The sequence below is a fragment of the Calypte anna genome, chromosome 1 (assembly GCF_003957555.1).
Source record: "Calypte anna isolate BGI_N300 chromosome 1, bCalAnn1_v1.p, whole genome shotgun sequence".
Classification (NCBI taxonomy): Eukaryota; Metazoa; Chordata; class Aves; order Apodiformes; family Trochilidae; genus Calypte; species Calypte anna.
This window is the reverse complement of record NC_044244.1, coordinates 191762369-191825924: the sequence shown is the minus strand read 5'-3', so window position 1 is coordinate 191825924 and position 63556 is coordinate 191762369. Positions and strand designations below refer to the sequence as shown.

The 63556-nt window shown below is 39.7% G+C and overlaps 1 protein-coding gene across 1 annotated transcript; it reads left to right on the top strand.

The window, feature by feature from the left end:
• The first annotated feature begins 4683 nt into the window (after window positions 1-4683).
• On the top strand, window positions 4684-61472 carry SYTL2 (synaptotagmin like 2). Its single transcript, XM_030454185.1, has 20 exons — window positions 4684-4765; window positions 19793-20226; window positions 34020-34168; window positions 36736-36871; window positions 40878-40950; window positions 41508-41607; window positions 42364-43200; window positions 43962-45687; window positions 49060-49163; window positions 50156-50209; window positions 50811-50858; window positions 52062-52156; window positions 53488-53607; window positions 54396-54565; window positions 55931-56033; window positions 56427-56597; window positions 57763-57841; window positions 58726-58825; window positions 59540-59745; window positions 61245-61472. Exons 2-20 carry the CDS (start codon window positions 20126-20128, stop codon window positions 61388-61390), a joined length of 4518 nt encoding a protein of 1505 aa, XP_030310045.1. The 5' UTR covers window positions 4684-4765; window positions 19793-20125; the 3' UTR covers window positions 61391-61472.
• Window positions 61473-63556: the final 2084 nt, after the last annotated feature.

Sequence of the window (63556 nt, the reverse complement as noted above, 5' to 3'; positions counted from 1 at the left end):
GCCACCATCCACACCCAAGTGCCCCCTCAGGGGACCTGCGGTCCCCTCCCGCCCTCGTGCTCCCAAAGCCTATGCGGTCACCACCACCCCACGGCGCCCGGTCACCACCCTGCTGCACCCACACACTGTATCCCTCGGCAGCAGCCCCCACCCCTCCCATCTCCGGGTCGCACCCGCCGCTCCCGGCCACCCCCAAGCCCGACTGTGGGCGGGGGTCAGTCGGGGCCTACCGCGCACCCCGCCCGCCGCGGCGCCACCGCCGCGCCGACAGCCGCCGGTAGCCATGGCAACGGGAGCGCCCGCCCCCGCCCCTCGGCGCCTTCAGGCGGGGCAGCGGCGCCCTCTGGCGGGGGCGCTCGGGAGCTGCTGGCGGCGGGGGACACCCCGCAAAGGAGCCCGATCCTGAGGGGGGGCGTGCGTGAGGAAGCTGCGGAGAAACGCTTCTGGGCCGGTCCGGTGAAAACAGTCTGGGGAAGCGACAGTGTATGTGCTTGGTGATTCCTGCACTGGAAACGGGAAAAGCAAAGGCTAACAGTAGCGCAGGGGTAATTCAAGCCCCGAGAAGGATTTGTGTGTGGTGAAAGGTGACGGGGACGGTCTGAATTTCACCCAGATGGGTGGCAAAAAATCAGGCAGAAAAATTGCAGCCTTGCTCGAGAAAGAGAGTTTCCAAGCCTCGCAGTGGCAGCTGCAGCTCCACACCAAATGTGAGTAAGGACAAGCAGGGCAGCAGAGCTGCTTTCTCAAGAGAAAGCTGCCAAAGCTGCACTGAGACAGAGCAGGCTCCTCACTACTGCCTGTGACACCCTTTGGACTGCCTGTGACACCCTTTGCCCCACATACCAGTGTGCAAAAAGCCAGGTCCCAGCAGTGGGGACCGGGCATAAGAAGATGGAAAGGCTGATCCCAAACTGCTTCCTCTTCCTTCTTGCTGGACCTCCACTGGTTTTGGATGTGCTCCATCCATTGTCCTCCTCAGTGCCCAAGCCGTGTAGCCTTGGGAATCATATTCTACCATAGAAATAAATTGTTAGTCACTATAGTAAATGCCTTGGTTCTCGTTCTTGGCAAAATTCACATTTACCCACCTTGTTCAGATTTTTTGGCTAGTCCTGTAGGAGCTTATGTTGTCCTATGACAAGTGCTGTTTGTACATCAGTCTCTGTAAATTAAGACATAATCATTAATGAAAGGACAAAACACTTCTAGTTCTATAGGCAGGGATCATAATTTACAATGCATTGATAAAATACATCTATAAGATACACCTATGTCATATAATATATATCTATATATACATCTACAACTGTAAAAAGATGCTATTTTCATATAGTACACCCATGTAGCTGTTGAGATGAAGAAGCAAAAAAGAAACAAACAAATAATAAAAAACGAATGACTTGTAATTTTCTTTTTTATTATGGATTGAATACTGATATCTGGACATAGTAGCCAGCTAACACATAAGCCAGGCACTGAATAGGCAGAGAAAAAGTGTCTTAATTCACCTGGCAAAAACAAAATCTTGACCTTCATAATTTGTATTTCAAGATCTTTAACTTAGATATTTTTAAATCCCCCTGTGCCAAAAAGTTCCTGTGTTCAAACTTGACTGTGGGCAACCTTTGCCTTTTTCTACCTGTGTAGGCATCTTGTAGAACATCTTGTCTTATCTCCAGAAGGAGAAAATATTATTGTTTGCTTAAGTCCCTATTTTGCAAGTTTGCCAGGGTCAGGCAGTGCTTTCAGCTCTTCTTTGACTCTCTGTTAACAAGCTTGAGCAGGATGCCAGGAAGATCTGCTCCATAAAATGGGTGTTAGCACAAAATATTCTCACTGGTCCATTCACTACATAGGAACATTCTCTTCTTTTGATGAATTTTTGGAGAGGTAGTCAAAAGGTGGAAAATTTGACTTACAAGACTGGGAAAAATGCTTAGTGACAAAATGTAGCCTTTGTGTTCTTCTATGTGGTCAGAAACTGGCTGGACTGTGAACACATGGGAAGAGTTACTGCATCTGTTGGCCCTTCAGCAGTAGCTGTGATGATGGATTTCACCTGCTGTGCAGCAATGGCATATCTGAAGTGCTCTATGAGGAAGCAGGGAAGGCATGACTATCCTGAGCTGTGATTTCACAGGCACTGATGCATCTTCCTTTGTCATTTCAGCCCTCCACTGACAGCAGGAAAACAAGTATACTACTGTGCAGCAGGAAGGGAAGAATAAAGCACTGTACGTTCTGGGAGTTTCAACTCTGGTTTTTATGTTGCCTAAATCTAGAATGGGGGCTTTTCCAAGAAAAGGCTGGGGGACACCTGAGGAAAGAAAGAGAATCAATGTTCCTTCTTCTGCAAAATACCCAAGAGGTGTTTCAGTACTTCATTAGGCATTGGTAGTCCTGTTCTGCTCTTTTTAATACCTGTTTCTCTGCAAAGCCTGAGATGGGGTGCAGATGATGAGCTGTTCCTGGAGAGGAAACAAGTATCTCTGGATATACTGAAGGAAGGATGAAGCAAGAATATGTTCTCTCACAGACTCCCCCTGAGCCATAGAGAAAGCCCAGTGAGAGCCAAAGAAGACAGATATAGGACTCTGGGAGCAAGGCAGAAACACAGCCTATAACTCCAAGAATTCATGTATTCTGCCAAAAATGTCCATCACAAGAATTAACAGCAGCCTATTGGTAGGGTTGGTTTTGAACGGGCCCATCCTTTGCATGAGAGGCTGCAGGAAGCAGAAAGGAGATGACAGTGTTACAACTCTTATAACTTGAGAGATTTTTCTGGGCCCCTACTAGAAATACAGATTTTCTTTTTCCTTCCTTTCCCTTGTAAGTTTTAATCGGTGATTATTTTAGTGGTCAGAATTACAGTGAGACCATCTCAGCAGACTGGATATGGGTGGCTTGTACTGGTATTACAGCTAAGATCACCCACCAATCATTAACTATAAAATCATGATGTTTGCAACAAGAAATGGGGAAAATTACCAGAGCAGACAGAATTTAAGGAAGGAGCATTACTAATCTAGAGGCATGCTAAACATGGCCCTTTTTTTCTTAATCTTTTCGACTGTATATAATTATATTTCAGATGACTTTTCTCTTTTCATAGCTTCCTGCTTTTGTTTCTTTTTTCCTTTGATCCTGCTATATCATTACTGATGAAACAGCAGGGGCACTGTGTGCCATCTGAGAGATAACTTATTTGAGTAACTAGAGAAATTAAATTAACCTTTTGTAAACATCCTCTAGAACTAGAAGAGAAAACTTCACTCTTTTGGGGCATTTCCAGAATACTTAGCCTTGCATCCTGCAAGAAAGAAACCCAGAAAACCCAGACTGTGCCAAAATGAGGCAAGGTAGAGAATGTGGTTTCTTTCTTGGTGGCCTTCTAAGATGGGCTGCAGAAGGTTCTGCTTAAAGAAAAGTCTGATAGCAAAGTCCACTCCAGAGAGCTGATTCCTACTCTGATGCTCTGATGCCATCCCTAATGCTGAGTTTTGCACTGACTTCACAACTGGAAGTTACGTTTCTTTAAACTTTTTTTTTCTCTCTCTCTCTCTCTCTTTTTTTTTTTTCTTTTTTTTTTTTTTTAACTTTGGGTATCTGATAAGATAGGGTAAAGCCACAGTGTGATGGAAATTTCCATGCAAAATATCAGCCCTTTTTAGTATATACCACTACTAAAAGCCACTGGCTTTTTGGCTTCATGTTCTGATCAAGTTTAAAATAGGAAATTCATCTTTTTTACAGATATATGCACATGCAGAACAATTGTCACAGATTAAAATTACATATGGAAAGAACCAGAAAGCATTCATTATAAAGGTTTCATGACAAAGGACTGTCTAATTAGAAATAAGACAGCATTTCTCATCAATTGCAAAGTAGAAACTATCTTGTACAGTTCTTGATGGAAACTGCAGTTATTCGTAGACTCCTTCTCACCTCCTGTAAATCATCAAACAGAAAACACCCACAAGGCACAACAGACTCCACTCGCCTGGACTCCAGAGACTGAAGTCCTCCCGCTGCCCCAAAACAAAATTAAAATTTAAAGCAAGAGCCATGAGAATAACATAAATAACGTGAAAATACCACCATGCCAGCTCTCCACGGAGCTGTCACCCTGCACCCTGAGGGACTCCTCCCTTCACCTTGGTGCCTCGGCTGCTAAACAAGACGCGCTTCAAAGGGAAGGCCCTGCTGAAACATCCTACGAAAAAATGGTGGCGTGTGTGTTTTGTGCCACTAATTAAACCGAAAAGCACTTACAGCAGCTTCCTGGACAAACAGATGACTGAAACCTGGGTTATCGCTGCCTGCATCTTTACTGCAAACAGGACTACGTTCACACCTATCACCAGGTGGAGTCAAACACGGATCGGTTTACCTCAAGTCTGTCAAGTCAAGCTGATATTCCCTGTGTGGACTTTACGTGACACACCCACTATCCGCTGTGGAGACAGTGAGCTGCTGCCTCAGAAGTGCCTCAAATCCGCCCTCGACGGCTCCTATTGCCCCAGGGACCATCTCCCCGCTCTGTCCTGGTCCCTCGGAAGGTCCCTTCGGTGCCTCAGGTGGGCGCGGGGAGCCGGGGCGGAGCGGGGGGCGGGCCCGAGGCGCAGGGAGCCGCCCGGCTCTGAGGGAGGCGGTGCCGCCATTGGCCCAGCCGGAGTTGCCTTGCTGCTCGCCACCGCCTCCCTTCCCCTTAGACAGGCGGGGAAGGCGGCGTGGGGTAGCGGTTGCCGGCCGGGACGAGGTAACTGGTAACTGGGGAGGGAAGGGATGGGGAAGCCGCGGAAGGGGCGGCGGGGTCCAGCGTAGCTGAGGTGGTGGGGATCCGCGCCGCGGTGCTCCTGGCTCGCTGAGGCGGCGGGAGGAGTGAGGATTGCGGCTGCTCTGAGGGGTTTCGGAGGGATGGGGTTGTCTTGCTAATGGGGTGGCTCGGAGTTATTTTTTTTAAAGTCTAAAAACCCTCCGTGCCTGCAGTGCTGGCACAGCGAGAGGATGATGAGTCTGTTAGCAGCTGAGGAGAGCTGACTGCAAGGTTTCGGCCTCTGGGCTGCTCGGATGTTTTTGCCGTGGCCAGCTTGCAGGACGTTCTCCTGCGGATGGAGGAAATCTCACAGGTGTCTTCCTCGCACAGCCCCTCGTAAGTAAAGCCACAGGGAAGCGCCGCTTCTCAGCGATTTTCCTCAGAACCGCTCCCGAGAGCGGCTGAGAGGAGCTGCAGCCTCCCCCTGCACGGGGGCTGAAGGCTGGGACACCCCAGGGCTGCTGGAGGGAGCTCCTGTCTGGTGGTGAGAGCTAACTGTAAAAACTTACCGCACCCGCCTTCTGCAGAGCTTAATAAAAGGACTTTAATGAAAGAAGGTGCTTAGATCTCAGCTGAGAGATGCTAATGACCTTTTTATGATAATAGTAAACGCTTTCATTTCAAAGCACTAAATTAATTGCATCTTTCACACCGTCTCTTAGTAACTCGCAAAATTGGAGCTGGCCCTCTAGTCTAATGCACTCAGTTGTGTCTGCCTTGTGTGAGCTGAAGGGTCTGTTTATATGATTACTATTGTAGGATAAAGTCACTTATAGCTGGGGGCAGATTGTCAAGTGGCAAGATAAGTATTTCTGAGCTTTCCCAAAAGTGTAAGGGAAAGGGAATTATAACATGCTTGACAGGATGCTCTGGAGAGAAACTAGATTTTCTTTGATAAAAGGAGCAATCAGAGTGTCACAACAAAGTATCTGTGTGTTTATGTGTATCAGCGAATTGGAGATCTCTCTGACGGTGTTTAAAAGACTGATGAATCAAACCACTTAAACTGATATACATCAGCAATACAGAATTCCAGTCTTTAGTCCTTAATTACCACCCATAATTATCACTACATGTTCCAAACAGTTAATGATCACATCTGTAAGTGGTCGTAAACCTGGGAGTGTACAGTGCCATGGAGCTGATGCCCTGTATTTAGTGCTCAAGACTGCAGTTCTTGATGGCCTCAGTTGCTGAGATAAAGGCACAATGCTTGAAGAGAAGCTGGAATCAAAGTGAGCATTTTGTGATTTCCATAAATTACCATAATTTTTTTGCTTATTGTTAGTGTTTTATATACCTAGTTGCCTCCCTGGAAAAAAAGGGGGTGATCTCATCTGCCTTTGACATAGTTCATATTATTTTGGGGAGTAAGAATCCACCTTACTCTTGCTAGGCATCTTTCTTATGCCTGAGGGAACCACAATAACCCTGCAAAAGAAACATCTCCTTTTTTTTTGGTAGGTTTAGTTTGGCTTCTCTTGGTATCTTTCCTGCTGCCTTTAAGTCTTTGCTCTTATCTTGCAGATTTTACCATTTTCTCATGTTTTCTTGTGCATTGTTTGGGTAAGTATACTGTGTCTGCCCATTTGCACTTATGTGTTACTTATATACTTATGCATACCTATATTATAAAATGCTACAAGTAATGTTACACTGTTAGAAAGTGCTTATGCACTGTTGCCAATTTCCATGTGTGCTTGTGTCTGGGTTTAAGGCAAGGAAGTAATAAGCATCTTGCTTACTCTGCATCTACCTCTGCTTTGTCTCCAGAGCACGTTCTTGAATTTTCTGAAGCTGTCATTGGACCTGTCTCATGTTAGACATTTCCTTCCAGCATCTCTTGCAGCCCAGAATAATATATAGTAAGTTTGACTGTCAGAGTTTTGAAATTCAGTGAAATAAGTATTCATGCTCCTGTTTACCAAGGCTGAGAAAGGCCAGAGTAAACAACACTCTATTGCCCCCCGAATTAATGTCAGAAGGGTGTAGCTGTCTCTTCTTTAAAGCACTGAGTAGAGATCATGGACAGATATGTTCTCTGGAGTCATCTCTTGTTATTCATGTTCTTATATGACACTTGCCAGATTCCCAGGTGGAAGTACTGCTCCAATTTAGTATTTGGAGAACAACTTTGATGCTTGCACAGAAGCTGAGATTTTTAACTGCTGTATCTGGAAAAAAAAAGCTTAACCAAGAAGCTAAACAGTGGGATGAAGTTGAAGGAATTACTTGTTTTCTACCCTGTATCTTGTTTCCTGTGTTCATGACAGAAATGAACCAACTTTAACAGTGGTGAACAGAACAAAAAGCACAATTTCAAAAGAAAAGAAACTAAAAATAATTGTCTCTCAGTAGGATTTTTTTTTTGTTGTTGTTAAAAGTAATAGTTCTGTCCCAGGGAGATCAATCTTCATTCAATAGTGACTTGTTTCGCACCACAATAAGCAATTTATTTCTCTTCTTAGCAAGTGCTTTTCATCCAGGATGGGTGACTAACAGATAACCACTAAAAGCAGTAGGCAACCTTCTGGTGCTCAGAGTCCATCACCTGTTGTATTTAAAGTCAGCTTATCTAGGTTACTCATAAGTCAGTTTAAGGAGGCTCCTAAGTTTGATCTTCCAATGCCAGAACACTTTATGATATGTCAATCCAGTGATGCTGCATTTGCTGTTGTAGCATTATCAAGTTCTTCAGCTTATTTGGGCATAAAGTGAATGACAGCTGATTTTAGCAGACTCATTTATGCTTCTTTCTTGTGGTAGGGAGTCATTCCAATTCACCTGGGTACAGCAACTCACTATGCTAGATCTTTACTTCATGCTATAAGATTTCCATTTTATATGTAACTTGACTTTCTTATTGCATTGAGAGTGGCAACTTGAAGAGATATATGTGTAAGAAGGAGGAAAATAATATTTCTTCCCTCTTACTTTATAGTTCTTTATCTGGATGGTAATGTCAGACTATTTTTTATACAAATCCTACTCAGTATCCTGTGCATATGCACCCAATTAATGAACAAATTTACAAATTTACTTTTTTTTTTTCTTCCATCTTGTTATACTCCTTTTCCTCTATAGAATAAATCTTCTAAAAGTAAATTTTTCTTTTCTTTCTCTCTCCCTGTCAAGGAAATTCTGCATTTCTGTTGCTGTCAGTCTCTATATAAATATATGTATGTATTAGTAAAATTATGCTTATTTACAGAGTAAGCAGCAGAACTGCTAGATCCTAGACTCATTGTCAGATGCTTTTTTTGAAATTGCCTGCCTGACTTACTTGATTCTGACTGACTAATGAATTGTCAGTGATTTACTTCTTTACAGGCTGGATGGACTACAGTTAGACTGTGTCGTCTCAGCCATGTTAACAGAGCCTCAGAAGGAGAGCAGCATACTGAAGAAAACTGGGTTAGAAATGGTTTTGGACCATCAGATTTTTAGGTGCTAAAATCTATCTCCACGCTTGTCTTGTCTACTGCATTTAAATGGCTTATGTGATTCAAAAACAGCATTAAAAATAGAACATCACTGATGAAAAATGAAGGGTGAGGTCCAAAACTCTTGCCTAATTGCACTTTAGGCACCTTAAGCAGAAGGTATGTGTTTAAGTCTTTGGCAGAGACCTATTTAACAGCCCAAAATAGTAGGCCCCTGACCTTCTGTTCTGGTCCTGCCTATATTACATCTGAGTTTTAAATGAGTATGTAGCTCTTAGAGTTGTGTTTTTTGTTGTTGTTGTTTGGTTTGTTTTGTTTTAAAAGCCTAGGATAATTTATGATACTGTAAGTGTCATGAAATTTGTCTTGTTTCGTAGTGATAAGGGTTCTTATCTAGAGATTATGAGGCTTGAATCAAAAATTAATACCCTGGGGTTGCCCTTCCCTTCCCTTCCCTTCCCTTCCCTTCCCTTCCCTTCCCTTCCCTTCCCTTCCCTTCCCTTCCCTTCCCTTCCCTTCCCTTCCCTTCCCGCTGGGTAGCCAGGAATGCAGAACTGTCTGGATCAGGAGGGAAGTCACGAGAGAGCAAGCTTGATTGGTAATGTGGTGGCCTGACAGAGAAAGTAGAGCTTGGTTCTTTTTTCTGCTTGTGATGTTGTGACATCACTTTAAAGGAATGGTCATTCAGTGAGCTGGGTTGCTTAATCCCTGGTAGTGCAGCCTCAGGGAAGGGTTAAATGTGAATCAAGTGAAACTTTCAGATGCTGTCATATTTTTGTAAACAAAGAGATGCAAGTTTGAATCCTCTTAGGTAAAGTGGTCTGAGGACTGGTTTTGGCTGCTTCTTGGCTTTGTGCTCTAGCCATTGGGCAAGAGAGAGCTAACACTTTGCATACCTATGGTCTTAGAGAATGAGCCACTCCTGCAAAACTAAATACTGGCATTACATGCCATACCCTAGCCTCATAAACTCTCAAACCCTGATTTTGCTACCTGTTGTCATCAACAGGAGCAGAACTTGTACCTAAAGCAAGAACCATGCTGGCTGGTGTTGACCTTACAATGCTGCCCAGTGAGTCAGGGGTCTGCACCACTGCACCTCAGTCTGAGTGCTGGTTTCAATCACAACTTTTTTCTCCTACTTCCCTGCTCCTCTGCTCTTCAGCAGCATTTATAGGGCAAACACTATTCATGCAGTGTGTTTTGACACCACACCTCATGCAATGTAGGCTGCTACAGAAATTGTCCTACTTGTCACTTCTTAGTGTAACAACTGGGTTTAGCTTTCACAATGCCCTTTTAGGCTCCTTACATCATAATCCACCTTGCTTTTAAGTGCCTGAGTGCTTTGTTTGGATCTGGACATAACCATTCAGTAAAATTAGTACCAGTTAGGGAAAAGACTGGCTTTTGCGTGGTATAGCCCAGCCCAGCACTGCAAACAAGTCTCATGAGTGAAATTTTCATGGCTGATAAACTTCCTGTTATTCTTGCAATTTAATATCACTATTAAGGAGGACTGATGTTGCTTCTTGCTTGTTTCAACTTAGAATGAACCTGCTTGCAGATAGAATATTTATATTGTAGGACCATCCATTGAAACATAACTGTGAGTGGGAAGATGAGTGATTTTCCTCTTAAAGGGGAGCTATAGTAAGCTTTCTTTAAATGTATCTACTAAAAAAAAAGACCAAACCAAACAAAAAGAACCCTGAAATAAAAGCCTAATTGCAATGGTTAAGGTAATTTTGATGAGTGAGATGGGACCTGATTGTGACTATTTCATCTGCTGTAGTCTATCTTATTTTAATAATTTTGCTTTTTAACTTATCTGGAAACTGCCAAAGTGATTTTTCTCCCACCTCCCTCTACCTTACTTAATTGTTTCTATTGCAGCAGGACTCATAAAGAACATCCTTCTGCCTCTGGCACCTGATTTCTGCTGGTAATTGGATTCTTTCTGAGACCCTGTTCTCTAGTGTGCTTGTGCCTCAGTTACTGCAACAAGGATTGGATTAGGTGACGCAAGTGTTCGTGGTAGCCTTCAGATTACATCAATTATTAGGTGGGTAATTTTAACCTTAAAACGTTGCATGAGTGCCTTAAGTTCAGTGGTTAGTCAGTCATCTGGTGAGAGAAAGGACAGACAAAGGGTTTGTTTGGTTCCCTGGCTTCTTTGTGCATATTAGTAATCAGTTAAACAGAGCTTAGTTACAGTAACAAGGTTGGTAGCTGAAAAGCAAGGAGGCTGCAGTGCCATGGTAGAGTGATTCAGGTGAGTAAGGGATGATTTTGTTTCCCACAGCTACTTGCTTATACTGCTAATCACGTCTGAGAATGATGGAGTGCCCTTATCTACTGCCAGATCTCGGATTTGTGCTGGGCTACAGGCAAAGCTGCTCTGGTGAAGCTGAGATCAGGGGCCTCCCTCAGGGGGGGCAAAGATGACGTAAAATGTTGCCCTTCTGCTCTGGCAGTTTCATGCTCAGCCTGCACCACAATGCTGTATTGTACACACCCCTGAAGAGGAAACCTACTGCCCCCAGTGACCTGAGCAGTCAGCCCTGACGGTGCCTTAGAGCAGGTCAAAGTGATGCATAAAATCACAGAATTTTCACAGCTGGAAAAGACCTCTTAAGTTCAACTATCAACACAGAAATAAACAGCATGCCCACTGAAGCATGTTCTGTAGTCCAACATCTACAAGTTTTTTTAATGCCTCCAGGGATGGTGACTCTACTGCCTCCCTGGGCAGCCTGCTTCAGTGTCTGACTACTCTTTGAGTAAAGAAATTCTTCCCAATATCTAGTCTCAACCTCCCCTGGCACAACTTTAGGCCATTAAAAAAGGACAAACCATTAATCCAGGGGTTCATAGTTTTACAAACATAGTGGAGGAAAATGGGTCTTTCAGTGATGGTGGCTGTCCTGGCTCAACTAGCTCATCACCTTGACTCAAATGTGGAGAATGGGGACACTTAAACTCACAGGGATGCAAGAGACACTGACCAATGGATTCCTGTGACAATGGGATAAAAACCATCAGAGACATAATGTGGACAGACTTTTAAATCAACAGTTTTCAAAGTTTTTTCAGAAACTGCATACTCTTAAGGGTCTTTTCAATTGGTGCTCAAGTCTGAAGCTGCTCTACAAAATATCTTACTGTTACCTCGACAGAGTGAGCATTAGTAGTTGAATACAAACCCATGCTATTTGTAGCATGAGTTGTTTTGCATCAATGCTGACAGCACCTTAGGAAACTGCTCTTTTTAGAAAGCCTGCTTTACAGAGTCAGAACTAAACAGTGACTCTGTGTAGTTTGCAAACTGCAGCTTGGCATTTTTGGTTTAATATAGAACAGATTATCTAACGAAGATGCAGGAAGTGTGTCACTTCCCAGTAGCCACTGATAGGAAATACTTGTTAATTAGTCACAGTGTTTTGCACACTTCTTTTTGTGTGGTACAAATTTCAAAACAGAATTTTAGCTAAGAGGTCTAATGGTAATGCTGACATAAAGAATGAGAAAGTGACAATGGGACATTGAGTGTTGTGAGACCACTCCTCCCCTTCTGCTTTTGAAAGGAGCTACTCCCTCTGTGAAGGAAGGTGAGGATAACTGTTAGACTATAGACACTGCTCTGCCTTCAGATCTAGAGGACTGAGCCACCATTATTATATTTCAAGTCTCTTACCCTGAGAAAATAATTCCTTGCATTGTAACTCTTGATTAAAAGAATTAGCAACTAGAAAGATGAAGTTCATGCAGATGAACTATTATTAATTCAAAGTGCTTACTGGGATTAAACCACAGAGTGCCAGTGGTGTGATTTGCAAGGTAATACAACTAGATTTTGGGAACCTTGGAATTTGTAATGCTGATGCTACTGATTGCTGAAATCTCTCATTCTGAATCTGCTTCCAAATTATTATTATATTTAGTAGTTTTATACTGATGGCAATGTAAAATAAATGGCATGACATCTTACAGATAGTCTGAAAACAGTGGTCAAAGGGAAAAGAGAAATTTACCTATGATTCTCTGTGGCTTCTCTTTAATTTCTGAATCTCTTATTCCAGACACCACATCCTCTTTAAACCAGTGGCCAAATGATTGCATACCATAATAGGTATAGAAGTGGAAGTCCTTAGGCACTGCTGCCAGTATCCAAGCCCCATGAAAGAAATGGCAAGCTGCCATATGTGGGATCCCATTAGAGGGATTAGGCCACAACCAAAGCTAATTATTCTGTTCTTTTCCAATTTTAAGTTAACTTTTATCTTCTTCTTGTTATTAAGATTTTGCTCTCTTGTTAAGAGTAATTTTTGTGTTCTTTAAAATGATGAAGGTCTTGACCAAACAAGAATAAAATTAAATCACAGGCAGAGCTGTGTGGACCAGCAAAGCAAATATTCCTGGGGAAAAGTGGATTTTTTTCTCAAGTGCTTGCATTACTCTAGCTGCATTTCTGCATCTTCCAGGTGGCTAAAGATAATTATGCAAGGATGTCAGTAAGAATATTTTTAAACTGCAGCTGTTTTGCAGGTTAAAAAAAACAGGGCTCATCTTGATACTGTTGAGGAAGGGTAAGGTGTCAGGAAGGCTTGTTGTATAGCATATTTTTGACTTCTTTTTCTGTTGTGGCTGTTAAGAGCTATTGTCTGCACATAAGGAAATTCTTTCCCTTAAGTGTGTTGTATTGAATATTGCACAGGAGAACATGTAGGTTTGTTACTGGGATGAAATAAAGCATTGCTGTGTAAGAGCAACTTCAGCATTGCCTTATTATAGCTCTTCTCCACTTCTGCAAAGCTCCTTGATCCATCAACATTCTTTACAATAAGCTATGTAGGAACTTCCCTACCTTCTACTGACTAAGCATGCATGTTGACAAATACTGCTCAGTTAATCTCTGGGACTGTTGGAAATATGATATGCTGTGTACACTTAGCTCTTACAATTTTGAAAATGCTCTGATAACACCTCTTGAAAGAGCTGGGTTGGCTACAGGTACTGTGTATCTTATTAGGTGGTTTCTTCCCTTCTTGCCCTTCAAGAATGAAAATGGCAGTAGGCCTTCTTGCGTCTGTTTTAAGTTCAGGTCCTTATCACTGGAGACAAACATGTTTCAAACTCTCTTGAATTGTGACTTAAGTCCCTCTTGAAAGCATCTTTTCTTTCCCCACTACTCAAAGTGAAATCTGTAGTCTTCTGATCTTCTGCACAAATACGTCCGTGACTGTGTTAAACTATTTGTGCTGGTGCCAACACTGGCAGCTGGCTTAATCAGATGTTCTCTCTTCATGGGATTTGCCTCATGTGTTTACAGAAAAGTTATATTCTCTAAGCCTGGGATGGTGCTGAATTACCTGTGACTGCTCTGCTTAAATGTCAGTGAAGAACCAAATTTGTCCAAAAGAGTGTGATTATTGGTTGTTGTTGCAATGCTGTGGTTCAGAGACCTCCCAGTCAGAGAGGAACCTTTACTGCCTAACGTGACCTCCCAGGGTGGTAGGGGCCAGTTCTGCAAAGCTCTTACTGCTCCTGATGTTCTTCTTAGCTTCCTTGCTTGAAAGTAAAGGTTTATTACTGAGCTTGAGTGTAGGCCAAACTTAGTTACTTCTCTTCTGAGAGTCAGTTTCTCTGGTGATGCAGATTATTGTATTACAGAGTTCCATTTATCTGCCTTGCCCAGCTTCCTGTTGCCCCAGGTCTGGACTTTCAACTCATCCTCCTTGCAAGCATTGATATGTTGGAGCAGTGAAGAAATGAACTAAGGAAAATGTGCAACCTGCAACTACACAAAACCAAACCCTCTCATTTTTTGGGAGCCTATAGGCTACTTGGAACTGAATGCTTTATGGGATGAAGATGTATATGGATGGGAACTCCTGATCAGCCAGGCCTGCAGGCCTCAGCTGCAAGGAGTTGGTAAGCTAAAGGAGTTGGCACAAATGGGGATGTGAAAGCAGCCAAAAGTGAAGGATTGGCTGTCACCTTCTTCCCCTTTTTAGAAAGTAATGGCTGCAAGACAGATTCTCTGGAGCAAAGCTCAAGCACCTTAGATCTGCTGTGCAAGGAGCACTTAAAATAATTTTGCAATGGAAATTTAGGACATTGTGACATTTCTACATGACATGCTGTTGATTTGGTGACTGCTGACTCTGGTGTTCTGTTGTTTTTTCTGAGCCTATTGATGAATTTAACGTCAGCTATGGCAAACTGCTCCAACCTCTTCCTTGCCTCTCCCTCATTACATCCCATACCTGAGTGAAAACTTCAAAATCTAAGCTATGGCTGTGGTACCTCTTAATGTAATATCTCAATGCTTGGAAAGCAGTATTTGAATTAACATTTCCCCTTTTGTGCCTCAGAAAAAGTAGCAGGGCAGAGGGGCAAATGGGTTTATGTACAAGGTTGTCTTTTTGTTGTGACTTGTGTTCTAGAAAAATGTAAACCCTTAAAAGAATCAAGGTGCCTGAGAGGTTTGAGAAATTTTATGAGATATAATTTTTGGATGACTCCTTTGGCCTAAAGCACTTTGAATTTGTGAGTGGCTTAAAATTTTAGTGTGTGTGGGAAGCTACATCTTGGGTTTTCTTTCTGTTTACTGCCAAGACACAGAAGCTCTCATGTATGAGTTAAATAAAACATAATTTCAGATTCCTGTTTATTACAGGGTTTAGAAATCTTTTATGGAAGGGAAGATTTTTGTGTGGTATTACTTGAATTTAAGGTTTAAGAAAAAAAAATCATGCCAAATATCCCAAGGCTCACAGATGTTCATCGACAGCCTTTCTCCAGAAATCAATCTGTGCAGTATTTTTATTGATTTCTATGAGTCAATCAATCTGATATGGATTTTCCACTCTTATTTGAAACTTAGGTCTGAAAACTTTCCTGGCAAAGGAAAATTTCCTATTGAATTTGCAGTGGCACCAAACAAAATGTTGAGACCTCTCAGTTCTTTTTGCATGTATAGGGGCTCTAAGTGAAAAAAAATGTCCAAAAAGAAATTGAAAGAATTGAGTTAGAATTGGTAGGAGGTGACTTGAAGTGGAGGAAGGCATTAATTACATTTTAGATTAATTCTTTTTACATTTTTAAATTAGCCTTAGGTCTTATAACTGGTGCTATACTTCAAGCCAGCAGGTTTTACCATCTGTGATTGGAATCAGTGCTAAGAATCTTTTGCAGAAAGCCAGACTTGCAGTAACTTGTCTCAGTGGGTCTCAGGAGGTTGGCCAAGTATATCACACAGGGGAAGAGGTTTTCTTCTTGTTTTTGCAGAGACTAAAAACTGTTCTGGTTTCAGTTTGTGCCTGGCCTGGTTCCAGTGATTAAACATTTGCTATCAAAGTGAAATGTAATACAATTTGCACTATATGGATGGGATCCATTAAAAGGGGAGAAAAACCCAACTGATTATTGCTAGGTTTTTTCCCAACTGCTTATCTAGGGAGATCAGGTGCCAGTTTTTCAGGTACTCGGGCATCCCTGAGCTGAAGCATTGTGGTGGGAGCTTTGCAAAGGAACCTAAAGGATCTCAGCTGCACTAGTCAGGACTGGGAAAGCTTTTTATCAGAACCCCAGGTGGAAACAAAAGCATCTAATACGAAGCCATACAGAATGAGTGCAAGTGGAACAGAATTAATGTAGCATGCTCTTCTGAAGTGCTGGGAGAAGAATCTGCTCCACTTAAATATGTTAAACTCAGCAAAACACAGCTTTGTGAACTATGGAACCATGCTGTATGATATCTACCAGGAAAAAATAGTTAAGAGACTGTCAGAGTAGGTAATATCTTGCACCCAATTGAAAACAAAGAGGGAGTGGAACCCTAATTGTAGAAACTGCTCTACAGAATGATGGGAAGTTTAGTAGTAGAGCAGCTTATTGTAAGCTCCCACAGCCTGTGTGGACACTCAGCCCTTGCAAACTCTTGTTCTTTTGGGGAGGACTGAAGTTCTGCTTCCACTAGTTTTATTAATTTGTTTGCTGTGAGACACTGATGAAGCCTGCAGGTTGTTTTGTAAATGGTGTTGAGCTATTTATTTTAGATTTTTAAATTAATCAAATGGACAATATAACATTTCTTCTCCCAGCATTCTTTAAACACAAAGACATGGTAAAATATCATTCCTACAATAGTTTTCTTAAGACTTCATTGACCTGAGGCAAGAGGCTTGCCTGATTACATGAAAAAATCCTTGGTAATTCCAGTTCAGAGCTTTCCAGGTTTTGTGGTTGCAACATAAGATTTTGTGCCTGTTGGCAGTAGTGCATATGCTATGCAGTCACCAGTCCAGGGTTTTGGATTAGCACTGTGGATGCTGACTGTTGTGTCAGATGGTGTGAAAAGTTTCCAAACGGTAGTCAAATAAAAATTTGTACCCATTCATAAGCTGAAGTGCTGGTGTAGATCCTCAATAAATTTAGGATTATATTTGTTGGTAGCTCTGTAGTAAGCACTTTGTACCTCTGCCTAATCATAAAGCTGTCATTTGCTAAATAGAAATGAAGTTACAGATGGCAGGTTCTTTGAGAAACTCTTATATGAACCTCATGGAACAAAATCACAATGAGAGTCCTGAAGATCAATATGGCATCCAAGTATAACAATATAACCAGAAGGTAGTTGGGATTTGTTCTATTTCTTTTTAAGTAGGAAGGATAATTTTTAACTTGGCTGCATCTGCCTTCCACATCTGTAAGAAATGCTGTTACCTTTAGAGTTGTATCATAGAGTGGTTAGGGTTGGAAGTGACCTTAAAGACCATCTAGTTCCAGCCCCTCTGCTGTGGACTCAGACACTTTCTGCTAGAGCAGGCTGCTCAAAGCCCCATCCAGCCTGGCCTTGAACACATCCTTGGCTTCCCTGGGCAGCCTGTGCTCAGAACCTTCACACTAAAGAATTTTTTCCTGGTATCCAAATCTACTCTCTTTCAGTTTGAAACCACTCTCCCTTGTCTTGTCACTCCACACCCTTGTTAAAAGTTCCTCTCAAGCTTTCCTGTAGCCTCTTCAGGTACTGGAGGGTGCTCTAAGATCACCCCAGAGCCTTCTCTTCTCCAGACTGAATAACCCCAACTCTCTCAGCTTGTCTCCATAGGAGAGATGCTCCAGCCCTCTGATCATCTTCGCGGCCTCTTCTGAACTCACTCCAACAGCTCCTTGTCCTTTTTGTGTTGGAGAGTCCAGACCTGGACACAGTGCTGCAGGTGGGGTCACCTCCCTCATCCTGCTGGCCACACTTCTTTTGATGCAGCCCAGGCCATGGTTGGCTTTCTGGGCTGCAAGTGCACATTACCAGCTCATGTTGAGTTTTCAATCAACTGACACCCCCATGAAGTGTCCCTTTGCACAGTACCAGTGCCAAGATCTTGTTGTAATGTCCTGATTGAAATCTGTGGCCAGGGGAGCAAATGCAATGCCTTGGTGCATGGTTTTGGTGCTCATTAGATCAGTATGATCCTGTTTCCTGGAGGGCAATGCCAGACTGCAAGGGCCTGAAGCAGACACATGTACCTAAAGGGTTGTGAGGATAGAGACCTGTCCAGTAGCAATGTCTGCTCCTCTTCTGTTCTCACCAGATTTGTCACTAGAGATGCTTCTGAGACTTACATTAATTTAGAGCTATTTACTTATTTTTCTATGGCTTTATTACATTCATGGTTTTATATCCCTGAGGCATTAAGAGACTCTGGACAGAGCTGAGTTTTTGGCCCCTCTTCTCCTCTCTTCCCTGCCTTCCCCTCTGTATTCTGAGTTTTTTTGAAGAAGTTTTTTTTGTCTTTGGCAGATGGGTTTGACGTGTATCCATGGCCTATATAGCAGAGGCAAAACAGCATTTTAAATTACTGCTTATAAATGCACTTTTGTTTGCATAAAGCAGCGAGGTTCATGTTACTGCATGACTTCTAATTTCATGTACTCAAGACTGTTATGTAGAAATTATTTCACATTTATTCCATATGTTTTGTAGGATGGTGATTTGGCCTACATGATATCATATTCCTGACATAATAATACACTATCAGTGGTAAAATGTTGTGAGTAAAAGTTACATTTATATCTTGTAAACTAAGTTGTATTATAGTCTATGGTGACCATAGATACTCTGACTTTCCTGTCCAAAACAGAGTCTGATACAAAGGAAAGGGAAATTCCTCAACTGTTTCCCTTCCTCTTGACTTCAAGGGAACTTGAGTCAGAATGACATAGAAGTTCTGACTCTGTCCAGCAGCTAACAGCAGCTTCTAGAAATTATACAAGATTTACTGTAAGAAAAAGCTTTGCATATCTGGGGAAAAGAGTATTTTGGTCAAAAGTTTGTTTATAAAATTCCCGTTTGAGGGGATTCTGAGGAAATAATCTCTTAAACCTGTTGCTTTCAGTCCTGAGTAGCATGTGAGCAGCTTTTAGCAGTGATGCACATTTTTGTTACAAATAGAAGACAAAATCCTGAAGAAAGAGGATAGCACCAACTTGAGAACAAACTCCTTAAATCTTGAACTGGAGCATATAAATTCCTCTAACACATTCCCAGCCTTCTCCCATCTCACTGCTGCAACATGTTACAGCTGGCAGGGATCTCAGGGTTACCTTGGTTTTTTTCCTTCAGGCTTTGTGATGACTGCAGCTTTTCTGATCTCCTGAAAGGGAAAAGGTGTCTTTGAAGAGTTCAAGTGGGAAGATAGATGTGGAATGGAAGGCACACAGTTTAGCAGGAGTGGAGAATGGCTTGTTCTAATGGGATAGTTCTTTTCTTTTGTTTGCTAGGTGACATGTCAAAAATGGTGTCCTAGAAATGTGGTAATGATACCTCCACCAGCATGGCGAGCCTGCATGTCTTAGCCCAAGTGCTTGCCTTTTTGTCTTCCTGGAGTTCAGGCAATCTTTATAGAAACAAAATGAACTTCTAACCCATATAAAGAGACTTCATGGATGTGATCTAAAACTATGTTGGCCAGAAGGTGAACACCATGAATGCACAGTGGGCTGCCTCACCATGTCCACTACTTTGTTGTGAATCAGGACTGCAAACAGCAGTGGATTTTTCTTCCTTGACATCTGGCACTTGTCAGGTCTAGCTGCCTATGAAAACCATAGACAGAATTCTTGTCTGCTCTTGAATGTGTCAATACTTGTGACTACACATCTGTGTTTGTTTTGACTTCAAATGAATGCAGTAAGTGCTCTTGATTTTATTTTTTTCACCTCCCCTCTTCTCCAGATTTTTCTGCTGACTTAAAGGCAAACTTAAAATGTGCTTATTTTAAAATGTATCATTTGAATGACACTTGGTTCTGTGTTTTAGGGTGTGAGCTGTTATATTGGAAGGGAATATATTTTCATGGCCATCTTGTTTAAGAGGCCTGTAAAACAGGTTTGACTTGAAGTGACCATTTGAACTTAGTTTAATCACACTGAAAAACTTGTTTCTTTTAATTAAAAAATGCATATATAATCTACTTCCTTAAGCCTTGATATTACAGCCTGTTCTTCTTTGTCTCTTTTTTAGGGAATGTTTTGTTTGTTCTTAAAGACTGGATATGCTAGGTCAATGAACTGTCATTCCATAAGGCAGAACTGAGAGGACAAGCTGAGGAGACCTTACTACAATGGCAAGAAGGAATACAATATTTTCCCAAAAGTCTGTCATCTAGAAAATCACACATATACTCTACTGCAAGAAAACAACATTTGGGACTCTTTAAACCACTGACTGTAACCTTTTCTAGATTCACAGTGCCTGCTGAAAGAGGCTTTTTTTTCCCTACATCTTTTAAGAAGACTACAAGACAGGATTTAAGATTTTCCTGAACACTTTACCTGCCCTTACACTTGGAACAAGATGATTGACCTAAGCTTCCTAACAGAGGAGGAACAAGAGGCAATAATGAAGGTGCTGCAACGGGATGCAGAGCTGAAAAGAGCTGAAGAGGAGAGAGTCAGGTAAGGGTTCTAACACCCAGGGTTATCCTAAGAAGACCTACACAGTTCACATACTGAATTACTCAGAGTGTCGGAGTAAATACAAATAGTTGTTGCTGAGGGCCCCATTTTACTCTGGACTAGATTTAGCATAGTTTCTGGATGAAATGCCTCTGCCACACAAATGATTCATTACTGGCCAAAAGGCTAACTTTTGCTTTGGATTAAAATTCCCTAAGGGGCCAAGCACACCTGGTATGCACCTGGCTTGATATGCACCTGGCTTGGTTTCCTCAGAAAAGGCTTCTGTTGGCATGTATCAAAACCTATGGAAACTGAACATGCAATAAGTGGAGTGATTGATTCAAAAGGACTACAAGTGCCTCAAACAAAGCAGTATCAGTATCAGTATGGATGCAGTCAGTGATATGTCTGCATGATGAAGTTAAACCTCAAACATGGAGCATTGGAGCTGCAGTCCAGAGAAGGCAGCTATTTGCCATTTATGGCACAGATGGAGCAATGTGTTGTTTGTTATTTCAGAGTGTTTTGTCTGCTGGGAGGTTTTCCTAGAGCTACTGTTAGAGTAGCTGCCAAGAAAAGAAGTGCATGCATGGGAAGCAGTTTTGCCCAGATGACTTTGAGAAAGCCATCTACAAAGCCATAAACAGCAGTCAAATAGTGGTTTCAGCTAATATAGATAGCTACCAGATCAAGAATGAGGTTTTTAGTAGTCAGGTTTTTTTGGTTTTGTTTTTCTTTTAGTGTGAAGGAAGTTATCCATTACAGGGTACACAAAATTACAAGTGGATGAGTAGTAGAAAATGGAGCAGTAGGTGTTGAAAAGTCAAAGTGCTGTAACATAAATAGATGTTTACAGCTCACTTCTGAGGCAGGATTTTCTTTCATTGATTCAGTAATCTTCTCTATGATTCTTTCTCATTATGATGTTCCTCATGAAGATGTGCATTTCCTATTTACATGTTTTAAAATTATTCCAACCATGCCTTAGGGACGTGGTGTAGTGGTGGACTTGGCAGCATGCTAGGTTAACAGTCTTGATAATCTTAAAGGTCTTTTGCAACCCAAACAATTCTATTCTGTAATTCAATGATGCATCTGTGATGCTTCTTTTCTGCTGAAAAATATTTTTTTAACAAATGCCCATTATGTCAACATAGCCTACCCAGCAAATGAAACAGCAGCTTGCCACTTGTCCCAAGAGCAGTGCTCATTTTGCTGAGTATGCTTGTGCAGCCTTGAGGTCAGTTGGTCAGTATGTGGTCAGCACGTTGTGTTGTTATTCCTCTTGCTTCTTTCAGTATAAGAATAACAAAAAGCAAACCAGTAGCTTCTCCTAGTTAAAAAAGCTTCTCCTCCTCTCAAGGCTTTTGCTTCACTGAAGACTGAAGGTTAAATCATTAGAGGCAATGCTATTGCCATTTGTCCCCCCACTATCTTAATGCAACCTGAGAAGGAGATGTTTTTACCACATGATTTGTCTTCTGCTTCAACAAGCAGAAAACTGACTTTTCTGGAACAGAACCAGCACTTTCTTTTCTTTAGGTAGAAAACCACTGGCTGTAGGTTTGGAAGGCAAAGTAATTGTAAATGTGCATTTGAAAACAGTATCTGTGGAAAGGAACCCTCCCTGGAACAGAAAATCAAAAAAACCATTCTCAGTAGTGGTCTGAAAGGGCTTTCAACAAGTATTTTTGTCTTTATAACTTCAATTTTGCTGTTTGTAATTCTAGTTCAAAGAGGGTGTGGTGGAAAAATGCAAGGGACTGCAGGTTGTAGCAGCCTGTAATCAGCATGTTTTGTTTCTTCAATAAGATGTCTCTTCTGGTTTCTGAATTATAACTTCTGAGAAGCTGGAAGCTTACATATGAAGCTGATGTTTCTGCATAGACATAGCACATGGAGCTTACTTTTTATATATTGAAACACTACACGAATTATATCTCCAGCCAAAGAGCTTCACTGTTTTAGTTCAAATTCTAGGTTTGAACACCTGGAAGATTCCAAAGGCAGGGATTGAATGTCATCATAAACTTCACACCCTGACAAAGTGTTGTTTGTATGTGCATATAATGGAAGTCTTTTAACATAATCTTTTTCCCCACAGAAGAAATTCTGATGTTTGAAGGGTGTTCTAATACTCTGTGCCATATTCCTGGATCCTGGACAAACTGTTAACATGACAAAATCCTTTCTGAGCAACTTCTTAGTGGAATTTCAGAAGTCACCTGATCCAGCCCATCTCTGCTAACAGCTACTGATATTGCTTATCTGTAGTAAACCCATGCTGATTATACTACCCAGTGCAAGCAGCTTGCTGTAATTCTTGGTTTGTTGAGTACTATAGTAGCTTTTTGCCTCATCCTGTGGGTCCTATTGGGTGGTCTGAATCAGGGTGATACTTTTTAGGAACAGCATGGTTCTGCCAACAGCATGCCTGTTTCCTCTTTGACCTCTGATGAGGTCTGTCCCGAAGGGAAGGGGATATTGACACTTTCTTCTCATGGGGAAGAAAACTCAGATGGCAAGAGAAATTATGATGATGCAAGGAAATTAAAAGACATCACATCTTTTTGTATTTGTAGTGCAAGAAGATGCCTTTCTTTGCTTCATTGCCCCAGGAGCTGCTGTCAGCCCCTGAATGACAATGTTGCTGGGGCCAGGGAAAATGGCATAGGATAGAAGAGCTGAGTAACAGCTTGACAAAACTAGAAACTGTTTTCAGCATATTGCTGATTTTTTTTTTTTTTTTTTCCTAGGGAATCTCTGCTATACCCTGCACCATCCAGGCTTCAAGTCCTGAACAAATGAGTGGGCTAAGCACATCACTTAATTTCCTGGCAGTTACTTTAGCACAGCTCCTAACTCTTTTTACAGTTGTGTAGCTCAGAGTTAACACAGATTCAGGCCCTTTCTGGAGACAGTAATATGGAACATAAATACATCTGTCTGAAGTTGTATGTGTATTGTGGTTGGGTGACTCTTATGTGGTGGAGTGGCTGATCCTTGGCACCAGTGTGTCTGAGGCAGAAAGCTGTTGTGGTTGCCTTTGTGACAGGGTTCCCTGCTGTGGCTATTGGCCCTTCCCAGGGCCACTGCTGGCTGTGCTTGGGATTGTTTGCTCCTTGTGTGAGATGAAGAGGTTTAGTGCTGGGGAAATGTGGAGTTGTTTGTGTGGTGGGTGGTGACTGCCATGTGCCAAAGCCCTTTAATATGTACATTGGCGTGGCACTGCAAAGAAAAAAAGAGAGGTTCAGGGGTCTGGTTCTGCTGGGTGCAATATACATTTAACCTTTCTCATAATGCTCAGTGGGAGTGTATGGCTGTGGAAACCCCAGTGTAAATGGCTTCTTGATTCTGCTCAGCTTTAATGGAAATCCCCTGCTGTCACTTTTCAAGGCAATTTTCCTTATAGTGTAGACTGTCAAGGTGAAGGCTTTTTGTGTGTTGTGTTTCCTAGGATGGAGTATATTTAAGGTATTGGGGTGATTTGAATATTGGCACTGGGGGAATGGGGTTGCCACTGTAGTGTGAGCATGGTGTTTGATGACTATTACCAGAATATATTCTTAAAATCTTCTTTTCTCTTAAATGTGAAAGTTTTGAAGGTTCGTCTAACAGAGGCAAGGTTTCTGGTGGAGATGGTTTTGAATATGGGTATTAGTTCAAGTTTAAATGGCTGATTTTAGATAAAAGTGTTTAGAGAGGCTGTCTTAGAGGTGCCTTCAAAGTGAACTTTTTAATTTCTGAACAGATTTGCCATTTTTCCTACTCTGCCTTCAGGTTATTTTTTCCAAATGCTTTAGAAACTTTCAGTGTAGGTAATCCGTATCCACCCAAATGACCGTGGCAGCTTGATGGTGTCTCCACAGTTAGGTAACTAGGCACCAATTATAACTTCATAATTTTGAAGTGTCATTCTTTTGCATTGCCTAGGGACTCCTTTTAAAGTTAAATCTCATGCTCATGCATCTTTTTTTTTCTTAGAAAACTGTTAATATATATTATTTGCACTGATTCATGGTAAATGTTTTGAGCATCTGTAAATGAATGAAAATGCAACCCCTGGAAGAAGTGTGGCTTACAGGCAAGGCAAGAGCACAGTATATTTGTCTGTGTTCTGCAGTCTGTCCTGGCCAGTAAGCAAAATGACACTTTGTGTGTCTAACTGAAGTCTCTTAGGAAGGCCATTGTATCTTCTGATTCACACTGAAATAAATCTTTTTGAGACCTTGCTTGGGCTCTATTGGAGCTGCCACAAATAACTATAACATTCCCTAAATTTAGAGCTAAGGGTATGTTAAGGTGTCATCAGGGCATCCCCTCTAGTTTCATGATTCTGACATTCTTCTAAGGGTACTGATGTTATCTTTAAGTCTTGGTGGATTCAGATTAGTCTAGTAATAAGTGATGTGACTAATAAGGAACTAAAGCCTATATTTCTTGTGGAGATGATTTCATAAACATCTTTAAAAAAACCCAACAACTAACTCACTTGGCAGCATATTTAATTCTTGCTTTTAGGCCATACAATAATGTCAACAAAAGGCTTATAATGTGAGAAGAGCTCACATAAAATCTACCTTTAGTGATAAAAAAATCTCTTGAACTATTGTAATAGACTAAAAATTAGGTGACTTGAATTCTCTAGCTGAAAATTCAGACTGAGAGATCTTAGTATCTACTCTTGTTAAACAGAAAATCTTCTTTCACATGCTTCTCAGACATATTGTACAGAAATAGAAATTAGATGTTACTAATTGAAACTCATGCTTTTTCTAACTAGTTCTGAAATCGTGTGCCTGTGTCTAGTGGTTATGCCAGGGACTTCTGATGAACTTTTAACAGGCTTACTTCTTAGTATGTATAAGGTGCTCATGGTTAAAATGTATACTTGAGAGTGTGTGCTTGGAGATTCCCTTCAGTCAAACCAGAGACATTCTGGAAGCTCTTTCCTTCTGCCCTTGGCTGAACTCTTTGTAGCTGAGCAGATCTGCTGAAGGAGAGAGCTCCATCCCAGTGTGAGCAGCCAGGAGGATTCCAACAAAGGAGCTTGAGGATAAGACTACATTTGCCTGCTGCCCATACCTTCCTTCCTTTGCTTGGCTTTGTGTGGTGGTTGCATGAGATGAAAGAAGCTCAGAGGCATTTCCTATTACCTTAGACCAGGGGATCCAGCACATCAGTTCAGCAACAACCTTTTTTCAAATAAAGGAAACTTATTCTATGGTTTATTTTTCCATTTTTAGCTTTAGAGTTTGAAATTTATTTTTTTTTAAATGCATGGTTTCATGTGTTAATGGGGCAAGATTTCTGAGATGATTTTGCAATAATCGGAGTATCAAGAGGGATTCACAGCTGCTGATTTCTTGGGTATGTAAGTACCCAAATACACCCACATGAGAATGTTCCTCTTTGGGCTGTAAGGTACATCTGTCTGGGCATAAAAGCTAAAGGTTCATGTCTTCTGGATTAATTCCCCCTTATAACATTGCCTAGAATCAAATGCAGTAAGTAGAACAATTTTAGTCCCTAGCAAAATATACATGCCTCTATTTGTCCTTTTTAACAAAGCCAGCTGCCTTCCGAGTGACTGGTGGGTTTGATGGACTGTGGGTTACTCTCCAGAGATATATTTAATTAAAAAATAACAACAACAAAACAAACCTACTTTATCCTGAGCAAACTTCTTTTTTGCTTAAGGTCTCCACTTACCACTGGTCAGATTAAAAAAAATAAGGGGATATATATCCTCCAGAAAGCTTTTCTAAATCCTCTGTCATTTCTGCCAGATTCATTAGAACAAAGTAACAGTGAACTACCTTGGTATCACCTCTTCACCTTCAGCCTCTTCTGACTGTTTTCATCATAATCTGGTGCAGTAACTGGGGTTAAGGAAGAGATTCTACTCACTGGTTTTGGTAACAGATGTGGCCTTTGACTATACTGGGAACTGGGCTGATACCTTTACTTCCCAGCATGGATCACTACCTTGTCTACTGGTAGCAGATGGATTATTTTACTGGATGATGCTTGTCTGGAACAGCTAGTGAAGCAGGGTGGATGGGGCTTATTTTGAATGGTAGAAGAGTGTGCTTAAAGGAAAAAGTGGATACTGATGAGGCTTTTTAACCTCTAAAATGAGAACTCCCTCACTAAATAGTTTTCCCTGCAGTACAAAAGCTGTCTTTGTAGGATCTCTATCACATGTTTGTGCTTGGCACTGTATTGCATTATTGACTGCCAACCTGAAGCCTTTGTCTTCAGAGTAGGTTAACCTTGATTTGTAGCTTGCCTGAAATCCTAAAATGCAGCCTATTCTTTAGCACAGTGTTAATTTGTTGCTGGTGTTAATTACCTTGCTGGTAATTTTGAGATAGCTATGATGGGGTCTCTTCTGCTCACTTAGAGTTGCTTGCATGTGTCCTGTGGCTTGTAATTTGATCAGGGCTGGTTTTATGTTTTACTCATCTACTTTGGAAGCCCATAAAGTACTGAAAACACCACATTTCAGCGGAACCTGTGAGTGAATGCACATACTTTCTAGCAACCTGTCCTCCCAGAATCAGGTCACCCTGTACTCCTGTCCAGGCTGACTTTAATTCCCAAGGTGTATTGTCAAAGTATAGCAGTTCCTTCCTTGTGAAGGCTTTGTTGTTTGTTTGGATTTTGTGTTGTCTTTTTCTCCTTGTGAAGGTTTTCTTGGGTTGTGCATAAAGAGGGAAGGGGGAGGGGAGGCCACTGGGAAACCACTGTGCAAATTCTTTAGAACAAGCAGACAAACTAAACAGTGGAAGCCTGTTATAGAAGTGAAACAAGTGGAAGGTAATAGGAACTGTCAAGGCTGACAGACCCTGAAAGACTCCTACCTTCTGTTCTATATAACCTCTGTTCATGTTGAGAAAGCAACATGAAAGCACATGGAAGAAAAGGTGGTTATCAGGAGTAGCCAGCATGGATTCACCAAAGGGAAATCATATTTGACTAATCTGATAGACTTCTATGATGGTGTGACTGAGTGGGTAGATGCAGGGAGAGCAGTAGGTGCTGGGTACCTTGATTTCAGCAAGGCTTTTGACACTGGCTCCCATAATATCCTCATGGGTAAACTCAGGAAGTATGGGTTAGAAGAGTGGATGGTGGGATGGATTGAGAACTGGCTTAAAAATAACGCTCAGAGGGTTGTGATCAATGGTGCAGTGTCTAGCTGCAGACCTGTAACTAGTGGTGTTCCCTTGGGTCCAGTCTTATTCAACACCTCATCAATGACCTGAATGAAGGAACAGTGTGAGTGTGTCCTCAGCAAGTTTGATGAGACAAAACTGGGAGGATTGGCTGATAACACCAGAAGGCTGTGCAACCATTCAGCAAGATGTGGATAGAATGAAGAGCTGGGCAAAGGGGAACCAAGAACAAGTGTAGAGTCCTGTACCTGGGGAGGAATAACACCATGCACCAGTGCAGATTAGGGGTTGACTTGCTGGAAAGCAGCTTCAAGAAGGACCCTGGAGTCCTGGTGGACAGTAAGTTATTAATGGGACAATAAGGTGCCCTGGTGGCCAAGATGGCCAAAGGTATCCTGGGATGTGTTAAGAAGAGTCTGCCCAGCAGGCTGAGGGAGTTTCTCCTCCTCTACATTCTGCCCTGATGAGACAACATCTTAACTACTGTGTCCAGTCCTGGGCTCTGTGGTTCAAGAGGGACAGGGATACACTAGAGAGAGTTCAGTGGAAGGCTATGAGGATGATCAGGAAACTGGAACATCTGTCATATAAGGACAGGCTGTGTGACCTGGGGCTGTTTATTCTGGAGAAGACTGAGAGGGGATCCTATTAATGTTTATAAATATATGAAGAGCGGGTGTCAAGAAGAAAGTCCCAGTCTGTGTTCAGTACTGCCCTTTGATAGGATGAGGGGCAGTGAACACAAACTGGAATACAGGGAAGTTCCATCTCAATTTGAGGAAAAACTTCTTTACTATAAAGGTGATGGAGCACTGGAACAGGCTGTCCTGAGAGGTTGTGGAGTGTCCTTCTCTAGAGACTTTCAAGTCATTTGGACTTGAAACCCATCTGGACACATTTCTGTGTGACCTGCCCAAGGTGATCCTGCTTTGACAAAGGGGTTGGACTCGATCTGGAGAGCTCCCTTCCAACCCCTACTGTTCTGTTGTTCTATGAACAGTCTAACTTTATACCATTCAGGAAAACTGTAGCAAGACTTCAATGTAGTAAGAAATGCCTGGACAAATTTACATATTATGAGTGTCTTCATCATGATTTATAGCATATTATTTGAAAAATGAAGCTTACTCCAAGCTTGACTAAAAGGAGACTGTAAGTCCTGATGCAGATGATGTAGCAGAAAAAGCGTATGAAAACAAAGGTCTCTATCTTTTGTGCAGAATGTATATATGGTTTCAGTGAAGTATGGGAACCACATGCCAGTCTGGTGCCCCATGCAGGGCCATCTTCTAGGAGAGAAATGGTGTATAGCAGAGTTAATCTTGTCAGTATGTTTCGGCAGGCACTTCCTTAGCACAGAAGTTGAGATCATACTCTGGTGATTTGATTCATACTCTGGTGGAGACCCTGTTTCAGTGGGAAACAGAGCTGCCTGCTATCAGTTCTTCTTCTCCAGTATCAAGTGACTGATCTCACACCTATGAGCACATAACTCACTTGTTATAATGCTTCAGGCCTGGATGTGTCTGTCTTCCCTTCTGACTTCAAGAATAAATGTCAGTATGTATTTTTAGTCATCAAGCCTTATGCTGACTACAGCCTAGTTAGGTCTCCAAGGATCCAAAAGCAAGATGCTACCTGATGTTAATTCATCAGGGTGTTGTTAGTAGATTTAACACACCCAGACTTGTGAAGTGAATAGGCATTAAATGGGAGAACACTCAGAACTGCAAAGAGAACGAGGCTGCCTTTTTCTCATGTCTCCACTTAGTTCTACCTACCCACAACTTCACTATCCAAAGAGACCCTAAAGGCAGGAATTATAGAGGTGTTTGCTGAAGAGGTATCGTGATGACAACAATGGCAAAAGGTTGCATAACTTCATTGGTTTGCTTCATTGTTCCTAGTATAGCCCTCAACCTTTTAAAATTATATTGCCTTATCGCTTAAACCAATCAAACAGTAATTGATTTTTAAAAATATCTAATATTTGTAGCTACCATGCAAAAAGAATAATCCATATTCTCAATTTGGGACTGCTTGTTACAAATGTTTAAGGTGTAATTCTCTGCTAAATACCAGAAGAGACCTATCCTTACCTAAACATGTGTATGCAGAGTGGAATGTTTAAACAATTGCTTCTTTTGCCTTGTAGACCTTTTATGACTGTTTCCCAGTGTTAAAGAAGAAAAGATTATATTAATCTAATCAGATCTGATACTTAGAATGCTTTGTCTAATATTCTTTTTACTCCTATACTTGCATGGCTGATACTATAAAAAGTTCATCTTAGCTGTGTTTGGAAGGTAACCAAGAACCTAAATCCTTTGTCATCTTTTTGTTGGTTTGATCTTTGTTGTTATGTAAGTAAAATTGAGGATAAATTCCTCAAAATTCTATTTCCTTCCACATTCTCTACTCATTTTGGTATTTCATTTTCAGGAGGGAGGTTTTGGAAGTGAATTTGTGGATAAGGCCATGATATCAGCCTGGTAAAAAGCTTTGTTTTGTGACAAGCCTTTGAGGTTCTTTTTCTGCATGTTCAGAATTGGGAGTGTGCAAGGCTAATGGATATGTTTCTCTGAGCCAAACACAGACCCTAATTTAACTGCTTCTTAGTTTGTCATAGGAAGTCTCAGAATGTACTGGCACAACACACTCTCCCATCTGAAAAGCTCAGTTTAAGGTGTTATTTGAAGAATAAGGCAGTAAAAGAAGTTAATAAGTTGTCTATTGTCACATCTTTTAAATTCTGTGGAGGTTGGTGATGTGGAGTATGAGTAAGGAGGGAAGGAACTGAGAGCTCCTGAGGAGGTGTTGCTGAGCAGTTTTAGAGACAGATGTATCTTGCTAGATGTGTCTATTGAAACTGTTGTTTCAAAAAAAGAAACAGAAGTCATTATCACTTCACCCTAGCATGCAATGAGCTATTACACTAGACTATAAAGTATAAAATAAACCAATCTGGATTTGCTGATAGGGAGGTTGGCATGGACTGGTTATATCAGAGCAGATTTCCTGCCTTATAGTACCATGTGATTTAGCCCACACTCAGATGTTCTGGAGATGGGGAGAAGCAACCCAGTTACTTCTTGTGTAGATTTTCTGTTTCCTGCACAGTGCTGGACAGTTGCTTTGTGTGCCCATTCAATGTGTACTTTGTGTCCTTGTGGGATGACAAAATTATCATCTTGACATTAAAAATGTTTCACCTAGGATAGTGAAAAAATCATATTAAGTAATGAAGGAACTCGGGCTTATTTTAAAAGAGGATTTTAGAGTTAATTCCTTTTAACAAGGTACCTTCATTTTCTTGAGTTTAATCCTTTAATTTTAATTTCATTTCTTTTTAATCCTTCCTATAGAAGAGTTAATCCTTCCTATAGAATTAGACTTTCATCCTTTCTATAGAAGGAACAGGAACTAGCTTTATTATAACCTTAGGGTGTTTTATTTTGAAAACTGCAGCATAGGCTGACTGACATTTTAACACTCGCTGAGGAGCTGCAGAGTACAGGCTTCCGTCATATGGAAAGTCATCACTGTATTTCCTCCTAATTGCAAAATTGGCAAGTGAGCCTGCAATCTGAATCTTGATCTGAATGCCTACTGGTGCTTTGGTCACCAAGGTGAAAAGAACTTGTTAGCATTTCTGTTGACTTGGGAGCTGACACAGAGTCAACTTTTAGTATCTAATCTTGCTGGGAGGCACATGTAGCGGAGGAAAACCATGACTGCAGACTGATTTGTTTCAGTTCCTTTCAGGATAAACCACAACTAAAATCTAATGCTTAGCAGTCAAACATGCCCACACAGTGGAAGCAGTTTGCACTTACTGCTAAGGCCTTTTCATAGCAGAGACTGAGAATTCAAGTGGTAATGTAAAAATTCCCATTTGTAACTCAGCAGCTGTTTTTGCTACAAATCTATGACATGCTGATGAACTCAGGCCTAAGAGCTTTTTTCCCCTGCCAAGACAGAACTAATTGTCTTTCTGATAATGGAAATCTGCTTCTTTATTTGTGGCTGGGGAATGCCTGGGAATATTTATATTGCTCTTAGCCTCTCAGTCCCATCTTTTGAGGAACTAAATAGTGGAAGAGATGAGTAAGCTAACAAAAGTCCAGTGCTGTTGTGGTGAGAAGGCAGAAGTAATTTGTAGGTCAGCTGCTGTAGGCTTTTTTACTATACAAGCCTTATCAACCAGACTGGTCATTTGTAGAGGAAGTATTGGGTAAATTGAGAGCACATTTATACCTTGGTTAGCAAGCATAATCATCTCCTGAAGTCTAGCAGGCCTGTTGAGCTGGTGGAGTTAAGGTACTTTAAATTCCATAGGCAGCAAGCAAGGTTGGGATCAAGGTGCCTGACATTCACTTTCAGCCTAAATGTCAGCTGTGCTGGCCATGGGTGACATATAATGAGAGTCCAGAGCCATGAAAAATCCATGCCTCTGTCTCTGCCCTGCTTATGTGATGCTTATTGGTCACAGATCTGAGTCCAACAAGCAGGTGAGCTGGCTTGACAGAGCTGAGAGACCTGGGGTCCTGTCCCTGTCCACAAGTCTGAGCTGACTTGTAAAGGCCTCTTACCACACCCTAGTTTCAGTGGCTGTATACAAAGGGGAAAGGAGTGATAAGTGTTTGGGGTAAAAGGGTGGAATCAATTATGGGTGAGGGCACTGAATATTTCTCCTGTGAGTCAGTACCTTCCCACTAGAGAACCTTGTCATACTGCCCTGAAGCGCTGACTGGGGTCAGAGCTCTGCTGCCCTGCAGGCTGTACAAATAGCTGAAAAGCCAGTCCCTATCCCTGAGGAGCCTCTGTTCTGAGAAGGCAAATAACACATGGGAAAGAGGGTGAAAGGGAGAAGCAATTATGTGTAAAAAATTCTTACATGCTATATTTCCATTATTCCTGCTGCCTGTGTTCATAAAGTGGCTGAGCAGTGAGGAGTTGGCTCATACTTCAGTAATATATTTGCTTGAGTACAGAAGGAAGCTACTGCTGTGTTCCTGCTCCAACTTGGAGGGCCTGCAGCATCTGAGAAGTGTGTATTTTGGCTCTTGGAGAGGCACTGAGTTTTACACAAGAGGGAGGGCCAGATTTTTAAAACATCCAGTAACACTATGGACTGTTGAATCTGGGCATTAAAAATGCCCGTGGTGACCTCAGCTTCTGGCAGCCTCAGCTCTGTGTAGGTGATTTGAGACAGAAGTTACTTACACAGTAAGAGGGACTGACTTGGCAGTACTTTCAAAAAGAAGTTTAGGTATTCAAATTCTAATACAGCTGATGAATCTAATAAGCAGTTTCATTTCTGGCCATCTGAGGATGAAGGAGATGCTGAGTGGTAGGGAGGATGGTCTGTCATAGTGTGGGGGTTGTAGCTGGCTCTGCTATAAATGGTTATCTGCAATGGTTATTGCAACCTCTAATAAAAGGACTTGCATCATAGCTACTTTGTTGTACTTAGAAGTTTCTTCTCCTAAACTTTAGCAATATAAAACTGTCATGAACACATCCTTGGGGTTAGACTAGATAACCTTTACAGGTCCCCTCCAACCCAAACCATTCTGTGATGGACCATCAGGACTCTGGAAGACAGCATCATCACACAGCAATGTGGACCATGTTTATTGTTAAACTCTTCAAGTAACTTGATTTCTTTTGCTTTCTCCCTTGGACTCTGTTATTAGTTTGTTTACTGATGGAAAGGACATAATTGGAGAAAGTGGATGAAGCCTAACTTGAATTTTTTTATTGAGTACTCTATAAATCTGTGTAGTAGCTTTTCTGGTCCTCGGGTTGGTCTCCAGGCCATGTATAAACATATGCCTAAAGTTTTATATGCCTAATGAGGAAAGAATACACTCTCACAAACTGTACACAGCAACTCTTTATTCTGTTAAAGTATGCTTCATAAAAGCAGGGTGACCCTGAAGCCTGAAACCAAATTATTAAAAATTTGCTCCATAGTATTTAGAATGGTTGCAGTTCATCTAATGGACACACATAGACTAATAAACCACACAAATTTATTTTGTTGTTTCTTCCATGTAATGCTGTCTTCCTTTGTGGCTTGTAGTCATAAAAAGATTTTTGTGTATCCTGTGGAAAAAATGGCACCATCTTTCCAGTGTACTTTTGGAATGTGTGTGTAAAAGTGGTAACATATGAACAGTCTGGAAAAACATTTTCTGAGCCATGGACTTAATTTTGGCACAGATTTGTTATGATGCTGCCCTGCTAAATTATCTCAGTTTTAACCTTGGAAAATTGGCCTCTGGGGGCAAGAAGTCAAGATCTGCAGTTATTGGAGGCTTTTCCAGGACTATCTCTGCTTGCGAGTTTATCATAGCAAAGTATATTTTTGTGAAGAATTGCTTCAACAGAGAGTAACAGGGCTGAGGCTCTTCCCTCTCTAGCTCATTGTCATCCTTTGTAGTTAAATAAGGAGAATAACAGGTCAGAATATGGCAATAGCATGTTGAGACAGTGTTAAAAAACCCAACAACACACCAGAACAAACCCCCTTTTATTCTTTGCACACAGGTAAGTAGGTTGTGTATGTATCTTATATTTTTTCATTATTTTTTTTCTCCCCAGGCATTTACCAGAAAAAGTCAAAGATGATGTTCAGCTAAAGAATATGAGTGGACAGTGGTTTTATGAAGCCAAGTCAAAGAGGCACAGAGATAAAATCCATGGAGCAGATATTATTAGAGCTTCCATGCGACGGAAGCCTTCCGCTCTTGGTAAGCATTTAGTTTATATTTTAATTTGGAATTAAACTGGCTTTCACTGTAGCTCACCTCAGATGCTGTTATCTGTGAAATACAAGGATAATATTGGTATGTCAGCAAGGATAAAATGCTGCAAAAGGGATTTTTGCAATGTAATTTACAGTGTCAGCTTTCCTCTCCCCTAGTTCTGTGTATGGGACAGAGAACTGTGTGTGATGACTGCTAACAAAAGGGACTGGCTTATGTTTATGTGTAGGACTAAAAATCCTCTGCACTCTTCTGTGTTCTGATTTCCAATTTTGAGGCCCAGTGTGTGCAAAGGACCTGAGCTTGAGGCAGTTGCTCTTTATTGTGGATTTTCAAGATTTTGGGTGCTTAGTTTGGAACCTCTGAGGTTTGATGGTAAGCACAATGAGCTACAGCTCATGATTATAGCTGCTGAAATATATGGACTGAGAGCTCTCACAGCTAGAATTGGCATCCTGTGTCCATATTAACTTTAAATGTGCCCACCATCTCCCAAGTCATGGCAGGGGCACTCAAATGATCTAATAGAAAGGTTGTTTAAAGCCAAGTGATTAATGTGCCAGACATTAGTACTACAGATGGGTAGTATATTCTGTGTAAGCTGAGCTATGTTGGCAAGCTTGGTGTCCACAAGGAAATAAATATTATATTCTGAAACTCTTATTGGGGAAAAACAAACAAACAAATGTGGGAAGATACTGCACTGTGTTTATCAGAAGTAAATACAATGTTTTGTTTAGACAAAACCAAAACAAATGAGTAAAATGTGAGAGCTGCTGTACTGGACCAGTTGAAAAGCCTCCCCAGTACACTGCCTGTGAGCATCTTTAGGCTGCAAGACCAGGACCAGCTTGAAGCCCATTGCACCTCAGACTATTTTGAAATAGAGGAGGTATTTCTGGATTATCCTTTCCTCATTAATTTTTCCAAGAACTTCTTTAAAGCCATGCCTCTTTAATATTCACCTTGTCCTGTCTCAGGGCATTTAAAAATTAAGTTGTTTTATATTTCCTTTTCTGGTTTTGAACTGTTTACCACTAATGCTACCTCTGGGAGAGAGAGTGAACAGTTGATTTATATTCACAAAAACATATAAAATATTAGTATACAGGATTTTATAGACAACTGTTATGAATCTGTCAACATCTAATCTTTTATTTTGAAGAGTCCTGGTATATTTTTTCATTCTTTGTGAGTTTTTTCTTAGAGGAATAGACCCTCCCTCCCTCCCCACCTGCCCCATTCTAACTTCCTCTAGTTCTACTGGATCCTTGTGATTTAGAAGCAGGAGTCCTATTATTCTCACCAGACTACTGACATTTGTAATGTTTATTTTTTTAAAGTCCTATTAAGGATTTTGCTGTGTGCTGATGAAGCAAGTAAGGCACATCTTTCAATACTCATGATGAACTCCATTCAGCATGATACGTTGTGTAGGGCTTTGTAACTATAATTTAGCTTTGTTTTCTAGTGTGTTGTCCTGCAGTGTTACACCTTGTCAGTTCCAGTATTTCTGAAGATGAGTTTGGATAATGACAGTTTAGCCAGCTTGAGGTTATTTTGGGATGGTTTTAGATTTTCACATTAACAAGTAAAGGCCTAAAACAAGAAAGAATGCAAAAGTTCACAGGTGTAAGTATAGTTCCAGCTGGTTTTAGACTTGAAGGTTATGAAAATCTGCTGTAAAATTCTAGCTAAATTTTTCAGTAAGCTAATAGCTTACAGGAAAGTACTTAAAACCATATTATCTTAAAGGAAGGTTAATTGCTTACAATCTTACTTGAACAAAGAGGCATACTGGTACATGGAGAACTATGTGCAATTGCTTGATTTCAATGACTCATTAGATGTCAGGATATTTTTACTTGCAGTTATGGATAGCAAAAGTGAGAATAAAAATCTTGCTTTTTCCACACCAAGAAGTTTTTGATTGCTAAACTGTTGGAGGAGTGCAAAAAGAGGTAGAGAAAATAATGTTTTGGCTCTTGAAGGGGTTACCAGAATAAGATTCTGTCCCACCCCCAAAACAAATGCAAATGTATTTGCATTTGCTGAGTGGGTAGGGGTTTTTGTTTGGATATGTTTTAGTACTTTCCTTAACTCCTTGTGGTCATTGTGTTCATAAAGGATTAGCCACCTGCTTATGGACAACTTCCAATTTACTGCTGTAGGAAGGGAATAATTGACTGGAGTAACTGAACTTCAACATATTTTCAGTTTCCTATATTTTGTTTTTGTTTCCTCAGGATACTCAGGTTGAATTTTCGGTGTTTTATCTAGCTGCAAGAACTACAGGATCAGTCTTTAGCATGGTTGTTTTAGAAAACATCTCTGTTGATGATCACTTTAAGGTCTAAAGCAGGTGTATATGACATTTCAAGTGCCATGAAAAATTTATTCTTCAGAAGGCACCATATATGCTTCTGTATACAATTCGAGTGTAGTGAGCTTTTGAAATAGCTGTAGGACTGAATGCAGGTGCTTGAATTTGATTATTAAAAAATTCTTTGTGAACATATGGGAGACAACAATATTCTTGTTTCATGTTTTAGCTGAACTGAGTCAGAATAAATCAAACAAATTAAAGAACAGCTGGGTGAGCAATGTTAATAAAGAAGTCTTTGTGCCACCAGAACTACATGGCATTGGTGAACACCAGGAGGAAGAGCAACAGAAATCTAGTTCAAGGTAAGATCTATGTTTAAGCACAGTTACTATGTGTAATTCAGGACTGGTGAAACTTGAGAGCTCTAAGTTCCATCCAAACTGTACTTTCCTCTTTTTTCAAAGATTTTCAAATATTTCCTTGGAGTCACTCAGGGAAACTGTGGGTGTGAAAGGATGACAAATCACAGTCATGTGATGTTAATTGTTCTGCATTCAAAAGCAGAACGTTTTTTGGCTTATCTCTACAAAAAAAAAAAAGTCAATATTGAAAGAAAAATTGTTGTCATTGGTCCTACAGAAATTCTTATGTTACAATTTAGTCTTGCTCTCAGAAGTGAGACCTTGACTTTCTGGTTAGAATGACTGGACAATGACTGGACATCTGCATTTCTTCATTCAGTAAGACAGTGAGACCAAGCTATTGATTCAGCCTGAATTTTAAACTTGGACCATATGAAGGATCAGAGTCAGAGACTGAGAAATTATTTATATTTTTCCAGATCATTGAATACACAGTTCAAGTCATCTGAGACTCCTTTTTTCTCTTCTTTTTGTTTGTTTGTTTGTTTTTGTTTTAAACAAGTCAAATGTATTTGAGATCTGAGGTGGAAATAACCACAATTTTTGGGTACTTGTAGAAAACAAATCTAGTTCTACCATGAGAAAGAAAGGTCTTTCTGGATGAGAGGAGCTTCCATTCAGAGTAGGGCAAGATGGTGAGCTTGAGCATGCCTGAATGGATATAGTTGCTGGAAGAAAGCTGGATGAGAAATAGTTTCTAAAGTACAGAAGATTTTGTATTTTATCACTTTGTCTCAAGTCTGTAAATATCCTTAACATCTCCATTTTGCTTTAAAATATTCTGAATTTCTGCGAGAAGTGTCTCCTATTTAAAACCACTACATGTAGTAGTTCATTTGCTGAATAAAGAGCTTTCAAAAAAACCTGCATTTGAAGAAGAAAATTCTGATCTCCTAGCTAAGGCAGAAAGTAATGTCTTTAGCCAGATTAACATCACTGAGGAAAAAAAGAACCGGAGTGTAACAGAGTGATTCTTGGTGCTTTCAGTGAACAGCAAGGTAAGGGCCAGAGCTTCTACCTAGGTTACTGTTTTACTTCTGATTGTGTCACTGATCAGCTCTGTAACATTTCATTTTCTTGTCTATCTTCTAAGTCCTTCTCTGTCTGTCATCTGTTTTCCTTGCAGCAAGGCTTGTCTCCTGCTATGCCTTTGTACAGTATCTAGTAGCAGTTTGATCCTTCACTTTCCTGGTTTGCAAACTGGGCACACACGCTGAATGGGCACAAGGTGTAAGTCTTACCTCTGGCTTGCATTAATTAATCTTTATTGTCCTTTATGCACCATTATCAGTGAACTGAGAGTGGTATCTGTCTTACCCCATCTGAATCACGGCTGAAAAAGGTCAAGCTGCCTTGTTACAAATGTTGCAAAAAATGAAGTTACACTTTAAGGATGATAAAGGTTGCTTATCACTAGAAATGGCTTAGCTCCCCCTCCCAGGTTGGCTGGTAATGCTGACAAAGTTAGTTCTGGCTGAACGTAGTCTTTTTTAAAGGTGCCTCTTACTATTAGGAGACTCTTTGTGGACTTAGTTTGTTATGGACAGCACAAGACCTGCTGCTTTTTTAATAGGTCTTTGAAGAATATTTTGCATGTAGTCTTGAACATTTGGAAAAGATGGTGGTATTTTACAAGAAGTACAGCCCTGTAATGTTATTCTTACCATTACAATTCTAGAAACTGTGTGTGATTGATTAGAGCCATACATTTCATAATGTATATAATAGTTATTGTCCAGGACCCTCTCTTTCCCTGTCTTGGCTAGCAGGTTTTGCATAAACTGAGAAACTGCTAACCTGAGGATTGGGATCAGAAAACATGCAACAACATATTACTGAGACTCTTTTTATTCTGGATCCTATTCTTAAAATGAAACAATTCTTCTTCAGTGTGAAGAAAGTTCATCTCTGGTAGATCCATTTGTAAACTGCCCAGAGACAAATCCTAACCTGGGGTCATTTCAGCTGTGGCTGTCAGGGTGCTGCTGCACTCATAGTAATGAAACCATGAGTGATTTTTTGTTTTTCTTGGGTGTTAGAACATCGTGGTACTTTTCCTGTATACCAGAGCCTTTACAGGCCAGGTATGTGAAGTGTTTTTAAAGGTGTAACCTTGTACAGAACGAGTTTTCCTAGATTGACTCAGTCTGTCAATATTACCTCTGTTCAGTGATACCATCTGCCTATATGCTGAAACTCAAGGGCAACCTTAAAGGGTTTTCATCTTTTAACTTAAGATTTTTACATTGTTTTCTTCCCAGGCTAGAAAATATTCTTAGCCTACATTAAACAGGTGATGAATGCATGTCCTAGAGTTCTGCAAGGTGAAAATTTGTATAAACCCCCTGTTAAAATCCATATAATTTTTCCAGAATAATAGGAGTGCTGGGATACCTAGATAAGGACATATTTATGGAGTACTGTTAAATTGCACTAGTTTTATTCACACCAGATTCTGTGTCCCTCAGGATGAGCCCAGGAAATCTTATTTGTTAGCATAGGAGGCCATTTCTGAGCAGACTGTATTGACACCTGCAAATCTATAACCCCTTTCTCCAGCTTTGCTCCTGCCTTTGCTTTCTTACCTTTTGGTTCCTATCCAGTGCTGTTCAGTCTGTAGTGAGTTTGCCTCTTCAATGTGGTTCTCAGCACTTTATTTTGCTGAATTACAGTGCAGGAATTCTTTTTAATCTGAGCATATTGACCAGTTTGGCTTAGATTTAGTTTGGCACTCTTTTAGATGAGCCTTGTGAATGCATCTTATTTAGGGACTGTTTAGTTTTTCCATCTGTATGAGTATGAGTATTTTCAGACCCTTTGTTGTGAAACTTAGCTATAAGATCCTAGCTGTGGTGTTTTTGGTTTTTTTTCCCCCTCTACCATGTTTTCTTTACAGCAGGGTTTTCGGTATGTAATGCCAAATTAACACCTCTTTAATTATTCTGTGGTAAGTCTGAAGTAACATTACATAAAAATTTTGTGGGGGTGTGTGTTTTCAGTGAGACTTAAAGTTACCTTCCCAGCTGTAAAATCTTCAGACCAAAGAATGTCTTATTGGTTTCTTGCAGCTCAGGGTACAGAACAGTATTTTCCTTGTTTAAAATGAAGGAAGGGTTGAAGCATTCAGGACCTAGGCCTTAAAAAATAATATTAAAAAATAATAAATTGTGTTTATTCTGTTAGTAGTAAATGTTGTAGATGAAACAATATGCAGGGGCACAAGGTACTGTGAGAAACAAGAACACAAACTCAAATGACTCAAGTGTGAATAAAAACAAGAACACAAGCTCCAGTTCAGCAGAACAAAGTTTCTTTAAAAATATACATTTTCAAACTAAAAAAAAAAAAAAAAGTATAAGAACCTAGGTTTAAACATGCAGTGTGGAATGATATTTTTGAAAAGAAATTAGAAGTTAAAATGCTTAGCTCTTTGACAACTAGAAATTTTTTGTTGTTGTTTTTTAGGATTAGAGAATAACAATAATAATCTGTTACACCTGGTGTGTGCATATAAAAGTCTCTTGCAGTTAGTGCTGAAATGTCAGAACAGTTTTGTTTTTTCACCTGTAATAGTTTGCATTACAAGATCAGCACATACCTTAAGTTTGTATCACTCTGCAGTGTGGTACATTTCTTAAAGTTGAAAATTGAACAGTGGCCATATTTACATAAAGTGTGCTCAAAAATCTAAAATGTATCAAAAATACAGCTTCTGTCATGCCAGGGAGAAGTCCTATTGATTTCTTGAACATGCAAAGAAATCTTTGCCAGGAAACAAAGCAGTAAGAAAATCCCCTTGGTGCAGAAAGGAGAAGGAACAGGCTCAATAGAAAACTTGAGGTGACAAAAGTTTATCATCAAGTATGCAAAAACAAATCTTTGTTTTACTTTTTCAGAAGGGCTTGAGACCTGTTTACTGAAGTTGCTGTATGCTTTTTCTTTGCAGTTCTAAAGTAGTAACCTCGATGTTAGACAAACCAGAGGAAAGACTTGTGAAGGCAGCAATCTCACCAGTAAAGGTATGATGGGTACTGCATGTAGCAGAAGTTATCTTTTACATTTTGTGTGTTTCTTTGCTTCAGTGATGAAGATAATTAAAAATTTAAGTAAGAAAGATAATCAGTGGGAAAAAAAATGAGTATTTTTTGTTTCCGAGGGAGATAATGGAGACTACTGGAAGTTCTGTTACAGCTATAGTCAGTGGCTGTCTGTGCTTGACATTATTTCCACTTCAGCCACTGAAAAGAATTTTCTTTCTGTGTTTCAGTATCTCTTCAGTCACAGAATTAGAGAAAAAATTACTTAACTTGCAACAATTTGGGATTTTTAAGTATCTCTAAGTGATGGATTATCTTTGCCTCAAAAAAGATAATCCAAATGATCTTGTTCAAATAGAACCTAGACAAGGCTATCACCAGCACTTCTGATTGTGCTGGTCCATATTGTTTAGGTATTTGTCATGCATCCAATTTGACAAATGCTTTCAGACTCTTTGCTGATCAGGTTGTGAGGCAGTAGAGATCTCTACACTTTTATTTATTTTGTCTTTTTTTTTTTTCTTTTTTTTTCTTTTTAGCAAAGGAGAAATCCTTTTAATTCCACGATGTCAGGTGATAATTTCAGCAGTGGGGAATCAGGGAACAGACCAGCCAGTCTACCTCTGCTATCAAAGAAGGGTAACTATACCTATAACTGAGTTGCTTGGTGGTTTATAAGGGAATTATTTTTAGTTTTATTGCTTCTTCAGAAGCCTAACTCTTTGATCTTTATTTTTTCCTTTGTTTTTCATGTCTACTTTTTAATCCTTCCTTTCCTGCATTATTCTTTGTAAGCAAGTAGGTGAGTGATGACAGATCACAATACAGGCATTTGATGTTGTAATTTACAGGTTCATGGAAAATACTCTCCTGTCTCTGTTGAGAAGCTTGCAGATAGGAAAAATGGAGACTTTCACACTACGAATTAAAAAAAATACACCTCTCTACTGAGAGAGAATTTTTAAATTTTTCTTTATTCTATATGAATGTGGAAATAGCCTGTTTCCACTTCTGCTGGTTGCTATTTATGCTTGGAACCTGAAGAGGTGTATATATATTCAAAAGCTGCCCTTCCCAGCTATACTTATCCCTTGCAGGAATAAAGCTTGTGAAATATTTGGTGTGTTCTCTGTGGAATCATCAAATGGTTAATATTTCTAGAATGAGAAATAGCTACAGCATTTTCTAGTAAGACTTCCTGTCACATAAAAATGAAGTCACCACTTATGTTGAATGTCTTCTTGTGCTTTGCTGCAGGTGTTTTTGATAAACCCATATAATCACTGTAATTAATGTAGAATTAATATAATCGAGATCAACAATGTGTATACCACTCCCTTTATGCAGATCAATGCCATGTAAATTCATAAGTTCTTCTCTATACACATCTTACAGAAATTCTGTCACTCTCAGAAGAGAGCCAACCTAAACCAAACTTACAAAAGGAAGAAACAGAAAATCGTAAGGAGCTTTCTGTAGAACCTAGTGATGAACTGCAGAAAGGACTGCTTACACGTCCTGTCCCAAAGGCTAGAAAACTACTTCCCAAAGCAACAGATCCTGTGTCACAAAAAGAAGATCTTCCAAAGCCAGCCAAGCAAACTGAAAGGATTAATGGCCCTGGCACACCACCCAGGGGCATTCTGAAGCGCAGTTCAAGTTCAAGTTCCACTGACTCAGAAGTTCGTGCTAGTCAGATGCTAGATGGTCAGAAAAAGAATGGTCTTCCTACTGCAACTATTTTTGAGGGAGAAGCTGAGAAGAACTCTATTACAGAAGAAGCAGAAGACTCCACACAGATTTCACTGGAAAAACTAAAACAAGTGAGATTCTCATCTGGCACAGGTAAAAGAGAATCTTGGCAAAGCCCACAGATGCAGCATGGTAAAGAAACAGGAGAGTTTGATTTGTTAGAGTCTGGTGAGATAAAGAATAGCAGAAATAATGCTGTGGGATCAGATTCATTTGGGAATAAGCATATTTCTGCTGTAAAGCCTTTGGGAACCTATTCATCAACTGTTCAAATAAAAACAAAAGATGGTTTGCAAGAAGACACATTGGCATCCAGCTTTTGTGACACTAGCAGGTGTCACAACTTTCTGGTTAATGAAACCTTGCAGACAACAACAGTTACTCCTAAGAAACATGAAGCTCCACAGAAGACCTCCAGCAATATCCTGCCAAGTAGCAAGAATGAACTGAGTGTTGATGAGACATGTGAAAATAAATCCAACAAGCAGTCCAGCCATGAATTAAAGTCACACAAAGACAATGCTGGTAAGAGACTAGTGGAGTGAAGGACAATGGAGTAGCATATAGCACACATTCATTAGTATTTGAATTCCTTGTATCTAGGAATTAGCAACTAGGAAACAGAAACACTGGTAATGTGCTACATACTGTAGAAGTAAATTCTAAATCACTATTTTTTTATTTTAATGCTGTAATGCAGTCAACATTTTTTAGATGGTCTTCTATTGGTATTCTTAAGAATTAAATGATCATATCAGACCTTGGATAGGCACCTTTGTTGTGGATGATGAAGGTTAAGGGATGGCATTTGGCAAAAATTCCTGTAATAAGGCCTGGCAGATCTGTCCACACTAGAACTGAAGAATCATTGGTGTACTGTCACCATCATTGGTGCTGGTGACTGTCCTTAGTCTGTGTATTCAGCTGTGACTTGGGGACTTGCTTATGGGACAAAACATGAATATGCTGGGTTTCCTTCCCCCCCCTTCAATGTATCTATCCATTTGATGTGGAATAGGGGTAACCAATTTTATCTGCTGGCACCCTCAAAAGTAATCTTTTCCTTGGATATCTCAGTGCAGATATTTTTTTACCTCTCTTTCCTTCAGTATGGTTCTTTCAAAACCAACCAGAATGGAAAACTTTTCTAACATGTTAAATAAAGAGGTGTATATATATATGAGAGATTTTTCAAGATAGAAAGACCACTTGTAGGGTCACATGTCTAGTTCCTAACTATGATAAGATTATTTATGTTGTAGATGAACATCAGCTTTCTGCTAAGACAGAAGAATGTGAAGTGTCAAATACCAGTTCTACAAGTCTTCAACAAGGTAAGCCTGATCTTGTTGAGGAGCAAGATGCTAAAACCACTTTCAAGCCTGGCAAACAGTCTGATGAACTCATGAAAGTGGCCAATGAATCTGTCTCAAAAGTTTTAGACTGGTTTAAAAGAAGTTCTGGTATTGAAGATAGGAAACATGTATCAACTAGTTCCCAAGGCAGGGAACCCAAAGAGGAAGTGGACTTCTCAACAGGAGTAGCAGTTCTTCCTACAGAACACAGTGGGTCTAGCATGGATGGAAAAACAGAAGCCACAGAAGAATTACTGTTTGGCAAGGTTACACAATGGGACAGTATTTTACCTACCTCATTGATTTTGGAAGATATACCACTGACAAAAGAGAGGATGAAACCTAAGAAAGTAGAAGAGAATGAGGACCAAAATGACAAATCACTAACTGAATTTGACTGTGCAAGAGTTGAAGAAAAAGAACATGGTCAAGAAATCAAGCAACAAAATAAAAAATCAAATATCCTGCAACATCAAGAACACAAGTTACCAGCTCAGAAATATGAATCAGAGAAGGCAATACGAGAAAAAAGGAGAATGAGGGAGATCAGAGCATTCTGGGAAAGGGATAAAACTGTCCCCAGTCATGGAGAGCAAGAAGTTTGTATCAATAGTAATGCATCAGGTGGTGCATTGAAAGGTATTGGAGAAAGTGACAAAATAAAACCAACAGCAGTATACCTAGCTAATGGATTTGATGATATAAGCAAGAATACATTAAGAAACACTGAAGTAAGTTGTGCAGGCCAGGCTTCAAGAAGTGAACATCAAAGCTCTTTTGAGTTCAGATCAGGCCATACAGCTGAAAAGCCAGAAAGAACACTTCCATCTAATGATGTTCATGACTATACAGAAACACCAAAAGCCAGTAACTTGCAACCAAGAGTTGATGTCACTTCAGCTTCCCCAGAAAGAAAAGACAAAGATGTGACAGGAACACTTAAAGGAAAAGTTGCTGCTTGTTCCAAACAGAAGCCCAGCTTCCAGGTTTTGTCTTTAAAAGAAAAAATTAATGGAAAGTCCAAGAATAAAGTTTCAGATCCTTCACAGTTCCAGAGTCTGAGAAACTTCTGGGATACTGGAGTTAAATTACACAGTAGCATTGATAGGGAAGATGTTTCTTTGCCAAATAATACTAGTTCAATAACCTATGAAAGAAAATCAAAGAAAGATAAAGGCAGAGATAGTGTGAGCAAGCAAGAGTTAATTCTGCAACAAATCCAAATATCTGAAAGAGAAAAAACACAGAAAATAGACTCTGTGGAGTATGAATTGCCTCTACAATCTCCTACTCTGGAAAGTCTGAATGTGGGACACACAAAAAATACAGATTCTGTCCAGCTGGACAGGAAACCAGCTCTTTCAAAACCCCAGGAAAAGATGAGTCTTCTAGAGCAAGAAGTTAAAGAATATCCAGAAAAAAGTATAGTTTCTTCAAAGCATGTTTCCTTGAAGTTGCTTCAATCACCTGATGATCAAGATGCTTTAAAGGAGACAGTCATAGATGATTGGTTATGTTTACCTATAGAAAAAGTGGAGAACAAGACTATGTTAGATGTCAGTTTCTCTAAAGGGGGAGCTGCAGAGACTGTGGATAAGGTTGTTCTACCTAAAGATGAGCTTGATGTATTTAAATTAGGCCTAAAGAAGTTAGAAAAGGAAGCCTCTGAGGTGGCATCTAACCTAAAAGAAAACATTTCGAATGGGACAAATTTTCACTTAAATCAGTGCAAAGTCCTTGAAAGAACAGTAGAAAAGAGCCATGAAATTTCTCCTGATGATCAAAAAGAAGAAATAGGCAATAGCATAGGAAAAGTGAATGTGCCATCAACAGATGAACATGAAAACAAAAAAAGCCTCAGGAAATTGTTTGGGGAATTTGAACCTTTCTATCTACAACATCAGGCAGCAGACAAGGATGATACTCTTGAGGGTTCCCCGAGGCTTCAAGCTGGTTTGCAGAGCAGGCTCAGAGAAACCTTTGCATCTCATCCTTCTGAATACAGTAGCGTGGCTATGAAGACATCTGATTACACAAATAGTATATCACAAACTAATTATAGTAAGCAGTCAACATGTCAAGAAGAAACAGGTCAGCTTGAAGACATCAATGAGACCATAGAAAAGGCTGTTGCCCCACCCAAGGTCGGTGGCTTGAGTTCAGCTTTAGAGAAGCTGCTGAAGGAGGCCTCTGAAACAGCACCTCCTAAACCAGAATGTGCTGACAGCAGAGTACAGAGGACTGCTGAGGTGGAATTTAAAGGCCCAAACTATCAACATGATGAAGAGCTGCCACAGGAAATCAGTGAGGTCATAGAAAAATCTGTTGCCCCATCCAAGGTCAGTGGCTTGAGTTCCACTTTAGAGAAGTTGTTGAAAGAGGCCTCTGAGACACCACCTCCTAAACAAAAATGTGCTGACAGCACAGAAGAGAGAACTGCTGAGCTGGAAATTAAAAGCATGACCTATCAGCATGATGGAGAGTTGCTGCTAGAAATCGATGAGACCATAGAAAAATCTGTTGCCCCATCCAAGGTCAGTGACCTGAGTTCTGCTTTAGAGAAGCTGCTGAAGGAGGTCTCTGAGACACCACCTCCTAAACTAAAACCTGCTAACAGCACAGTGTGGAGCACTGCAAGTATGGAAACTAGAAGCACAACCTGTCAGCATGATGGAGAGCTAGCATTGGAAATCAGTGAGACCATGGAAAAATCTGCACTTTCCAAGGCTGAATATGGAGTACTTGATGTTAATTTGCAGAAGCTGCCAAAAGAGGTCTCTGAGACACCAGCTTCTGTGCTGGAAAAGATGGATAACAAAATGCAAGGTAAAATACAGACTAGTCTCAGTATGGATGCTTCCCATAAACGAGAGGGAGATCATACTCAAGATCTACAAGAAACAATAGAAAAAACTACTGTTTCACATGTTACAAAATTCAGTGAGTTCAGTTGCTCTTTAGAAAAACTTCTTCAAGAAGCTTCTGAAGGCTGTTCAATATCTGAAGAGATACATAAAGAAGAACAGTTTGGGGATAACATGGTTCCATCACAAAAAGAGACTCTATTTATGACAGCGTCACTGCCACATAATGCTCTAAGTAGCTATTGCACTCAGAAGGTAGCTATCAAAGGGGGAGCTCCAGAACAAAATATCAAAGCTTCGGTAAATGATCTTGCAGTAAGTGGAACTGAAGCTTTTGGTCTTCCTAAAAGACATGGAACTATTAATAAAATGGTAAAGAGAAGCATGGATCCAGTTGATTTTTCTCTCTTGGAAGGAGAGACCAACGTGATTGCAATCAAGACACTGAAGATAAAGAATAAGGGAAGGAGAGATGAAAGCACATCCTTGGATGCCTCTGAAAATAATTCAGAATTTAAAGCACTGTTGAAATTCAGAAGAACAAGCACACCACTTAAAGATGAAAGCAAGTACCCCCAGCCACAAGGAGCTCAACTCTGCCCAATTTCTCAGCAGGAGGAAGGTGGTGGCTCCAATTGGGGATCCAGGTTTTCAGATGAGAACTCTGATTGCCTCTCTGGAATTGAAAGTTCAACTCGTGAGCCATTTGTTAGATTTCTAAAATTCATGGTGCTTGGTTCTTAAATCTGGCTACAATTTTTCTTTTTTTTAACCAAAAATCTGTGGGATACTTATTTCTTAATTGAATGCTTTGGATAGTTGTTTGGGAAGGATGGGTAGAATTAAGTCCTTTAATTGGAAATTGTTTGACAAACATGTACTACATTTGGGTAAGTCTTTTTTGGAGAAGGGACTTATCAGTTGCATCAGTCTTCATAATTCACCCTTTTCTTCCTCCCTTGGGGCATCACCTTTAAATTAATGGCATTGTAACTGTCAAAATCTGGTATTTCTTTTAAATTTACTAGATAAAATGAGGGGAAAAAATATATCAGTGGCTGAGTTCATTCTTTAGTGTGTCCAGTCTTCAAATGTAAATATTTGTCCATGGAATGCCTGGATATAAAGGCAATACCAGTACTCTGTGCTGCTTCATTCAGCACTGCTGCTAGATGCACTAGGAAGTGGCTGTGTAAATGAAGTGGCTGTTATACCAGGATTCTCATTATTTGGTTAATAGCAGCTCTACTCAATGGGTTGTGTGTGACAGCCATTGGAGAGCTTAAGGTAGAAGAGATAATTTAACCTTTTGTCTGCTGTTGAGAAACTGCAAATGTTTGTTTTCACCTGGAGAATCTGAGAAAGATTTGAAGTACTCAGGACATGCCAACTTACCCTTGAGCCTGTTTCAAAAGTGAGATTTCAATGGAAGTCAGTGAAAACTCAGGACAAACAAGGAAAAATGAAATATAATTTGTTTTTACCCATGATTACAGACAGCAAAACTGTAAGGCCTGGTTGGCTGGCTGACAGGGAGGAAAGTAAGGTAGGGAGGAGAGAAGGTCTTAAAGATTTCTGTGGGAGCTATGTCTGTCGTGATTCTGCCCTTAGGGACAATAGCAGAACTTCAGGGATCCAAGTGTCTCCACAGCTGGATTGTTCGGGGTTTTTTTTTTACTCAAGCACTGAAACAAAATTATTTTTGCTGGGTAGAAAATAACAGAGAAGTTTACACAGAGGGACAAACTAAAGCTATTAATTTTTTGTGTCAGCTCTTTACAAATGGCTAATGCCTGTGTTTATTGTAATTGTCCTTAGATAAGTGCCATAACTTCTTGAAACATTCTTATTAAACAGTACAGACGGGGACACTTACACAGGGCAAATCAACCAGCCTGCTTCTCTCTACTGTTGGCTGAGAGAATTTAGAAAGAGCAAATGAGACATAAAACGAGACATTTTTTTTGTTTAGTTGGATTTATTTTGTATTTTCATTGAATATTCACTGTCTTTGCTAACAGTCAAGGTAGATTCTCATGAGAAATCCATGGTTTGCTTTCAGTGATTAGCTTGAAATGGCATATCTGTGTGTGCAGTGTTCATGTGTTTTGTCTTGCAACAGGTTCAGAAGAAGAATTAAACCCTGTTTTGATGGCTTTGAAAAGGAGTGCAGATAGGAAAATACCTTCCAAAAGTCTAGAGGACATTCCATCAGCCACCTCAAGTGAGCACAAAGCTTGTGTGTGTCTCCCATGAACCCCAGTTTGGCTTAAATATGTTCATGCTGGTCTTCCATACAGCTTTGCCAAGTAGTGTTTTTTGTGTCTGTTTCTCAATAACTGGTATGGAGCTTGTGTAATAGAACTGAATTCTTTTCTTGTATGGTTTCATTCTCAGTTCTCTGTGTTAATTTTGAAACAACCCTGGTCTGTGGAGCAGACATCTTCCAAAAATACTGTGTTAATCAGTTATGGGCAGTTTATTGGGTATCTTTTCAATGGTGAAAGTTTTGGCAACTACTCAAATCAGTAATGAGCAACAAGTGGCATTGTCTTCTGGCTACTTGCTTGGGTCACGTTAGTAGACAGTGGAATTATGAAAGATCATCTTAGCTCAGTAGTGTTTCACATGTATTCCAGCAGTTAATATACAAAAGTCACTTCAAGAGAATACAGTGACACAAGATTATACTTAAAATTGGTTCCTAACTTTCCTTTGTAGCCTACTAGTGTTTTCTTGGTTTGGTTTGTTGTTTTTTTTTTTTTAATTATTATTTCTGCCTACCTTCACCCTGCCCGAGTGTTTTTATGTTTATCTCATGTCTAATGGGGAAGACATAAACTGAAACATTACATTTGAAAACTAAAATGTGGAGGTGTAGATTCTGAAAGATGTTGGCTATGGTTGGCAAATTACTCTACTTACTACTTACACAGCTGCTTGCTTCTAAGTAGTTTCTAGGTTTTGGGTATGCACTAACATTGCTGTAACAACACACTGATAGGAACTGTGCCAACACGAGACTGCTGCTTGGATGTGGGCTTGAAGCAATGTGTGAAGTAGAAAGCATCTCTTTAATTTAACCATTCCCATAGCTCTGCTGGTCTGTTTGGTTTTTTGTCCTCAGTACTCTTAATTCTACAATTACCACTGCCATCCACTTTATCATACTGAACAGAAAAATTTCTAACTATATATTACTTTTTTCCTGCACAGATAAAGGAAAAATAAGTAAGCCAAAGGAAGAATTAGCTCTTAGTGCTGAAGATGGTAAATATCTCTTGTGTCTGCATGGAAATTTATTATTTTTTAAATGGTCTCTGTTTGCTAGTGGAGAATTTTTTTTAACCATTGTGCTTTTAGATTTTATTAACCTCAGCATGATCTTGTAGAATTTTGTTGTGTTGCTTTATTCTTGAGAACTCCTCTGATGTTGTGTCCTGCTGCATCTGTAGAGACTCTGTGCCACGAACCTGTGTATTATTTTGGCCTTTAGTCATTCAGTCTGTGAAACAGTTACTGAGATAACTGAGAGCTCTGAATGTTACCTCAGTTGAAAGACACAGCCTGAGCTAAATTCATTAACAGTGAAATTTTGAAAAAATTACAAACATCACCAAATTGATAGCTGTACAGACAGAATAAGCCAGGCTTTCTTGAAAATACTATTAATTTTTCTGCTTTGCGTAGCTTGTGCACCAGTTACCTTTGTTATGATCCAGCTCCTCAGAGGAGGATAATGATGCAAAACACAAACACATTGGGTCTGGGGAAGTAAAATTCTCACATATAAAATGTATTCCTACTATTTATGACATTGCTGTAGCTGTTTGTGCTACTGAATGACTATTGTAAATACTGCATTGAGCAGGTCTGAAACCTGATCAGCATGAAGAGAGGAATGAAAATGCAGCAGGAATTGAGTAATAGGATTCTTCCAGCAGACAATGGAGAGATTTCTTCAGTGATATTTAAACTAACACTTTAAAAGTAATTTTTTATTTAACAACTAACAAATTATACATCTGAACTAGATACTTGCTCAATGGGGAAACAGCATCTAACTGCATATTGACAACTGATATGTTAAGTACTGTTTGAACTTGAACAGCAAAAGCTTTGCAAAAGTTTAACTCATGCCTTGCAAACAATCCCATCATGAGTGCAGTGTTTCATTTTATGCAAGAGATATGTGCCTCTGTATGTAAACAGGATGTTTGTTGACAAGGAATTCTCTCTCATGAAATATTCAGTATTGGTGCATTTCAGAATGTGTATCCAGTCCAAAGCGTTAGAGCTTTAGTGCATTACTAAATACAAGTGGGGCTAGAGCATGGAAAATTCACAGAATCACAGAATAACTTGAGTTGGAAGGGACCCAAAGGTCATCTAGTCCAATTCCAAGTATTGGGGGCTTACTGTAAACTGGATTTTTGCAAGACTAGCTTGTGCAATTAAGCTTTGTGCAGAGAAAAAGCATAGAAGTGAACTGCAGTAGAGGTACACAAAAATTGAAGAGAGAGGCTGCTAAAAAGTGCATCATTAATGAAGTATGTGTCTTATAATAACTAGGAATACTTGAAACTTTCTTGTTTGGGACTAAAAAATGCTTAATTTACTAAAATATTATTATTTATGCTATTAATTAGACTGAGTAAATAGAAGAACAGAGTTTGGCTTGTACACTTGTACACTTATTTCTTACCAAGAACCCTATGGTGACTCTAATGTCAGTGATGGTATGGTTAGTGCATGAGTGCGCTTATCCCTGTTCTTGGAGGAGAATCTAGACAGTAAACTGAAAATTTTATCTTTGCCACATTTGATCAAGAATTTGCTTTCAGCATCCAGGCTTTTATCATGTCAAGCATTGTAAGAAGTTCTGCTTCTTCAGAAAAAGAGCTTTGGTCAGTGTTATAGGAGATATTAATGTAGATTTTTTTCTTCCTAATGATAGATTCTCTGAGTCCTTGGGGGACTTGCATCTATGTTGTAAACTGGTTGTGCATGTGCATGTTTCATCAAATGGTTGTTTCTAAACATGTCCTGGGTTTTTTTTGTGGAATCTTGCTGTTTTGATGTACAATTTAGTTTTGAAATATTTTGAACCGCTGCTCTTCAGTTTCCACAGTGCCTTCAAAGCCTGATAAGCCGTTCTCCAATCCTGAAAAGCTCAAAGGAATGAGCAAGTCAGTACCATCATTCCTACAGGAAAAGGCAAGTTCCATCTCTGACATATTTTAACTGAGACTTTTGATTACTGTCACTTTGCTTTTGTCAAACAGTGCTCCTCGGGGTCTGCCAAGTCAGTTTACTATTGGACTATGGCACAGAATTGAGCTTGTGGACTAATAATCAGGAAGTTATCCCAAATGTCCTGTGGCTAATTAACCTTTCTGAAGCTTCAGTCCAGGTTTATTCTTACTGTACAGCTCAACACACAGAGCTATATATTTTATATAGGATATTGAAGCACTGTGAATCTGAAGCATAGTGAAGGCTTCCTGTTATTCCTGAAGGTAATCTCTGTCCTTACTAACTAACAGGTTTTGTTTTGGTTTGGGTTTTTTTGTTTGTTTTTTTTCCTCTTCAGAACATGTACACATACTTCTTTTCTTCAGAGCATAAAATCTAAAATGAGTATGTAAGACCATAAGAAAGTCACCATCTCTTCTCAGAGAAGCATTAGCTTAACATTCTGCTTAGGGATGGAAGTTTAGGTACCAGGTAGTTAATTCTGTGTAAGTGAAACTTCAGAATTTCCAGCAACATACTGCCACTCTCCAAGTCATCATCATCATGGGGTGGGCCTTGGAATAAGCTCTGAGACTGTATCCAAATCTCTTAAAATATCAATGAAGTTTGAACTGCTTGGTCTGCGACTCCCCAGACACAATAAAGAGAGGAATAGAAGACTGTTTAGACCAAGCATAAACCTTCTACCAAAGTGCCTGAAAGAGGATAGGGGGATTGGATACAGGGGACAAGAAGCTCTGGAGAATAGGAAATACTTTGAAATTGTTGAACTTGGATAACACCACAGATTCTGTTTTTTACAAAAGCCATTTTCACTGTATCCAGTGCTGCTTTACTGTGTGTGTTATCTTCCAGCTAGCTGCCTCCAAGATAGAGGGTATTTGCTATACAACAGAAAGGGACTGGTAAGAAACCTGACCATCATCATTTGCATAAGTTTGTACATGAGATAGTGAAGTAGAGAAGATGAATTTAATTGTCCCTGTAAAGTTAACTTTGTACTTTTTTGTTGCTTCTTGAGATTTAAAACAGAAGTCCAAACCTGGTTGCATTACTGCTTTAAAAAATATTCAGGGCAGGCTTCCCATCAGAAAAATTCCCTTCAACCCTTTTTTTTTTTCAAGTGCATGACCTAATTCAAGAAACATTAATTACTCACATTGCACTAAGCAAGGGAATTTAAATTCAAGTTTTCACTGAGTCTTGATCTGCATTAAAACTGATTTTTCTTTTTGAATGTTCACTGTGACTGAAGAATCTACACAGACTTTCTTTCTGTGATGTTTTTGTAGAGTGATGACAGAGAGACAGACACAGCATCAGAAAGCAGTTATTCCCTTGGCAGAATCAAGAAGAGTCCCAGCTCTCTAACCAATCTTAGCAGCTCTTCTGGCATGGCCTCCTTATCCTCTGTATGTAAACCAAAGCCTGTTTTTAATGGCACTTTGCTTTTGCTAATGTCTTCAGTATTGTGTTGGCTGCCTTTTTATTCCTTTCTTCCCTTGGCATCTCCGTCTCCTTCCTTCTCTCTCTCTTATGTGTGAACCCTCACATAGAATAACCTAAACCAAAATAAAATTGGTATTTTTCTTTTTTCTTTTCTCATAATATATTGGAGCCTCTTCAGGACTCTACTGTGTAACATGGTCTAGAAACACTGAACTAAGAGATGGCTTTTACCTTAGGAGCTCTACTTGAAAGCGATCTTTCTCTTTCTACATATGTAATGTTTAATTTTCAGTGTTTTATTTAGGTTCATAATTCAGCCACATAGAATTTATTACTAATTTTTTTCTCAGTATTTTCCTAAGGCCCATTGTCCTACCTGCTCTGCTTTCTGCAACGAGTATCACCCAAACAGAGATACCAGTAATTTTTCAAGGATCTAATCACAGTCAATAGCTAGATCTACTGCATCTTGTAATTTTATCTGTTCTATCTCAATGAAATAAACACCTTCAGGTTTTGTTGTGGTCTGATTTTTTTTATTTTTCCTAATCAAGCGTAACACCTTGATTTATTTGTTAATCTGCTTGCTGAGAAGCTTGTGTTATAGTGTCCATTACATCTTGTTATTACATCAAAAGAGACACAGCTTATTTCTTTACTATCTGAATTCTGAGTACAATTTCTACCCTAATCTTGAAGCATCTGATGAAAAGCAATGCCTGGAAATTTTTTCTCCTCTTGTGTGATACAGGTGAGCGGAAGTCTAATGAGCATCTGTAGTGCAGACTTTGGCAATGTTGATGTGAAAGGGAACATTCAGTTTGCTATTGATTATGTAGAACAGCTGAACGAGCTCCACATTTTTATTTGCCAATGTAAAGACTTGGCAGTGGCAGATGTTAAACGACAACGTTCAGACCCGTAAGTACAGAGAATAAATTTATTTCATAATGGAAGATTTTCTTTTAAAGTGTAAGTGAAAAATGATTTTTTTTCAACCTCTATAACCTGTTGGAGTGAACAATCCAATAAATAAATTAACAGGTTATAACATGCTTTATGTGATTTGCCACTCTGAAGTGGAATTAACACAGTAAGTTGGTACATGTAGTAACATGGGAAGCTCAAAATTTTAAGAATATGACATTCACTTTTAAAATTCATAGAATCACAGTTACCTTGGCTGGAAAAGACCTTCAAGATCATTGAATCCAACAATTAACCTAACACTGACAAACCCTTAACTAAACCATATCCCTAAGTACTATGTCTGTAGGCTATTAAATACCTACAGAGATGGTGACTCCACCACTGCCCTGGGCAGCTTCTTCCAATGTCTGATAAATTCTTCTTGACATCCAACCTAAACCTCTCCTAGTGCAACTCGAGCCCACTACCCCTTGTTCAGCTTCATAGAACAGACCAATTGCTACCTCTTTACAATCTCTTTTAATGTAGTTGTAGAGGGCAATAAACTCTCCCCTCAGCCTCCTCCAGGCTAACAACCTGGAGCCTCCTTCAGTGGCTCCTCATAATACTTGTGCTTCAATCCCATCATCAGCTTTGTTGCCCTTCATTGGACATGCTCTAGTAGCAAAATATCCTTTGTGTAATAAGAGGCCCAAAACTGAACACAGTACTCAAGGTGTGATTACAGGGGTAAGATCACCTTCCTGGTCCTGCTGGCCACACTGTTCCTTATCCAGGCCAGGATGCCATTGTCTGCCTTGGCCAACTGGGCATGCTGCTGGCTTGTGTCCAGCTGGCTGTCAATCAGCATCCCCAGGTCCCTCTCTGCTGAGCTGCTCTCCAGCCACTCTTCCCCATAGCACCTTATCTGCAAGTTTACTAAGGGTCACTCTGTGCACTCTTTATCTTCTTGTCTGGACTATTGATGAAGATGTTAAACGGGAGTGGTCCCAGTACTGAGCTCTGGGAGACACCACTTGTGAGTGGCTGACAACTGGATTTAACTCCATTGACTCTCCAGACAGTAAATCCTGCTTTGATAAGTTTTCAGAGGATTAAATTCTATAAATATGATCTCTAGCCATGGTATTTGTGTTGAGGAGACATTTCTCTCTGTTAGGAAGAGGTTAATGTCCCTCTTTGGGAACTATTATTATACTTCACCACTGCTGTTCCATTTCTTACATGTTACAAGCTGAACAACCTAATGGCTAGTTAAGTAGATTTCTTTTATTTTATAAGCAAATACTTGTGCATTTTGGAAGGGGAAGTTTGAAGTGTTTCCTTGCTCTTCTAACCAGCCTGTTTAAATTTTAGGTATGTGAAGTCCTACCTGCTTCCAGAGAAATACAAGATGGGCAAACGGAAGACCTCTGTGAAAAAGAAAACTTTTAATCCGGTCTATAATGAAATACTGCGGGTATTTATCAGACTACTACTAGACATTAAATGCTCCATGCATGAAGTATGAGGAACCTTAACTTCTAGTTACAAGTCCAGATGCTTTCAAAAGAGATATCTGTGTTCAGATGAGATGGATCACTCATTAGAAGTACCCATGTCCTTCCACTGGCAGGTTAATTCTGCTGGATACAGCATTGAGAACACTGGATGTTGTGCATTTTTTTTCAAACAAATGCAATCTAGTTATAAACTTAAGATGCTTGGAAAAAAGTAAAATATGAAGAGAGTTTTGTTCTGAAATGAAGAAGTGAGCAGTTATGGATATATAAACACAGACACATATTCAGACACAGCACTGATGAAAATCTAGTTTGTTTTAACCTTTTTTCTCATTTCTTCTTCCTGGCAGTATAAAATTGAGAAGGATGTCTTAAAGACCCAAAGTCTTAATATCTCTGTCTGGCACAATGATACCTTTGGGAGGAATAGCTTCCTTGGTGAAGTGGAGCTGGATTTAGGAACCTGGGACTGGAATGATAGATCCAACAAGCAGATCAACTGGTATCCACTCAAGCCAAGGGTACGTTACCATGGATGGGTTAGATGGTTTCCATTTTCCACTGTGTAAGTGCAAATCCAAGTAATTTATTTATTTAGGGCTGATTTTGTGTGTTCTGTGGGTTTTGCTGGCTATAATAATAAATATCTCTTTACTGGTAAATGGAGCATTCAGTTCTGAGGTGTACTTTAATCTAGTAAGTAGCTAGGTATTATAGCAGGAAAAACTTTCTCATAATCTAAGCAGTAGGAATTTCAAGATATTTTTCACTTTTGTCATGTCCCTGCATCAGGTAGCTGAAGACACTTATTCCCTGAATATGAAGTAAACCTACTGAGAATATGGAGCAAGTGTAGCAATGGTTTAATATCACATGTAATGATGACTTCCATGTCTGTATGCCTCTTGTTTCTTCATGGATTTCAGACAAAACATAAACTTTCAGCTAAGCTTTTTCTAGTTTCTTTTGGTTTTGTTTGTTTTTTTGTTTGTTTACTGCTTTTATTTTGTTTATTTATCATTAATTTTTTTATTATTTCCTTGAATTTACTTCATTAGTTCATTTTCAAAATCAACTTAATCCAAAGTTTTATAATTTATAGAACAGAACAGCAATGCCATAGTGTTCTTTAGACCAGTTTAATTCAAATTATTTTAAAACTACTCTAGGTAGATAAATGTAACCAAATGTTAGCAGGTGCTGTGCTTCATCTACAAATGGTCCATGACTCTTTTTGAAGAAATAACATATTCTTGTGCCTTTTTGTAAGATAACTCCTATTGAGGCTGATTTTTAGATCAAAACATTCCTACAAAAATGGGTTTATTAAAGTACACTTTCCATTGCACAGAGTAAGTTTCCTGATTTGAAAGAGCATATATTCTAATTCTAAATAAATGCACAAAAATGGAAAAGATGGGCCCTTAAAGCCTGTTGGCTTCTCCTGGGTCTTGTTTTCAACTTTATAGTGGAAGAGCACCTATCTGAGGAACTACCAAGTGATTAAACTTGACCTCAGATTTCTCATGTCCTGTAAAATGATGAAACCCTAACTGATAAGGAAATGACACTCAAAAACATTGCCTCATGTAGAGCCAAGCTTGTTCCAGTGAAAAACTGTGCCTGGTAAACTCTGCGCATGAACTGCAAGGTTTGAGGTTTATGGGTTTTTTCCTTGCATTTCAGACTTCAACAATGACTCTTGACCTAGAAAACAGAGGGCAGATGAAACTAGCTCTGCAGTATGTCCCATACCCTGTTGGAGGTATGCGTTGCTTCTTTCTTTGGGTTTGTCAGACCTCTGGGGGGTTTGTTCTCCTGTTTAATGTTTTTCAGACAATTCAGACATATTTTTGAACATAAAAGTAGAATTACTTTTTTTCTAAAGGATTAGGTCACCCTAGTCATTAATTCGGCTTAGGAGCAAAGATAATTTTCTGTTATTTTGTTTTGATGTTTTGATTTAATGTTTTTAATTTCTACACCAGAAATTACAAGACTGTTACAATTGTAATGCAGTCTGTATGTATGACAAAGTTCTGTTTTCTCACTAATAATTTTAGAGATTATAAATAATGAGGCAAGTGCTGCCTGAAATAAACAATGACAACCCACTAAATTTAAGTAATATTAGAAGTAGAAAATAACCATAAGTATTTAGAAAGTGGTAATTTACAACAGTATGATCTGTTTGGTTTAATCTTGTCTTGCAACTGATGACTGGCTGACCTGACAGTGGAGCCAGGTCAAATCTTTAATCCAACCAGTCAGTCATAATAATTAAATATTTTAAGAGCACAAATTAGCTTATTTGAAAGTGCAAGAGGCAATAAATGCTAACATCACATAGACTGAAGGCAAGTTGATCTCTTTATCTAGGAGGCTTGGAAAGAGAAGACCAGTAGCATGGATTTGTTTAGTTGTAACAGGAGAAAATCAGGAATACAGACATGATGTGATCTTGCTGTACTTCAATGGGATGAAGATTTCAGTATAAGTAGTACAGAGATGAATGTTGAATTATGATGTGAGAGAATAAATATAGTCTGAATATCACCTCTACAAATGGGCAGGAACTCCTGCATCATAGAAATTACTTTCAGAAGGGAACTACATGGATTAATTAGATATTTTGTCTTATGTTTACAGGAAAGAAGACACAGTCCACTGGTGAGGTCCACATCTGGGTGAAGGAATGCCATGACCTTCCTCTTCTAAGGGGCAACAGGATCAACTCTTTTATTAAGTGGTAAGAACTGTGGTTGAAGTCACAAACATGATAGCCTCGTAATGGTACTGTTGTGCTTTCTAATGTTATCTTCATTTTTCTACATTCAAAGGAAAAAATACATAATTCCTTTCCAATTCTTTATTGTAACAGAAATTGTCCTGCAGTGCTTACAACTTCAAGATGCTAAGAGTATACCACCCACTAAAACTTACTTGGAGAACTTTCTGAATTATCACTATTTCATTTTGTCTGCTAATCAGTTACAAAATTGTGCCTGCTTTTATTTACATTTAAACAAACTGTGCAAGAATATGGTTTAGCTTCACAAACTGTGGGAGGAGACAGAAGTTAGAAGCATAGTTGTATTTCTTCCTCCTTCCTTTCCACATACACACTAAAAATGTTAAGAGACAAGAACAGAAAGATGGTTGGGAAATTTCTGGCAGCAATAAAAAGGATTCAGTGTCATTAGTGATAACACAGCAAATAAGCTCACTGGTGCTGCTTTTCCACCTGACTTCGCCTTCCACGAGGGTGGATACATGCTGCCAGTATTTCTTGAAAGGGACTGAGAATATGGCCTTTGACTTCATCTCTGTGATGCTAAAGCCTCTTCTTTCAGTCACATTTCACCCAAAGGCCACTGTTAATAAGTAGTTTTTGTCTATGAAGTATGCTTAATGCAGGCTGTGATGATCAAGTGCAAACTGACCATGCTTTTTATTTCTGAAGTACCATTCTTCCAGATACTAGCAGAAAAAGTCGCCAGAAAACAAGAACAGTATCAAAAACTACAAACCCAGTATTCAATCACACCATGGTCTATGATGGCTTTAGACCAGAAGATTTAAAAGAAGCTTGCATAGAACTCACAGTCTGGGATCACAACAAACTAGCCAACCACTTTCTGGGAGGTCTCAGGATAGGCCTTGGAACAGGTACTGGATGATTAATCCTCAGATTACAAAATACAGACTTTAACTTTTTTCTTCTTCCTTTCAATTTCTTCTATTTTTGCAAAGATCACTGAACAGCCTTTCAGGTTTTTTATTAAAAATAACTTATTCTTCAGCACAGATCCTGAAATATAAATAATATTAGTGTTTTGAGCTTTAGGATGACTGACAAGTAAGGAGAAATATTAAAATTTTTTTTTATCTGTCCATACATTTTAACTGCTACTGCTTGAAGTACAAAACTATGAATCACACAGAATGTTAGGGGTTGGAAGGGACCATGAGAGGGAACGGACCATCAAAAAGTCCAACCCCCTGCCAGAGCAGGACCACCTAGTGTAGGTCACACAGGAACCAGGTGGGTTTTCAACATCTCCACAGAAGAAGACTCCACAACCTCACTGGGCAGCCTGTTCCATTTTTATGTCACCTTCACAGTGAAAAAGGTTTTTCTCATGTTTACACAGAACTTTCTGTGCTCCAACTTGCACCCATTACCCCTTATCCTATCACTGGTCACCAGTGAGAAAAGCCTGGCTCCATCCTTCTGACACTCACCCTTTATGTATTTGTAAACATTAATGAGGTTGCCTCTCAGTCTCCTCCAAGCTGTAGAGACCCAGCTCCCTCATCCTTTCCTCATAAGGCAGATGTTTCCCTCCCTTAGTCACCTTTGTGGCTCTGCACTGGACTCTCTCAAGCACTTCCCAGTTCTCCTTGAACAGAGGGGCCCCCAGTTCAGGGGCTATTCCTGCACCCATAATCTTGAACAAAGCCTCACCTAGTTTTTGCATGTGTGAGTTTCTATGTTGTGTAAAAACAGTATTGGGGGAAGACAAAAGGGTAGATCAGGAATGCATGATCAGATTTGAAGGTGTTGGATGGGAAAACTTACAGATGCATACGAATTTGTAACATAAGGGCAATATAAGATGTGTAGATAGAAGAATTTTATGTTTTTTCAATTATTACGTTTGCCCCTTGCACCGTCCTCTCTGGTCTGAAGGAAGGATGTGTTTGGAGTCTTTCAAACAAGTACAAGAAAAAAATACTTTTCACAAATTAACTTCTCACATGGTTCACCAGAATAACCTAAAATACAAGTTAGGATAGTAAATTTCAGTTTGAATTTTAGAGTAACCAAGGCTGTATTTCAGTACAAAATCAGTGTCCTGGTTTATTCTTAGACCCTTGCAGATCTTACTTGCCCATACATCTCTCTCCTTGAGTCTGACAAAAAGAGGAAGGATAACAAAGAAAAGAAGCCTGGAGAAAGATGACAAAGATTCCATCTAAAACTGTAATTAATTTTATTTGACAGAATTATTCAAGTGTAAAAATTTAGAACTGGATCTTCAAAGTACTAGGTCAGCTACCCATGGCGGTGAAAGTGTTTTAGAAGAGAGGCAAATTTGATTGTCTGCTCTTAATTCTGCAGCATATTAAGTAATGTTTCTCTTAAAACCTGATGGCTTTTCTAGGCAAAAGTTATGGAACTACAGTAGACTGGATGGATTCTACTTCAGATGAAACTGCCCTTTGGGAGAAGATGATCAAGTCACCAAACACATGGATAGAAGATACACTACCTCTCAGGATGCTGCTGGTTGCAAAATTGACAAAATGAGGTGGCTTTTGAATGGCTAGTGTTTAAAATAACCTTTTAAACCTTGGGAATGAAATTTAAAGGTGCAGGGGTAAAACTTGAAAGAGGAACACAGTGGCTTTTTTGAGAGTCTCTGCTCTGCTATTGTTCTGGTTTTGTGCTGTCCAATGTCACTCAGTATTTCAAATGAAACTTCTGCCAGCAAATTTTAATGTAACATTAAGGGATTCTTTAATTTATTATTCACTATTTCAAGAAAGAAGGCTCTTACAGAATTTAGTAGTTGAGGTAGCTGTGATACCTGAATGCTTGTGTTGCCTGACTGAAGTGTTGCTGCTCCCTTAAATAATCCAAATTACCAGCAAAAAAATAGAAGCAATTGAACTCTTTCTGTACACTTCTAGGATGATTCATGAAGTGTTATTAATAAGGTAGTAACAGGTTGCATTTTGTTTGTGCTCATTAGGATGTGTCTGTATCCTCATTATGCCATGTCAGATCTCTCTAGGGAGGAATATGAGCATGAAGAATTTCTTTTTATTATTTTTAAAGTTGCATTATTTGTAGTTGGACATTTCTAGGCTACGAATTTGCTTCTGTAGAGAAAGAAGCATTACATGAAATGGTACTGTTGATGTCTCATTCTGCAAGGTGCAGAAAAGTTAAAAAAAATCAGGGTTATAAAAAATCATGCATACATCATCTTGCAAGTTGGACAGTCCTTAAAATTAAATGCTGGAGATGTAGAGGTGAAACCTTTTTTTTTATTCAAATGCTACTCTAAAGGATCTCACCCTGCAAGTCTTAGTGATGACATGTACGTTGTGTATTTATTCTGTAAAGTGTACTCGGCTGTACCCGTATCTATTAGGTAGGGTTTTTTTGCTAAAGTAATTTATCTGTGCTTCAGCGCCACCGTTAGGAGAATGCTGGGACTATGGTGGTTGTGGTTTAGATAGCCTTGCAGTATAGGAAATAGCTGGAATGTGTAGTTTGTAGAAATGCATGCTAAAAAAAAAGATAAATGCATAAAATATAAGATGTATTACTTTTATATTTTTAATAAAAGCAGCCTAATAAAGCTAAATAGGAATTCCATGTTTATTAAAACCCAGTGTTTTATGTTAGCAATTCAGCATGGAATATAACAAAATGCAGACAGAAAACATTTCTTAATATAAATGCACATTTCTTTCCTCCAACTGAGTAGGCCTGAGAGCTGCTGAAATCTCCCACCTCATTTAGATAGAGAAAAAAAGTTGTATTTTTTTCATAGCTCCAACTCAGTTGCTTAATTTAATCATGGGAATTTAAATGCTCCTTCAAAGAATGACAGAATCATTCTGGTTGGAAAAGACCTTCAAGATCATTGAATCTAACTGTTAACCTGACTCTACCCAGTCCAGTGCTAAACCATGTTCCTAAGAGCCACATCTACACCTTGTTTAAACACTTCCAGGGATAGTGATTCAACCACCTCCCTGGGCAACCTGTTCCAATGTTTAATTACCCTTTTTATGAAGAAGTTTCTTCTAATATCTAACAACTGTTCCCTCGGAGGCTCCTCATAAGACTTGTGTTCTAGACCCTGCACCAGCTTTGTGCCTTCTCTGAACTCTCTCCAGCACCTCAATGTTTTTCTTGTAATGGAAGGACCAAAAATGAACAGTGTTTGAGGTGCAGCCTCACCAGTTAATATTTGGTCTTTTATTACACACTATGTATGGAAAAGGGAAGAGGTGCTATTCAAACTGCTGGGGAATCCACTTTCTCTCTCATCAACCAGGGAGTCTGTGGAGTTTATGAATGCCAAAAGTATTTGTCAGTCTTGATATCTTACTGCTTCAGGTGTTGTGAATGAGAGGGATAACTGCTACAGGTTCTTGCCAGGTACAGACACACCACCACTCCTGTATGAGTGGGGAACAATGTGCAGATGACACTTTGGAACAACGTGTTTTTACTTCAATGGCACAGCAGCTGCTTTGCTTCAGGATTCTTAAACAGCCACTCCTGAAAAGGTGGTAGTTCTGGAAAAGTGACAAGGCACCTGGTTTATTTGCATTCACTGTATGAATTCATTTGCACCTGAAAATGTAGGTGGCTGTGAGCATGACCTACAATTTCACAAGACTGAAGTTGTTGCTGTTGTTTGCTGTTGTTGTGCTTCCTGTGAAGCTCAAAGGC

Coding starts and splice junctions, on each gene's coding strand:
- SYTL2 (XM_030454185.1), top strand. CDS start 20,126: ATGATTGACCTAAGCTTCCTAACAGAGGAGGAACAAGAGGCAATAATG. Junction 20,227..34,019: donor GCTGAAGAGGAGAGAGTCAG/GTAAGGGTTCTA, acceptor TTTTCTCCCCAG/GCATTTACCAGAAAAAGTCA. Junction 58,826..59,539: donor ATCAACTCTTTTATTAAGTG/GTAAGAACTGTG, acceptor TTATTTCTGAAG/TACCATTCTTCCAGATACTA.